General features: G+C 49.4%; 2 protein-coding genes across 2 annotated transcripts; both read right to left on the bottom strand.

The window, feature by feature from the left end:
- Nucleotides 1–35338: 35338 nt before the first annotated feature.
- On the bottom strand, nucleotides 35339–40670 carry CNGA2 (cyclic nucleotide gated channel subunit alpha 2; the record flags this gene model as incomplete). Its single annotated transcript, XM_082610551.1, has 6 exons — nucleotides 35339–36744; nucleotides 37043–37149; nucleotides 38436–38543; nucleotides 39535–39705; nucleotides 40243–40335; nucleotides 40561–40670. The coding sequence occupies 6 exons, from the start codon at nucleotides 40668–40670 to the stop codon at nucleotides 35339–35341; spliced, it is 1995 nt and encodes a 664-aa protein (XP_082466677.1).
- Nucleotides 40671–51386: 10716 nt separating this feature from the next.
- On the bottom strand, nucleotides 51387–57477 carry FATE1 (fetal and adult testis expressed 1; the record flags this gene model as incomplete). The annotated part of the gene is made up of 5 exons (XM_082609354.1): nucleotides 51387–51518; nucleotides 52292–52370; nucleotides 56230–56347; nucleotides 56618–56622; nucleotides 57401–57477. The coding sequence occupies 5 exons, from the start codon at nucleotides 57475–57477 to the stop codon at nucleotides 51387–51389; spliced, it is 411 nt and encodes a 136-aa protein (XP_082465480.1).
- Nucleotides 57478–71545: the final 14068 nt, after the last annotated feature.

Below are 71545 nucleotides of genomic sequence, written 5' to 3'. Positions count from 1 at the left end.
GAGAGTCTGAGCCATGCCCAAGGCCACATTCAGAGGAGAAAGCCAAACCAGGATTTGAATCCAGCTTTCCAGACTCCTAACCCCATGCTTTTTTCCACCCCACAGTGCTGCCAGGCCTTTCCAAGAGAGAAACCAAGAGTCAGAGAATGGCTTTGAAGCAGGAAACCACAATTGCCTTGCCAAGCCCACATTCCCAGCAGAACAAACCCTTTCATTCTCCTGCCACCTCAGCAATAGAAACCTCCCCACCATGTCCTTCTCTTCCTGCCTTCAGGCTCAGATTTCACTTCACCTCACAGCAGAAAGACAGCCAGAGTTAGGCAGAGGGAAAGAGTTAGACAGAACTAGGTGAACACCAGAGATGGTGTGAGGGGGAACACGGGATGCAAGGATGGTGAGGGGAGGTGAGATTTGCGAGGGAGGCCAAAATGAATGCCAATTATCCAGGACCACTGGCAACCTGGTGGATCAGGAGGGGCCATACCTGATTAAACATTGGAAGATACAGCTCTGCTTCCAGCGGGTGCTTCAGATCTATCAGCTTCCAGCTCCCTGAAGACCCAGGGTGCTCCTGCCCAGCACCTTCAGGCCTCTGAACTGACTGTGAAAGCCCAACTGGTATTGGTCACCACCTTTGTAGTGATCCTCTGCTTACCTTGTTGTGGGGCCTTGAGTAAGATCCTTCCTATTCCTGGACCCAAATCCTCCCATCTGTAAAATGAAAAGCTGGCCTAAATTACTCCTGACTGAGAACATTCCAACAATGTTGCCCCATGAACTTTGAGATGGGAGGGTGCTGGACTGGATACATGGTTGATGTATAGCAAAAGCAGAAGCTGGGAAGGAGGGGGCTTGACACAGGGACCTGGCCTGCAGGAAATAAGGCATGGAAACAACCTCCACTATGAAAAAGACCATGGTGAAGGGCTCTGTACTCACACAGCATACCCATAGCCAACTGGGTCTGTGATTAGGAGGTGGGGAGTATAGCCCACGAAGCAAGGCTGGCAGACAGGGACATTAGATTTTCCCAGACGTGCAATAATCTCTGACTGAGAAAATGCTCTGCCAAGGCTTGAGCTGGAACCTGGATTGAGAGGCTAGAAAGGTTGAGGAGCACAGGGTTGGGGGAGAGAAAAGAGGAATGAGGCAGCCAACATAAAAGATGAATTTTCAGAAAAGAGCCAACATGTTTAAAGAGGGTATTTAATAAATGTTCCTTTATGATATATAATAGCTCCCTGGCCTCTCCTTGAAGTCTTCAGTGAAATGCCATATTAACTGTCAATGTATTTTTGCTTTTGGATTTATCCCTTTTGATGTCTGAGCAATATGCTGAGACAGCCCTCCAGAAAGGCCTGGTGCCAGATCAGGTGTCACCTAAGGAAGCCCCAGCACCTTTGAGTTGCATATAGAAAAGTTTTACTAGTATGGCCTGTCTGATGGCCCACCACCTACTCACCCACCCCTATCTCCATATCCTCCATCCTGGGGCAACCAAGCCACAGAAGCCCCTCTGCTCAGGAAGGGTGAGTAACCTCAAGGAAGAATCAAAGAAGGAGCAAGGACTCAAGGTTGATTTCATGGTGCAGTCACTTGAAAGGCAGACCCTGAGTCTCAGAGATCTGGGGAATCACGTATAGGGTCTAAGTTGGACTTGCAAGCTCATTGGTACCATTGGAATGGACTGAAATGTGTGTCCCCCAAAAGTCATATGTTGAATCCGTAACCCCACAATATGATGGCATTTCTGGATGAGCTCTTTGGGGAAAAATTAGGTTTAGATGAGGTTCTGAGGGTGGGGCCCTCATGATGGCATTAGTGCCCTTGCAAGGAGACACACCAGAGAGTGCTCATGCCCTTCCCTCCTCCTCTTCCTCCTCTCATTCTTCTTCTTCTTCCTCTCTCCTTCTCTCTCTCTCTCTCTTTCTCTCTATCCCCCATGTGAGGACATAGTGAAAAGCTGGTCATTTGGTCATCTACAAGCCAGGAAGAGAGTCTTCACCAGAAGCCAATCATACTGGCACCTTAATATCAGACTTCTAGCTTCCAGAACTGTGAGAAATAAATATCTGTTGTTTAAGTCACCCAGTCTATGGGATTTTGTTATGGCAGTCCCAACTAAGACACCATTCCTGAAAGAAAACCAGAGCTTTTCTCTTCACATACACGTTCATCAGCATCCTATGGGCTAGGTATGAAAGGAAGTGTTAACCCCATTCTACAGGGCAGGAAACTGAGGCCCAGAAAGCAACCTCACTTGGCCAAGGTCACAAGATGACTAAGTTTGGGGGCCGAGATTCAAACTGAGTACTTTTGTGTCCAAGTCCAATATCTTAGTTCCAATTTCTCAAAGTGTGGCCCAAGGACAATATGTTTCAGACTGCCCTGCGGAGCTTCTTGAGCAAGCATAACCAGGGGACCCCAATCCCAGGCTTACTAAGTCACAGTATCTGAGCATAAGCCCATGAATCTGCAATTTAACCAGCTGTCCTGTGATGTTTAAACTTCCTAGCATTAGAGAAGACTGTATCAGTTTACTCAGGCTGCTGAAACAGAGTCCCACAGACTAGGGGGCTTAAACAACAGAAATGCATTGTCTCCTGGTTCTGGAGGCTGGAAAAGTCCAAGATCAAGGTGTGGGCACTTGGTTGCTTCTGAGGGTTGAGAGGGCAGGTTCTGTTCCAGGCCTCTCTCCTTGGGCTTGTAGATGGCCCAGTGTCCTCTCATGGTCTTCCCTCTGTATATGTCTGTATTAATGTCTTCTTCTCATAAAGACACAAGTCCTATTGGATTAAGGCTTACCGTAATGACCCCATTTTAATTTTATCACCTCTTTTAAGACCCTATCTTCAAACATAGTCACATTCTGAGATACTGGGGATAAAGATTTTGACATATGAATCTTAGGGATACATAATTCAGCCCATAACAGAAGCACTGACTGAAAATATGATTCCTAAGCCCCTTTCCTAGTGAAAAACAAGTAATTTCTCTTTCTCTCCCTCTTCCTCCCACCTCCTATCCCTCTAAAAACAGTAGCATGTTGTTTTAGAGCACTGACTGCAGGAAGCCCTGCTTCCTATTTCCATATCTCCCAGCCCACCTGAGGCCTCTGAGGACCCTCAGGAAGCTGAGGATGGTGGGTGTGTGCATGGGTGACATGTGGCATGTGGCTGCTGAAGAAAGGCTCCAACCATCAGATGTGCAAGTTGGCTCTGTCTGCATGTCTCCAGGGGCCACAATTAACCCAAAACCAAATGGAAGACATACTTCCAGTGGCAGGAAACACACACCCACCATTCTGGCTCAGCGCCAACACAGTAAATATTGTCTTTCATGCCCTGCAACTGAAAAACTCATGTAACTCAAATGAAACCATCAGGGCTCATCATCACTCACAAACTCCAGCATGGCAGCCAAAGATAGCAGAAAATGAAGATGATGTCCAGGAGGGATGCATAAGGGTGGCCCCCCTTCTGCCATACCCTGCGTCCTTGGGCCACAGTGACTTGAGGGGTAGTGGCATGTGGAACAGCCCAGCCTTGCCCACAAGCATATCATGGAAGCTGCAAATCTCAACCCAATGGGACCTGAGCTATCCCGGGCCCTTTTGGGTGCTCCTCCTACACTACACCTGGCATGCCAGATACACTGAAACTCTTGTTCCCAGAGACCTTTTCTTACACAGCCCTTTAGCTCCCTGTGGAAGGCCCAGGCACTTTGCAAGGGCCAGCTCCAATCCTCACTGACCCAGAAAGTTTTGAGCCCAATCCACTGCCATGTCCTCTGAAGTCTCCAGCCCCTGGCGTAGATTCCTGGTTTCCCCACTCCCTTTGCTTGTCCAGCACAGAGTCCAATCACACTGGGAAAACTCAGTTTGCTCTGAGAAACAGCCCAGTGGGCTGGGATGGTTCTAACAGTGCATGAGATCACACTGTGGCCAGCCTCCCTCCAGCTCCACTTCCTGGTGGCCCAGAGCTACTGTCTTGGCTGTCCTACTTTCCAACGTTCCTGTACCGTGCACCTCCCCCACCTAGCCACGAGCAGGGAAAGGCAGGGTTTTTTTTGTTTTGTTTTGTTTTCGTTTTGGGCTGCGTGTTGCTTATGGGATCTTAGTTCCCCAACCAGGGATCGAACCCGTGCCCCGTGCAATGAAAGCACAGAGTCCTAACCACTGGACCACCAGGGGACTCCAGAAAGACAGTTTTGAGGACCCACTATGCCCTGGCTTTCAGAAGCAGAACACGGGTTCTTCTGCAATGCTTGCCAGGCTGCTAAAGGGCCTCACTCCTGGCGGTGGGGAGGGTGGTGGTAGGGCTGTAAAGGCCTCCCTGGCAGCAAGAAGAGAGAGAAAGGGAGGAAACACAAGTGGATGCAGCTTTGTGACACTCATGCCCATAGGAGCAGAGAGCTGGAGGTGGAGTGGGTGCGCTGTGACAGAAGGAGACAAAACCAAGAGCTAAAGCAGGGCAAAGGCCCACTGTGCCAGGCCCAGTGCACTGCTCGAGGCCACTCAGCTTGCGTACTTCAGCATTTTACATGGAGGCTGTTCAAAGAACCCCTGCCTGATCCAGACATGGGCCCTCTTCACCCCTGATGATGTAGGTAGAAGACTGTGGAGATGAGGTCTCAGTCCCAGAGCTCAGGCCTCTTCTGAAGGGGGTGACGTATGCCTGTGAGGATCCACCCTGGTCATGCCAAGCTCAGCAGGCAGGAGCTGAGCCGACTCCAGCAGCCATGAAAGCAGCTGCTGCGATGTCATTCCATGAAGACAGCTGTGTTGCATGGGCAGGCTTGATGTCATCCCCCAGGCATCTGGGTAGGATTGCTGAGCCCCCTCCATCCCGCTTTTGCCTCATTTGTGTGTGTACATCTGTCTCCTTCACTTAACTGAGAGTCCCTCCAGGCCAGCAATGGCATCTGATTCCTGTTTCTATCACACTCATCCCATAGCCCACACCCTAGAACCTGGCACTGAATAGATGATAGCTCAGTACTTGCAAGGGTGCCTAGTAACCCAAAAAATCCATAAAGATGAAGCGTGAAGTCACCACTGCAGATATGGGTCAGGAGATCAGTAATTCTGGGACAGTCAGCCTCTGCCCTGGGACACAGCTGGGGCTGGGATTAATGTGAGAGCTGTGTGTTTCTTAATCTAAAGGAGAGCTGGCTTGCTTCCTCCACCCATGAGGCATGTGTAAGGCCTGTTAAAGAAGCACTGGGCTCTCCAAAATTTTCCCACACCCACACTCCCCCAACCTTCCTCCTCTCCCTCCTCCTCCTATTCCAATTCCTATTGCTCTTCCATTTTTGCATATGTATTGACTTTCTCCATTTTACCAGCAGTATATGCTCATTAAAGAACATTTGAAATATTTCAAATAAGAGAAAGAAGCAGAAAATGTCCTCTACATTCCACCCACCCGAAGATAGTCACGATTAATATTTTGAAATGTTTTCTTCCAATATTTCCCCTAATCTTTCTGAGCAGTGAGGGTTTACATGTGTTTGCTTTATTTCCACTGCTTAGGGACAACTGAAAACCCGGTGCGGAAGAGGGAGCAGAATGAGGCAATGTAAATGTCAGGAGAGTGTCATTTGAGTCCCTGCTGTGCTTCTGATGTGCTCTGTGGTGTTTGGCGTGCCCTGACCCTCCCTGGGCTGCAGTTTTCCTGTCTGTGTAATGGGGTATTGGATTAGAGAAGTTCACAGCTTTCTTCCAACTTAAAGGTTCTTGGAATCCATTAAGGAGTAGGGAAGGCTGCAGGAAGAGGTTGTTATTTGAATTGAGATTTGAAAATGGAAACTCTGTTGATAAATTTGGAAGAGGGCAGTCTAGGGAGAAGAAAAGGCAGTTGCAAAGACAAAAAGGTTGGAAGACACAAGCTGCCCTTGGGGTTGGCCCCTGTAGGTGGACTGTGTGGGAAGTGTCAGTGGGAGATAAACTGGGGCCAGACACCAGATACCTGGAATTCCTTCAGTTGAAGTCCCTCTGCGTCCAAGATGGGACCCAAGCACAGGGTGTCTGTGAGCCTACAGAGTAGAGCGTGGCTGTTGGGAGATGAGCAGGGGACAAAGCCAGCTGCTGCTCATCCAAGTATGAAATCTCAGGCAGAGCTGGCCTTGCTAGCCAAGCTGAAATGGAAGCCTGTGAAATCAAGGAGGGTCGAAGCCGGAAGCCCAAGGACTCCACCAATTGCAAGCACAATACAAATCTGAGGTTAAAGGGCTTAAAAAACCTGGAATCTGAAAGAAGGAGCAGAAGCCCCAATAAGAATACAACTCAAAAAAAAAGGAAAAGTTGTAAAAAGAGTAAACTGATGACCTAGACACAGAGTTTAGATTATCCTGGATCTCAACCAGCTTTATTCTCATGACTCCCACACTATTGTGGACAAGCTGGCAGATGAGAATGAAAATTTTGAGAGAAACAGTCAAACTTCCTAGGAAAGAAGAGGGTTGGGGATAAGGAGCTGGGCGTTCATTCGCCTATTTATTTCACAAGCATCTCCAAGGGCCTGCTGAGCAGCCAGCCCTGTGAGAGAGGCTTTGCACCAAGCTCTTGACCCTCCCTGTCAAGACTTAAATTTACAAGATAAGCATATCAGAAACAGTTGACCATTGCCCTGCACTTTGTTCCAATTTAAACAAACTTTGAGGGAATAGTGGTGCTGAGATTACTGCCTCATGGTCTTACAGCTTGGCTTCTCACAAACATCATTAACTGGATCAAAGAAAATGTAGCCTGTGTTTCCATTTATCCATAATACTTTATTATCACAAAACATAATAAGAGTATTGCAAGGTTGGACTGAAATTTGAAAGTCAGTTAGTCCAGAAGCAGTACTACTGATTTAAATAGATAAGCATACATGTTTATTAGACTCGATGTTTCTAAAAAGAGATACACGTTTCTAAATGCACGCAGCTGAAGAAAGGTAGGTCCCCAGTCACCAACCTCCCGCCATCATCCACAAAGCAAATGACACAGCCAGGCTTGAAGAGAAAGTCCTGCAGCATTGCCTCTGGTAGGCTCGAGGCCTTCCAGACGTTTTTCATCAAGTTCTATTCCCAGGCAACCAGCCAACATTTTGTCTCAGTTCAGCTGGACAGACTTGTGGCGGCTGGTTGGATAACTTGGGGGGTAATTATGCTTGGCCTCCCCGAGAACCCTGTTCACCTAGGAGGTATCTACCATGGCTCCTTGGCCCCTTGTATTTCCTCTTGTCTCGTGGCAGTGCAAAAGGAAAAAGAAACACTGGAGCTCATCATAAATATCCTGCAGTGGTCTTTTTCTGCAGGCAGTCGCTAGCTCTCAGCTAGCTTCTGACACTAAACAGGTGTCCTATGTAAGGAGAACTCTGGTCTTCCAGAAGCAACCGTAAGCCTATTTCCCACACACCTGCTGTGAAAGGCAGAACCTGATTGGCCCTGTGATCCACCCCGCTGCCCAGTTTGTTTTACCTCAACTAATCCCAAGAACAATCAGTTACATCCTCTGAACCTTTATCTGTGGCCATTCTCTCTTCCTTCCTCCACAGGAGATTCGGAGTCTTTTAGGAAGACCCTGGAAATCCTGGCATGTGCTGGTGGGGGTGGAGGGAGCCCAGAGAAGGCCCTGGCAGCAGTGGTGGTGGCAGCAATGGCAGTAGTAAGAATGGAGGGTGTAGCCCTGCTTGCTACGTTCACACGGGGGAACCTCTCCCTGGCCCAGAAGGTCCTCAGCTGCTTCCGTAGCCTGACACCCTGCCCAGCCTCTTTGCCTGCTTGCTTGCTGCCTGTCTCCTTGTTGAAATGCATACAGTGTGCCGCAGAACCATGGAGCATCAGGGCTTTTCATGCTGATCATAAAGGCAGCTTCATCATCAACTCCCTTCATTATCTATGTGTCCATGATAAAGTCAGCCCTGTCAGTGTGGACTGTGAGTCTCCCCTGGCCTCTATCTACAGCTATCACTGTGCTTCCCGCTCTGGTTGCAGATTAAATATCTATGAGGCTGATAAATGGCCTCTGCAGCAGGGGCAGAAATGCCAAATCACCTTAGACCAGCCAGGGGCAGTTGATCCAACCAGGGCAGCCCAATACAGGGAGCCCAGCCCCTGGAGCAATCAGTTTTGCCTCTGCGGCTTTGCACCCAAGCTCACCTGTGGTTCACCAGCCTCACAGGTCAGCTCAGATGGAAGGATGCCAAGGAAGCTTGGTGATGCCCTGGCTAGCCAGTAGCCGTAGGAGAGCAAACACCTACAATTCCTCTCCTGGTATGCCCAGGCAAAACTGGAGCCCCCACCCCAAAGAGACATGAGCCTGGGCTTTTAGCCCAGGCGTGCAAGGCAGTGGGTTATGTATGCAAACTATGAGGTAAGGGGCTGTTGGCTGCTTCTACCCCAGACCAGTGGAAGGAGGCAGCAGGGAGCCCTGTGAGAGGGGGACTGACAAACAAGCTCCACATCTGTGCATTCCTACAGCGTCTCTGGTAACCAAATCCACCTCCATGCCATGGTACATGAATTTGCCAGTTAAATCCTGAGGAGTGGATGTGAGCTGTGGCTCATCAGCTCCGCCCCCAGGGGCCCACAGTGACGCTCCTGCTTCATGAGGAACTCCAGGCTGCCTCCAAAATTCTTGCTGCTCTGAAAGAGAGGGGACAGATTCAGAGTCCTGAAGCCCCTGGGACCTCATTCTTTTCCATACTAATTGGCAAGTTCATCTCCAAGGCTTTGGTGTCATTGCAGTCTGGCCATTCTCACCCTTGGTGAGGCATACCTCCTTGAGGGAGGGCTCCCTGGTGTCTCCGCTGCCTGTGATGCCACCAAGTGCCACTATGATTCTGGTGATAGGCAAGAGGGGGATACTGCAAACACCATGGTGCCAATGATGTTAAGGTCACAGCTCAGTCCCAGGCAAGGTGTTGAGTGTAGCTCCTGTGGGGCTCTATGCCGCATCCCAGGCTGGGCCAGCTCTCCAGCTGACAAGATGGCCTCCATCTCCAGCACAGGGGTCATATAGCAGAGGGACAGCCCTCTGTGCAAAGTTTTCTCTGCTCTCAGCACAGTTCTTGCTGATGCATAGCTCAGGGGGCATCTTGCTTCCACAGGAAACCTTCTGGCCCAGAAGCTCCTTGTTGACAAGGTCTGAGTCTTCTTTGCTTCTCAGGAAAGGGTTGTTGAATGAATGAATGATGAGCAAATGTGTGACCAGGAGTGTAAGAAAAAGACTTCTCAGCCTCCGAAGGGTGCAGCTCACTCATCTGGCCTCCCACAATGGCCAGGGGACCCACTGCAGGATCCCTGACACCTAGTCCTACAGTCATCAGGGAACACTTCCTCAGACTCACAGCTAGAATGTACTCATGAAGAAGTCCAATCTGTTACTGGGATCAGGGACCACAGAAGGCACTTGTTTTTTGATGTTGACAAAACAGCCTTCCAGGAACCAACTGGTTCCTCTAACTTGCAGCCTGATGGCTCATCTTAGGATTTGCTTCTGGGGTCCATAAGCAGGCAGGCCTATTCTCTCCTCACCAGGACAGAATTTTAGAGACCTCCAGAGGGTGGCCATGTCCCCTGCAAGAATCTGCTCTTCTCCGTGATGAACAGTCCTTTCACTTATCTCTCCTCTTCACCTATCCTGCTAGTTTTCTTTTTCACACTCCAGGTTGTCTCCAACCCTGTTCAAGTGTGTGGTCCAGAACTAAGCTCGAGACTCTGGGCCCAGTCTGCTCAGTGGAGAGTCACTCCCTCCCCTTCTTGGACAGCTCATTCTCTAGCCACATCACACCCTGGACCCCTTGTGAGCTTTGTGGTCAACCCTACTAGGGATTTTTCTCTTGAGTTTCTTCTGATCCAGAGATCTTGAATCAGGGGCACACAATTTATTTTTTAAAAACATGATGGCTTTCTATGTGACCCTTTAAAAAGTCTTCTGTTGAGTTTGACCAGGATGCTGCAATTAATAATGGCTACATCCTTCTCTCCAAGCCTTGTATTGTTGGAAATTTTGGTAAATACACCTTCTATCTTCAAATTTGGGGCTCATCAAAATCAAGAACAGAGTTCTGAGACATGTCACATTCAACCTCTTTTCAATGTTGAACAGCAACTCTCAATGCACACCCTTTTGATATAGTTGTTCAGGTTGTTATGAGTCTACCCAATGGTAAAAAATTCAACTTATATTTCCAAGATGGTCAAGAGAGTCTTGGTTGTGTGTCTTAAAACATTGAGAATCCTAGAATGTCATAAGTGGAAGGTCCCTCAGTGATCACCTGTCCCTTTGCTTTGTTGGACAGATAATACAGAATCCCAGAGAGTGGAAGAGGTTACCCAAAGCCAGCAGTGTGGCAGAACAGAATGAAGTTCTTGCCCCATACAATCCAGACATTATCCTCCCTGCCTTGTGGAAGGTTCTCTTCACAAGGCGACAATGGACGGTAGCATCGTCTCCATCACCAGAGTATGTGAATCTTCCTTTTTTTAAAAAATTTTATTGGAGTATAGTTGATTTACAATGTTGTGTTAGTTTCTACTGTACAGCAAAGTGATTCAGCTATAAATATACATATATCTATTCTTTTTCAGATTCCTTTCCCATATAGGATGTCACAGAATATTGTGTAGAGTTCCCTGTGATTTACAGCAGGACCTTGCTGTTTATCTTTTTTATATATAGTAGTGTGTACCTGTTAATCCCAATCTCCTAATTTATCCCTCCCCCTTCTGTTCCCCTTTGGTAACCATAAGTTTGTTTTCTATGTCTGTGAGTCTATTTCTGTTTCATAAATAAGTTCATTTGTGTCATATTTTACATTCTACATATAAGTCATATCATATGACATTTGTCTTTCTCTGTCTGACTTACTTCACTTAGTATGATATTTTCTAGGTGCATCTATGTTGCTGCAAATGGCATTATTTCATTCTTTTTTATGGCTGAGTAATATTCCATTGTATGTATGTATATTACACACACACACACACACACACACACACACACCACATCTTCTTTATCCATTCATCTGTCAATGGACTTTCAGGTTACTTCTATGTCTTGGCTATTGTAAACAGCACTGAAATGAACATTGGGGTGCATGTATCTTGAAGCTTCCTTCTAATTGACTTTGAAAATAAAAGCAGAGACAGGTCATCACACAGTCCCTTCTCCAGTACAGCAGTAAAAAAAACAGAAAACATCATTCTTTCTTTCCATTTAGCATTGAATGTCACCCAGCTCTCAGATACCAGTGTCAAGGCAAATCTCGGAGTGCTGTAGCAGTGGCTCTTTTCTCCTGCCCTAGAGACACAGATTGAGGTGTGGGAATGAGTGGAGGGCCGAGTGGAGTCTCCAAGGATCCCCCCAGATGCCAAGACTGAGGCTAGACTATGAGGCAGATTAGGGACAAAACCCTCAGCAGGGTGCCCAGACAGCCATTAGTTATTTTGGGCTCCTCTCTGTGGGTGAGAAGCCTGTGTACCTACCTTCATGCATAATTTTCACAGTTTGGGCTTGAAAGGAAGAAAAGCAATGGATATAAAAATTTTGCTGGTAAACTTCTTAGCCAGCTAACAAGCTTATTTTTCACTTGGCTTCCCTTGGTATTCTTTCTTTTTTCACTTAACTTCCAACTGCAGAGCTCATACATACCTTTCACTGAAAGGAAGAAGTTGTTTATCAGGAGCTGAGCAAGTCAACCCACCAGTTACACACATCTGTGTTTCTGACTAGGCCTCTGAGCCTTTCTCACTGGTGTCATGTCTCTGTGGTTCCTAGGCCTTCGTGGTCATTTGTCTCTGTCTTTCTCACCCTCTCTCTGGCTTGCTTTCAGATTGTGTCTGTTTCTCTCTCTGTGTCATCTCTTTCTCATTCTGTCTGTCCTCACTCTGGCCATAGGTCCACGTTCCAGGCCCTGAAATCTGGAGGTTATAGTGACTCTAACCCCTCTCAGAAGCACCAACAGTTTCTATCCAAACTTATATCCGTGGCCCTTGACCCCAGTTGTCTAACTTTGAACAATGAGTGTTAATGGAACATCTGGTGCTGAGGATTTAGCACATGCTTTTCTCAAAGGAAAAAAAGGGCTCTTAAGCTTGGGAAAATGTAACATAAGAAAGAAGGTGAATTGTTGGGACTCCATGGGGCTTAGCCTGGCTTGCAAAAATACACCCCAAGCACTTGGAGGTGGCTTATTATGAATGATAGATGCCTGGGGCCAGATGTAGGAGGCAGAGTCTACATTTGAGGGCATTCTTTCCCATAGCTTACCCCTTCCATAGCCCCTCCTTGCCCTCCAGACAAAAATGAAGCTCTTTAGCCTGGAGCACAAGGTCTGACATGTCATGCCCCTGCTATAATTTCCAATTTCACCTCCCAGCTTGCCCTGCATATACCTTCTTCAGCCATTCCAAGACCCCCACCTTTATCTCAACCCACCCTCAATTTCCATGGTTTCATGCCTTTGGGCATGTTGTTTACTCACCTAGAATCCCTTTTCCTCTTCCTACACCACCCAAATGACAATCTCATGTAAATTAAATTGTTAAAAAAAACCCAAAAACCCTGCTCATCCCCCAACACCAAATCAAAAGTTGTCTCAATTATTCAGCCTTTTAATAACTTTTGAGCATCTACTATGTGTTAGATACTCTTTTAGCTACTGGAAGCAGATTTGAACAAAATAAAGTCTCTGCCCTTATGAAGCTTTTAGTTTTAGTGAAAGAGAAAGATATTAATCAGATGAGCATACCAATAAAGTTATGACATCTGGGCTAAGAGCTATGAAAGTGGAATCTGGGGTGAAATGAGAACACATAATGGAGAATTTAATCTAGTGTAGGAGGTCGGGGAAGTCTTCCTTGGAGAGATAGTATATGAATTGAGGCATAAATAGGAGGAATTAACTAGGTTTCAGCCAAGGAGACCAATAGAGGCTTTGAGGTAAGATGATCATCTGTGTTTGAGAAAGAGCCAAGGAGTCAGTGTAGCCAGAACATAGTGGAGAATGGGGAGAAATGCAGAAGATGAGGGCAGAGAGGTGACCAGAAGCCAGATTAGGCACAGCCTGGAGGCCAGGGGCAAGAGTTTAGATTTTATTCTTCATGACATGGAAAGAACTGGAAGGTTCTTTCTCCTGTAACTGGAGTTACAGGCTGCGTAGGGTTCCTCTGGGCTGCTGTATTAGGAGTAGACTTTGAGAAAGTGGGCAAGAACAGAGGCAGGGAGACCATTTAGGAGGCTTATGCAGTCATCCAGGCAAGAGATGGTGGTGGCTGGGACCAGGATGGTAACAGTAAGGATGGAAAAAGGAGATCTTTAAGAATTACAGTTGCCACAATTAAAAATATATTGGGATACTAGAAAACAGAATCCAACAGCACATTAAAATGACCATACATTATTATCAAGTGGGGCTTATCCCAGGAATTCAAGGATTCTTCAATATATGCAAATCAATCAATGTGATACACCGTATTAACAAACTGAAGGATAAAAACCATATGATCATCTCAATAGATGCAGAAAAAGCTTTCGACAAACTTCAACACCAATTTATGATAAAAACTCTCCAGAAAGTAGGCATAGAGGGAACCTACCTCAACATAATAAAGGCCATATATGACAAACCCACAGCCAACATCATTCTCAATGGTGAAAAACTGAAAACATTTCCTCTAAGATCAGTAACAAAACAAGGTTGTCCACTCTCACCGCTATTATTCAACATAGTTTTGGAAGTTTTAGCTACGACAATCAGAGAACAAAAGAAATAAAAGGAATCCAAACCAGAAAAGAAGAAGTAAAACTGTCACTGTTTGCAGACAACATGATACTATACATAGAGAATCCTAAAGATGCCACCAGAAAACTACTAGAGTAATCAATGAATTTGGTAAAGTAGCAGGATACAAAATTAATGCAAAGAAATCTCTTGCATGCCTATACACTAATGATGAAAAATATGAAAGAGAAATTAAGGAAACACTCCCATTTACCACTGCAACAAAAATAATAAAATACCAAGGAAAAAAACTACCTAAGGAGACAAAAGACCTGTATGCAGAAAACTGTAAAATGCTGATGAAAGAAATTAAAGATGATATAAACAGATGGAGAGATGTACCATGACCTGGGATTGGAAGAATCAACATTGTAAAAATGACTATACTCCCCAAAGCAATCTACAGATTCAATGCAATCCTTATCAAACTACCAATGGCATTTTTCAGAGAACTATAACAAAAAATTTCACAATTTGTATGGAAACACAAAAGACCCCGAATAGCCAAAGCAATCTGGAGAAAGAGAAACAGAGCTGGAGGAATTCAGGCTCCCAGACTTCAGACTATACTACAAAGCTACAGTAATAAAAACAGTATAGTCCTGGCACAAAAACAGAAATATAGAACATTGGAACAGAACAGAAAGCCCAGAGATAAACCTACACACATATGGTCACCTTATCTTTGATAAAGGAGGCAAGAATATACAATGGAGAAAAGACAGTCTCTTCAATAAATGGTGGTGGGAAAACTGGACAGCTACATGTACAAGAATGAAATTAGAACACTCCCTAACATCATACACAAAAATAAACTCAAAATGGATTGAAGACCTAAATGTAAGGCTAGGCACCATCAAACTCTTAGAGGAAAACATAGGCAGAACACTCTATGACATAAATCACAGCAAGATCCTTTTTGACCCACCTCCTAGAGAAATGGACATAAAAACAAAAATAAACAAATGGGACCTAATGAAACTTCAAAGCTTTTGCACAGCAAAGGAAACCATAAACAAGATGAAAAGACAACCCTCAGAATGGGAGAAAATACTTGCAAATGAAGCAACTGACAAAGGATTCATCTCCAAAACATACAAGCAACTCATGCAGCTCAATATCAAAAATACAAACAACCCAATCCAAAAATGGGCAGAAGACCTAAATAGACATTTCTCCAAAGAAGAGATACAGATTGCCAACAAACACATGAAAGAATGCTCAACATCATTAATCATTAGAGAAATGCAAATCAAAACTACAATGAGATATCATCTCACACCGGTCAGAATGGCCATCATCAAAAAATCTACAAACAGTAAATGCTGGAGAGGATGTGGAGAAAAGGGAACCCTCTTGCACTGTTGGTGGGAAGGTAAATTGACACAGCCACTATAGAGAACAGTATGGAGGTTCTTTAAAAAACTACAAATAGAACTACCATATGACCCAGCAATCCCACTACTGGGCATATACCCTGACAAAACCATAATTCAAAAAGAGTCATGTACCACAATGTTCATTGCAACTCTATTTACAATAGCCAGGACATGGAAGCAACCTAAGTGTCCATCAACAGATGAATGGATAAAGAAGATGTGGCACATATATACAATGGAATATTACCCAGCCATAAAAAGGAACGAAACTGAGTTATTTGTAGTGAGGTGGATGAACCTAGAAACTGTCATACAGAGTGAAGTAAGTCAGAAAGAGAAAAACAAATACTGTATGCTAACACATATACATGGAATCTAAAAAAAAGTGGTTCTGAAGAACCTAGGGGCAGGACAGGAATTAAGATGCAGACGTAGAGAATGGACTTGATCACACGGGGCGGGGGAAGGGTAAGCTGGGATGAAATGAGAGAGTGGCATTGACATATATACACTACTAAATGTAAAATAGATTGCTAGTGGGAAGCAGCTGCATCACACAGGGAGATCAGCTCGGTGCTTTGTGACCACCTAGAGTGGTGGGATAAGGAGCGTGGGAGGAGACACAAGAGGGAGTGGATATGGGGATACATGTATACATATAGCTGATTCACTTTCACTTTGTTGCCTTACAAGGCCCAGTAGGTGATTAGAGCTATGGGTCTGGTGATCAGAGGAGAGGTCTTAGCTGGAGCTGGAGGATTAGCAGTCACAGGCATAGAGGTCATCACTGAAGCCACAGGTGGATGAGCTGGCCTAGGGAGAAGTCACCAGTACACCTTGCCCTCAGCTTCCCAGCATCTGCACATCTATTCATCGAAAGATCATTCAGGAGGACCACTCAGGGCAAATCCATGATGAGGCACCATCATTACACACAGGAAGGCAACTGTGTTCCTCCCCTCAGCACACTCACAGACTGCTGGGGAAGACAGCAGAACTCACAGCCAGCTTGAATAATGCTCAATGGCTAAGAAACCTGGGGGTTGGAGTGGAGTTGAGATGTGGTCCCAAAGGATAGAGATATAGATATACTGATTCTGTTTCTCTGGTAGAATCCTTTAGATAGATGATTGATTGATAAGTAGATAGATAGATAGATAGATAGATAGATAGATAGATAGATAGATAGATGATAGAGAGATAGAGATAGAGGTAGATTATTGCAAGGAATTTGCTTACTCAATTTATTGCAGTCATTTTGTAACTCAACTGTGGGGCTGGCTAGGCAAGTCTGAAATGCATATGACAGGCCATCAGGAAGGGCAGGCTAGAAACTCTCAAGCAGGAGCTGATGCTGCCATCCATAGGTGGAACTTCTTTCTCATGGATAGCTCAGTTTTTTTCTTAAGGTCTTTCAACTGATGGGCTGAGGCCCGCCTACATTATCAAGGGTAATCTCCTTTACTTCAAGTCAACCAACTGTAGATGTGAACCATATCTACAAAATACTTTCACAGCTACAGCTAGATTAGTGTTTGATTGAATAATTGGGGACTATAGCCTGCCCAAGTTGACAGATAAAACTGTCTGTCAACCACAGTGCCCACATTAGGAACATTAAAGGGCTTTCATTTAACAAATACTGAGCAATCTCCAGGCATTGAGCACACAGTAGTAAACAAGCCAGATGACAATCCCTGCCCACTTGGAGCTGACAACCCAGCCTGGTCATTGCTTTGGTGATTGTGTCCCATTAGGGAGGTTTACTTTCTATCTCCCCACAGGAATGTGAGCTGCATGCATCTCCAGGGGTGGGGCCACGTGTGATTCTCACCTACCTTGCCAGGGCTCAGCACAGGGACTAGCAGCTAGAAGATGTTAAGTGTTGAGGCAATGAATTTGTCTTTGTGGCCATGAGAGAAAGTGAACATAGATCAGTCACACCAGGCATCTTAGCCAACATCCCTTTTTGAACATTCAAGTGGTACAGAGCCTCAGTGATCACTGTGGCACACTCCATTCCTTTGACATCAGATAGCTCATTTCCCTCAACATAGTCTTTCCTTGGCCTGCCCTAGGAGCTTTTGTGCAGCTGTTATTCTGCAGTAAAACCCACCCTAAAGCTCTTCCACCTTCTGGACAACAGCCTCTGGAGTGCAGCCAAAGAAGTTGGGCCTCTGGTTTGGGAACTCCACTTTGGAGACCACAGTGGACCCCTTTGGCCCAGGCCAGGTTTTCGCAAAATCAATGTATGCTTTGCTTAGCACTCACAGTGCAGAATGGGAAGGCCTGGGCCCCCTAAAAGAAAGACTAGACAAGCATCTTGCTCCATTGCTCTTTGAGCTCTGGGAAGGAATTATGACATCTGCTACCTTCACAGAGAGTGGGAAATTGAGCAGCCAAGACAAACATAGAGCCAACTGGGTTCTCAGCTGGTGAACCAAGCCCAAAGACCCTGGCCCCAGGGGAGCCTCACAAGTTGGAGTAGAGGCAGGACAGCCTTTGCTGACCAGAAGCAGAGGCACAGTGGCCTAGAACCTCCAAGTTGGCAGTGATCTCTAGAAGAATGGGTCCTCTGAAGTCATGCCAGGCAAAGCTGTACTGGCTGATAAGTAAGTACAGCAATAAGAGTAGGTGTTTAAGTACTGTTTTGGCAACTTGACATGGCTGCAACAGAGAAAGGTGTGATTTTGTCTTTTGTAAAACATAGATTGTGACAAAATAGAGATTGAAAAACTAGTCTTTCCATCCCAGATAGTTTGAGAAGCACTGCTCTAAACTACTGGTTCCCCAGACTAAGGGTGGAATCAGCAGAGTAGGAACTGGCATCTGTGTTTTTAACCCAACCCCAAGGTGAGTCTCAAGTCTGCTTGTGAACCAGTGGGCCAGTGGTGTAGACGATCTCCACCCCAAACACACGTGTTCATCCTCCACCTTCCTGTGGCCATGCAACCACTCCTTGCACACCTCCAGGGGCAAGGAGGGCACCCATTCTGAGGCAGTAGCCCTGACCTTGAAAAAGTGCTTACTCAGATGGAGCTGGAGCGCTGATGGGTAGCTGGGTCCTGTGAGACTCCACTGGGGCAATGTCTGATCTGCTGATCAGGCTGAGTCCCTATTTAGATTCCCAGCCCCTCTTCAAGGAACCCCTGCTATGTGCACCATCTCTGCCTGCAGAACCTACTGCTGGCTTTCTCACTGCAGTCACAGGATCCACCATGTCCTTTTCTCCCTCCTTTGACCCATGCTCCCTGCTTGCCTGCTGAAGTGTAGGAGAACTTGATTTGTTAAGATCCATTAAACTGTAATGTCACTAGCACTGAGTTGCCATGGCCATCCTTGCAATGTCCCCACATCTGGCTCCAGAACTACTTCCACTGTCTCACAAACCATCCTCTGCTTTGACCATAGCCTCCCAACTCTGCTTGATGACCTCCCTTGAAATGCCTATTGGTCTTCAGTTTTTGCCTCTTCAAAGCAATTCTGGCCATACTGTCTCTTTACCTTGCTCATTTGAGTGGAGACTGGGTGGCAAGTATTTGGGCTTTGGAGCATGAGTTGTCTATGGTCTTTGAACGCTGTATGTTAGCATGGTGTGGTGATAATAGCCAAGGACAGAGGCTCAGAAAGCATGGGTTCAAGTCTCACCCTTCTGGCTAACTCACTGTGCATGTCTGGAAATCCCTACCTCTCTCTGAGCCTCAGTGTCCTCATCCATAAAATGGGGTTGCCTTCCTCAGGGGCTTCTTTTGGGTCCTGAAATAAAACAAAAGCTAGAAAGAAATTTGTCATGGTTGAAGCATTAGCTCCTATGAAGGAGTAGCCCTACTCAGGACCCAAGAGGAAGGAGGTCTTCCCATTCTGCCAATGCAATGAGCTTGTTTTTATGGGAATTAAGAAAAGAAGAAGAAATTGAAAGATTAAAGGCCTTGAAAGAGGTAAGTCAATTTGTGTAGAAGAAGAGGAAAGAGAAAGACTTGTCCTACCAGATATTAAGATACAGTACAAAGTTATAGCAATTTCTTAAAAAGCAATATGTACTGGTGTAGGAAAAAACAAAAAGACCCCAAGGAAAATAATGGAGAGTTAAAGCTGGAACCACAAATCAATAAGCAAAAGAAGGGTTTTTAAGTAAATAGTGCTGAAAAGAAAACTGGCTACATTCCCACCTCACACTGCAAATAAAAAGCGACTTCTGATGGATTAAATAACCTAAATATAGGGACTTCCCTGGTGGCGCAGTGGTTAAGAATCCGCCTGCCAATGCAGGGGACACAGGTTCGAGCCCTGGTCCAGGAAGATCCCACATGCTGCAGAGCAACTAGGCCCGTGTGCCATAGCTACTGAGCCTGCGCTCTAGAGCCCATGAGCCACAACTACTGAGCCTGTGTGCCTAGAGCCTGTGCTTGGCAAGAAGAGAAGCCACGGCAAGGAGAAGCCCGTGCACTGTGACGAAGAGTAGCCCCCGCTCGCCACAACCGGAGAAAACCCACGAGTAACAACAAAGACCAAACGCAGCCAAAAATAAAAATTAATGAAAAAAAAACTAAATATAAAAGGTAAAACCAAAAAGGTATTGAAAGAAAATGTAGAATACCCTTAGGCCTTGGAGAGGACAAGGATCAGACTGAAAATAAACCCTTCAAGCCATACGAATTGATAGGTTCGAATAAACAAAATTAAGGATTTCTATTCATAAAATGATATCATTGACAAAAAAGATAAATGACTGAGAGGTGAATATATTCGTGATGTCTAAAACCAAACCAACAAGAGGGGATCATTCAAAAAGAAGACAGGAATCTAAATTAAAAAAAAAAAACAGCGAAAGCACTTAAACAGGCAATTTACATAGTAGCCAATAAACCTGGGAAAAGATGCCCAAACTCACTAGCAATCAAGCATATGCAAATTGGAAAAGACTCTAAGATTCTCTTGGCCCCTATCAGTTTGGCAAGTATTAGAAAGTTGGAAAATACCAGGTGTCAGAAAGGACTAGGTGAAACTGCAGCCCCCATGCCTTCCTGGTGGGACTATAAATTGACCTACCTTTTTTTTTTAATTGGGGTATAAAAGATTTACAATGTTGTGTTGGTTTCCATTGTAGAGCAAAGTGAATCAGTTATATGTATACATATATCCACTCTTTCTTAGATTCTTTTTCCATATAGGTCATTACAGAGTATTGAGTAGAGTTCCCTGTGCTATGTAGTAGGTCCTTGTTAGTTATCTATTTTATATATAGTAGTATGTATGTGTCAGTCCCAATCTCCCAATTTATCCCTCCCCCTCTGACTCCCCACCCTGGTAACCATAAATTTATTTTCTACATCTATAACTCTATTTCGGTTTTGTCAATAAGTTCATCTGTAGCCTTTTTTTAGATTCCACATATAAGTGATATCATATGATATTTGTCTTTCTCTGTCTGACTTATTTCACTCACTGTGAGAATCTCTAGGTCCATCCATGTTGCTGTAGATGGCATTACTTTGTTCTTTTTTAACCTACCCTTATAGAGAGCAAACTGACAGGGCTTAGTAGCATTAAGTACATGTGTACTCTGTGATCCACTGAGCCCATATCTGGGGGCCTATCCCAATGCAGGTACTGTCGGGACATGTCCAAGGAAGGCCACTGGGGCACGGCATGGAACTGGGGACAGACCATTTTTCCATCCCCAGGAGAATGGATAGTCCAAATAGAACTCTAAGCAGCAGTTTGAAGTAACCAGATGTATGTGCAACATGGACTGATCTCAAAATTATAGTACTGATTTTCTTCAAGTAAGAAACAGAACAAGATTTATAGCACAATAATATTTACGCAAATTAAGAACACATACACAAAAAAACAGTATATTTTACAAGAACACATACATATTCAGAGACTTATCTCAAATGCATTAGAGTGGGTGCCCATGGAAGGGGGGAAAGGAGATGAGGATCTGGAATAAAGGAGAAAAAACATAAAAGGAGAACGGGGCCTTGCATACCCCGTAGGTGATTCTAGTAGCCAGCCCTGAAATGAGATGTGGATTTAATTCAACTATGTACCTCAATTCCACAAATAAGTCTTAATAATAAGGGTTTTTTTTTTTTTTTTTTTGCGGACCTCTCACTGTGTGGCCTCTCCCGTTGCGGAGCACAGGCTCCGGACGCGCAGGCTCAGCGGCCATGGCTCACAGGCCTAGCCGGGCCTAGCCGCTTCGCGGCATGTGGGATCTTCCCAGACCAGGGCACGAACCCGTGTCCCCTGCATCGGCAGGCAGGCTCTCAACCACTGCGCCACCAGGGAAGCCCCAATAAGGTTTTTTTTAAGGGAAAAGAAGGGAGAGGAGAATTAGAGGTGGATGCTTCATAAATATGAAGTTTACTTCTGGGGTGATCAGAATTCTCTAGAACTAGACGGGGGTAGTGGTTGTATAACATCGTGAATGTACTAAATGTTAATGAGTTGTACACTTTAAAATGGTTAAAATTGTGAATATCATGTTATGTGAATTTTACAACAATACAAACAAAAAGGGGCGGGGGGGAAGTAAGAGAAGAAAGAAAGAGGAGCCAGCCATTCAGGGCTCCTTAGAACGCAGTCCACTCCCCTCACCTCTCCTCACCACAACCCTGTCTCCAGTCTACTGGCCCTCGAGGCCAGGTGCCCCACTGCAGCTCAAGGACCTCTCGGGCCTGGGCCTGGGCCTATGCAAAATTGGCATAGATGGCAGTGCCCTGGGCTGGGGGCTTGAGGCCTGGCTTCCAGCCCCAGTTCAGCCCATGCCTCCTTGGGTAGCTAGTCCTGGCCCTGTTTACCTTGCAAGCCATTGAGAAGATCTGGCGGGCTGACGTACAGGAAAGACCTCAGCACCCGACAGAGAGCCGTGCTGTTGTGAAGGATTATTGCGGATATTTATGACCAAGCCAAATTGCTCACAAGGCAATTTTCTCTTCCTTATTCCTTCCTGATATGGCAGTCAATTTCCATTTCAGTGACTTGGGACTTTGAGGATGCAATATCACAGTTCTTACCCTCTTCCCCAGGGCTTGCCAAAAATTTGGTCATCTCTCCTGATGTCAAACTAAAACAACAACTGCAAGACTGAAAGGCATGCGATGCAGGGGGGTGGCCAAAGCTCAGAGCCCATCCCTCAGACACAGGATAGCTCCTCCAACAAAGGTTGCTGCGTCCCAGAGCCCCAGGCCTATAGTGTGTGTGTGCAGGTTCAGGTCCATGCACCAGGCTGCATGCTTAGGGACCTCCATCCTCACCCTGCATGGAGATGACCTCAAAGGGGCTGGCTCTGGTAGAGTGGGACACTTCTAGGCTGTAGGACAAGCTGGTGAGAGGCATTAGGACATTTCCTTTCTTTAGACGGGCTGCTGGCAGCTCTATATTTGTTTGGAGGCCCCTGTAGTTCCCTCATTGGTACCTCTGGGTCTCAGGGTGCTTAAGAAGGCAGCCCTCCTCCAAGGTCTTGGTGTTCAAGTCCAGCACCTTTGGTCAGGGAAGTTCAAGGCTGGAGCTGGTAATGCTAAATTCTAATGCATGTTTCCCTTACTAGAAAAGTCCTGTCCTGCTTCTCTGCCTGGAAAACTCCTAATCATCCTTCAATACCTTCCCTAGTTCTCCCAGACAAGGTTAGTTACTGCCTCCGTGGGCTTCACAGCAAATACTCATTGAGCCCCTGCTGGGTGCCAAGCACAGTGCCAGGACTCGAGAATACAAAAGGGATCAAGACGGATGTTGTCTCACACTCACAGAGCTGGCAGTCTAGTTAGGAGAGAGAGAGACTGAACAAAGGAAGAAATAAAGGAGGACAATATAAGCAAGTAGTGCTGGCCAGAAAATTAAGATGGGATGATGTAACAGAGTGGCTGAACAGCCACTTCAGAACAGGTGGCCAAACATGGTGACATTTAAGCTGAGTACTGAATGTCAGGGAACCAGTAGAGATTGGGGGACAGAGGATGCAGACAACAGGAACAGCAAGTGATTAACTAAACATTATGAGCCTCTGCCATCACGAAAAAATGATAAAACACACAATGCCTTGGGCAAAGTGCCCAACTGCTCAGCTTGTAGTGGGGATGAAAGGAAAACAATGAGCAAAAGGCAATCACCTCCCTTGAGCGCTTTGCAGGTTTTCCCCCTCCAGCTTTCCTTTTCACCCATCAAGCTGCTTCTGCTGGACAAGAGCTCAGAGTACACCAAGCTTAGAATCAATATTTTGTATTATGAAAATATTTCCTCTGATTACTTTGTCATAGTATCTGAACAAACATTTGAAAATTAGTAGACATATTACAATGAGGATAATAGTCAAAATGTATCTCTGAACGTATTGTTTCTTAATGGTTAAAGCAGATGTATAATGTACGTTTAATAGGCCACAAACAGGCTGTTTTGGTTAGCCTAAAGTTCAAATTAAATCATGTATAAGCCAGAATGATTTCCCCGTATTTCAATATGTGAACATTTCTTCCATCATTTTCCCCTTTTAATTGCAAATTTTTTCATAGAAAGCATTGATAATCAGTATATTTTTCTAGCTCAGTTGGTAGAGCATGAGACTCAATCTCAGGGTCATGGGTTCAAGCCCCACGTTGGGCGCCAAAAACTGTAACCAAAACTGGGGTCCAGCTGCTCGCCGCTCAAAAGCCATTAAAGAGGCAAGGTTGGTGGAAAGGAAAGTTAGCTTTATTTTGGATGTTGGCAAATGGGAGTGGGAATGAAGGTAAGGGTGGACGCCTGTCCAAAGGCCGACACCCCCTCTGACAATCAGTGGACAAGAGCTTTTATAGGCAGAGGGAGGGGGCTACATGCAGATACAGCACAGTCAGCTCTGCAGTCATCTTGAAATTGGCCACCGATGGTCTGACCAGCATCATCTTGATTGTTTTAGGTAGAGTTAATCTTCAGTTCCAGGGTAGGTCTGTTTCCATTTCTTGATGCTAGTTCTAGGAATTGTGGCAGCTCATGTCATGGCTACAGTCTGGTCATCATGTAGTTAACTTCTTCCACCTGGTGAGGGTTTCAGTCTCTATAAGACAGCTCCCAGGCTGTGGCTCAGAATATTACCTATAGCCCTTGAGAAGGAACTAAAGTCCTTGACTTTGCTTAATGACTATACTATTATGTTGTCTCCTTTGACTATTTCCTTTGTTTCTGCATTTTCTCACTTCTCTGATTAAACTTATTCTTTGGCTAAAGTTTTTCCACAGACAAAAGGCAGGTGGAGGACCTGGGGGGCAAGAATCACAGGGTCCCGCCCCACTTCAGGATGAAGAGGAAGAACAGCCAAGAAGACAAGAGTAAGGTGGGGGAGAGCAGCCTTGGGGGAGGCAAGGAAGGGGGGGGCAAGGGAGGCAAAGGGGGAAAGAGGAAGGGAAGGAGAAAGAAGGAGCAGAGGAAAGGCAGAGAAAGGGCCAGAAAGTGCAAAGACAGCAAGAGAGCTACTGAGGGAGAAAGACGAGAGGAGGGAGGAGGGGCAGGAGAAAGAGGGCAAGTGATTGGGAAAAAGAGAGGGAACTGGCAGAAGAAGGAAGGAGGGAGAGAGGAGAGCTAAGAAAGAAAGATCCAGGGAGAGGAAGCCAAAGGGGGTAAAAGGCAGGGGTGGACCACTTCAGGTGGCACCTGAGACCTTGGTGTGAGGGATGACGGGCCAAGCCTGTGAAGACGCGTTTCAAAGAGGACATGACCGTGGCCGGCTGGCCAGGCTCCCAGGAGACAATGCGGCATTTCGCCAAGAGTAAAGCCAGCACACCGGCATGCTGCCAAGATTCTCTCCACTGCATGAGTGACACTTGCGCCACCCCTCGGAGTGAGCCCTGCCACCCCGCAGAGCTGTACACTAAGCACTGGGTATTGGGTGCTGCCTGCTGTAAGTCACCAGGATAGGGGCCCCGAAGTCTCCCTGCCCCTCCCCCTCTCTCCTTCTCTCCTTCCTTCCTCCCTCCCTCCCTCCCTTTCCCCTCCCTCCCTCCCTCCTTCCTCCCTTCTTTCTTTCTCTGCTGAGGACTGGCCACAGCCTTACCTCCCCTGCAAGTCCCTCTACGCCCCAGTGAGACCCACAGCGGAACCCAGGCAGAACCCAGGTGTGTGAGGCAACACCTCACAGCTGGCCACTCCCTATACAGCCCTCACTCCTCTCCAAGTTGTGGCTTTGCAGGGCCACTAGTCCAAAGGACTAGGTCTCCCCAAATGTAAGGGGGGGGCATGACACAGAACTAGTTATGGTCACTGGCTATGAAAACTATCCTCTTAAAATGACAGGCAAATACGAACTAGTGGATGGGATTTTCATGCCATTCAGAAATGATTCAATACACGGCAACATTTGAAAATATAAAACAAAAAGTTTTTTAAAAAAAGAAAGAAAATAGGAAAAAACCAAGTTCCAGCCAGATCCAACTCATAATCTTCAAATGTCTCCAATCAGTGCTTACTCCATCTGGCTGTGATGTTATCTCTGCATTTGGGTAAACAACCCACCAGAAACCTGGGTTTGGGGGCCGCCGTCACTGGGGGATGAACTCAGGAGTAGCTTCCAGGTCGCATGCCTTCGGCAACCAGCGCGCTGACCTGCCCACACCACGGGGATCTCCTGAGAAGAGTGTCAAAGCTGTCCTGTAGCGGGCACAATTAGCTCTCAGCACGTTTGGATACCATGGTCGTGGCCTCACCTGCCTTGTCTCTGGGCCAAGGAAAACTGTTTTCTGTTCCACAGGGTCAGAACTGAAAAGGAGGAGCAGGACGATGCCTGTGAAATGAGCTATAGGCTCCCGGGACTCTTTTCAGGAATATTTCCTCTTTTCCAGACTCTGTTTGCCACCCCCCGCCCCCGGCCCACATCTGCACAGAACTGGTTTATTTCCTGAAACCACTGCTGTGGTATGTGTACACTGGACACACGCTTGTTTCCTAAAGGGCTGTCCTTTTATTTCCTAGGTTTAGTAGGAAACACAGACAAAGCCAAGCACGTTTAAAAATAGAGAAATACACTGGTTTCCTCATTCTTACAACAAATATTTATTGGCATCTGCTCTGCACCAAGCACTGAACGGGGACAAGGAGATGGAGCCACAAGAGGTGACTCAATTCAGCAGGGCTGGGGGATCTCTGGAGCCCCTCAAATCAGGGTAGCTTTAGGAAAGGTCAATTTCAACTGGAAAACTGGGGAACTGGTCCCAGCCCTTGCCAAAGAGGGGCCAAGGAGGGGAAAGGACAAGGGCCATGGCTTCAGGGTCCAGCATGAGGAGGCAATGTTCCCAGGCCACTGTGGTGCACCCCAAATAGTTCCATTGTCTGGAGACAGGGCTCCAACTTGGCCTCTCTTTCTAAGCACATTGCATATCCAAGTGCTCCGCGATGAATCGATCGGCAGAGGTGACTCACAGGCAGACAGCCAGCGTGGTCACGGAGCCCTGTCTGCATTCCCAATTTGCCTGCTCGGGTTGTCACTTTGATAATGTTATTTACCAAGCCCGATACCCCGAATGCCCGTCCCCAGCCCCTACTCGAGCCCTCCAGCCATTGTCTCTGTGCGCCTGTCACATCTTGTCACTGCCTCCCTGAATTCAACAGGTCTGGGCAGTCTGTCTACAGACTTGCCTGCTCACTTTTTCGGCCTCAGGAGCCAGAAAGGTGGCCTAGGGGCCCCAGCCCCACCCTTCTCAGAGCGGGTCCCAGAGGGGAATGTCACACAGCTACACCCCTCCTGCCTTTCCCCGCGCAAGAAGGGGGAGTGCCAGCAATGGCTCTGCAGCGTGGCACTGTGCTGCTTGCAGATGTGCTCAGGGACCTGGGCAGTGAGAGGAGGGGGCGAGGGGCGAGGCTCCGCTGGGGGAATGGGGATGGGGAGACCTAGGGCAGGCGCCGAAGAGCTTCCTCCTGTCATGCCCTGTGCCCACGGCTGCACTTCTCTCCTCGCCCAAACCTCTTCTCGCCCGGAGGCCTTGGGGAGCCCCCGCTCCCTGGAGTCCAGGTGGAGCAAAAGCGTTCCCGCGATGTGGAGGGCTGGCAAGGGCTTGGAAAGCGCCGCGGCCCGCTCCACTGGCGGCGCGAGAGCGCCCCCGCTCTGCTTTGTGGCCGGAGGCGGAACAGCAGCTGGGCGAGCGGTCTTGAGCCCGAAGCAGCCTGGTCAGCGGGCACCTCTAAAATGCTGGCCCAAGCAGAGGCTGCTGTTCACCCGACCCCGGCCGCCTGCCCACCCCACTTCGCTGGGCCTCCAAGACCTGGGCCCCAAAGGCTGTCCCCTTCAGCACTGGACGGACCAGCTGTACCCTGGTGGGGCTGGGGCAGTTCCCACCTCCCCAGAACTAGAGTGCCCCAAAAAGCCAGAACAGAAGGGTCTCTAGAGACCTTACCCGTCATACAGATAGGAAAACAGAGGCAGCAAATTCAAGGTAGGGCTTTGTTCGTGGGCAACGCTAAGAACTTCTGATTATTATTGTGTCACCACTGCTCCCATCCAACACTAGTCCCAAAGCCCCTCTAACCCAGCTTGCCCTCTTAAACCAACAAAGAGTCAGGCTATGCCCTAGGGACTCAGACCCTCAAGAGTACTACAGATCCCAGGGATACCCACTCCTCCAGCTGGCTTCTGATTCTTCCACTCCGGGAAGAAGTTGGAAGGACTTGGATGTGGCACAAACCCAGGTTACGAAACTGAGTTGGCATTTAAATGACCTAACGACAAGTTGCCCAATTTAATTTGCTTACTCAATTAAATAAAAGAGAAAAAAGAAAACCCATCTAATTAAATACATTGATCCATAGAAACTGGCAACTCTGAAGTTCTGACTGGATGTTAGCGATTGGACGAACTTGAGTGATGCAAGGGTGTAAGTGGAAATAAGACAAATCAATTCTCCTCCCAACCCCAGAAGGGCTGCAAGGGGCCCTGAGAAAATCGTTCCTTACAATAAGTGGGAAACCAAGCCCAAAAGGGGAAGAAACTTGTCCAAGTTCCACCAGGGAGGCAAAGTTAATTCTAGGGTCTGCGGAGCCCAAGAGAGCACTGGGTTCATGCTCCACTCCAGCCACAGACTGGGACCCTTGGCCTTACTCTTCAGCATCCTTCCCCTATTGGCACCTTGAACCTCGACCTGGCATGCCACCCTGCTTGTCCAGACAGCTCATCTGCATCCTTCAAGACCTTAGGCAACTATCAGTTTCTCCAGGACAAATCTGTCCATGGAGGACAAAACTGCAGCTTGCTCAGACCCCCCTTAGAGCACTGCCCAGTTTGAGTAATGTGAGTACGACTAGATGGAAGGTTCTGGAAAAGAGCAGAGCCTCACCAAGCCTGGAGGAGCCAAGAAAGGATGATCTGATTGGAAATAAAGACAGTGCCTTCTTCCTCACTGTGCTGTACTGCAGGTCTCCAAGTCCCCAGCAAGTTCCTGGGCTCCCAGGCCAGTGCCCATATCAGGACCTCCACATGACCCTAGTCCCAGCCACAGCACTGAACCCCTTTGGACCTGTGCTTAGCAAACCTTTTAGCTCGAAATGCATCTTCATCACCTTTCTGATTGGGACTAGCTGTAGCAGGCTTGGTGTCAGGCCCTAAATCAGGACTGGCTTGTCCTTCTAGGGAAATGTCTGCCTTGGAAAGAAGCTAAATCACTTAGTCCTTGGCAGCTCTGTCTCTGCCGGGGGGAGGTGACCTGCAGCTGAACCCACAGCCAGTATGGCAAGCCCTTCCTCCCACTGGGACCAGATGCCACCCCATGCCTGCCTACAAGCACTCCCTGTTCAGCTGTGGAGCTCTGCCTTCAGCAGGTCCCTATGGGGCCAAGCCCCCACCCACACCCCCGGTCCCAAGTAGCCTCAGCTATGGGGAGGGCATTATGAATTCCACACAGACCTCTCCGCAAGGAGCAAGGAGAAGAAAAGACACAAATACAGATGAGCACTGGGGACAGGGACATTACACCTGCTTGTAAGGGATCAAAGAAAGCTTTGGGGGGAGGTGGCATTAGGACTGACTTTGAAGGATGAGAAGGATGTTGCAGGCAGAAATTTGAGGGAGGAAGTGTGTGTAAGCTGAATTCCCTCTGGGGCAGCTGCAAGTGGGTTATGAGTCCTATGTGGCCGCAGCATACCCAGAGCATATGAGGGTTGGCGGGGGTGGGGGGGGAGGGATCCAGCCCTGCCGAGAGTTACAGGCATTCAGCGTGTAAAGAGCACTGTGATGGCTAATGGCTGCTAGAGGTACTGGCGACAGGAAGGGGACCAGCAATAATGTCTGCCTCGGGGGTGTGGACAGTCAAATGGGGTTTGAAACAGACAGTAAACAGGGAAACAAATATACAAAAAGATGAGAGAGTGATGAATGCCCTAAAGAAAATCAAACAGGGTGATCAAACGGAACGTGACAGAGCAAATGGGAGCTGTTTTCAATGTGGATCTCAGCAAGGGCCCCTTCAGAGCCCCGAAGACAAGGAGCCAACCACAGCAAGGTCCAAAGGAAGAGGGATCAAGGCAGAGGAAAAGCAAGGGGCAAGGCACAAAAACAGGAAGAAGCTGGGCATGAGTGTGCAAGGAATTAAAAGGAGACTGGAGGGCCTGGGGTAGAGAGAAGCGGGGGGAGAGAGGAGTCGGCAAGTCCACAACACACGGGAACTGGAGACCATGTCTTGAGTTTGGATTTTATTATAAGAATAATAGAAAACCACTGGGAGGTTTTAAGCAGAGGAGTGATGTGATAGGATTTTCATTTTTTAAAAACCTCTATGGGTAGGTGGAGAGGATTTCAGGGAGGCAAGGTGGGAACAAGGATACCAGTCTGGAGATGACTGCAGCCCTCCAGGAGAGAGCTGGTGGCAGCCTGGACCAGGGTGAGGCCAGTGGAGGCGGGAGAAGTGCATGGATCCTGATTTTACTTTGAAAGTTAAGTAGAGAGTGTTTCCTGGATGGTTGGATGTGGTGGATGAAGCAAAGAGGGGAGTCCAGGATAACTCCAAGAGTTTGGCCTGAGCAACTGGAAAGGTATATGTGCCATGGATGACATGGGGAGGATGGGAGGGAGCCGGTTTGGGAGAAAAGTAATTAAGAGGTGTTTTATGATGGTGTTCATTTTGAAACGCCATGGTGGTGTCAGGTAGGCATTTGGATATTTCACCATCATCCGTGCTCTACCTTCATGGGCCATTGGAATAGTTATTTACATAATTCTTTTCTTTAAATCAACCTTAAATCGGCTCTCATTTTTCTTTAGCTCCATGCTAAGGAATAATATCCATAACATCAAGTGTTTTGTGGGTTAGTAGCATTTTTTCTGAATACAGATTAAAATAATAACCACCAGGTCCCCTTGCAGTTCAACCCTGACATTTCCTCCATACCCAGCCAAGTCTGGGCATCTAGCATACACAGACTTGAACTGAGCCATTTGGCTTTGACACGCAGGAATATCTGAGGGCATTTGAAGGGATCACAGCAGGGCATTCGGGAGAGAGACGTGGTCCCACAGCTCAGTGAGGCTCTGTAAGTAGCCACCGAGCTGCCTCCATGGCCCTTCTCAGCCCTCTGCTTGGGGATGGGGGGTTCACAGAGCAGAGCCCACCACCCTTTCCTTAGGTCCAAGCGCCCTCTGGTGGCCGGGTTCCCTGTCTGTGTGCACTGGGGGCTTCCCAGCTCCCGTTTCTGGAAGAGGGGGACCCTCTGCCTTGGCCTCTCCCTGGAGAAAGGGGCAAGATGTCAGACTAGCTTTACGCTCCAGACTGAGGGACAGATAGATGGTGCTGAGTCTGGGACTCAGGCTGGGCCAAGGTGGGGCCGGCAGTCTGCAAGCCAGGCAGGGGCCACCGAGGGTCGGACCGAAAGGGGAGGGAAAGTGGTGGGCGGTAGAAAGGGCTCTTGTTTCCTATAGAAGTTCACCAATGCAGAGAAATGCAACTTGATGACCATATACAAATAGGGCAACTTACCTTCGGTGGGTATTTTCAGAGGAAAAGAAAAAATATTCCAATTTAATCATTTTAAAATTAAGAGCAGGGAACATCAGACTGTGCTGAATAAATATGACCCATAATGGAAAATGTACTTTTTATATTCCAGCCAGTTATGGGAGAGAAGCGGGGTTGGCGGCCAGCGACAAGAGGGAGAGAGTCAACTGAGGAGGTGGCTGGACAGGCTGACGGAGGGCGCAGAGATAAGCACTGTCCGCCTAGGCTGACACCCACGTGCTCACTCAGGCGTCCACACTGCATCCACACAGGGGTTAACATTGGTGCACGCACACATGCATTCACACACTCACACGCCCCAAGCTGCACGGATATTCCTGCTGTTACTCCTTCATCCTCTTCTCAATGAACAAACTGTGTCTAGATGAGAAGAGACCAGTTGCCAAACAGACACTGGCAGTCCAGTGTGCAAGGGAGTCTCACATAGAAGGCTGTGGTGGGGCTGAGAGAAGGAGGAACTGAGTCTTAGAGGAAGAAAAGGCAGAAAAGAGTGATCCATGCAGAGGGAACAGCATGAGGAAAATACTAGAAGCCTAAGAGAACACAGGCATTCGAGGCACCACAAAAACTTAGCGGTGACTGAACTCGAGGATGTCTGGGGAAAGGGAAGCCAAGGAGAGAGTGGGAGCTCAGAACCCTGAAGTCTGCGTCTCAAACCAGTGGGCTCCCCATGTGACCCAGATGTGTCACCTGCTTTGGCCTTGGGAAAACCATATCCAAGACACAATGTTCACCTGATTGACGTGGACTAGAAGTCATGTACCCGTTGGTGCTGGACTGAGGTGAACCAGGCTCCAGGGAGAAATGCTGCAGGTTTCTTGCTGAAACCAAGGCAACATTCTTCAATGCAGTCATCCCCCTGCCTCTGGGCCCAGTGCCATCCTAGGGCTACAGAACTAACATCTACTTGAGGTTCTGGCACATGGTGGAAACTGTCGTCCTTAGCGCAGCCTTAGCCGTGAGAGTCTGGGCAAGCAGCTGGCTGCTCTCCAAGGCTTCTACCTCCTAGTGGCTTAGCCTTTCTGGAAGTGAAGGGGCTTAAAGCCTTTTCTTCCAGTCCCATACCAAAAGCGAGAGCATACACAGAACACTGGCCTATCATGAATGCTGCCTCCCTACCTCTGCCACTCTCAGGGACCAGGGCCTAGGCACGGGTAATGTTCCAGATCTCTCCAAGTAAGTCTTCCCCTGACTAAGATTTATTACTACAAGCTAGGGAAGAGGCCAAGAAATTACATTAAATTTAAAAAGAAGTCTGGCTAGAAGAATGAATCCCAATAAAAATGAATGGTGACACCAAAATTCGGGCAACAAAAGAAATAAATAAATAAACTGGACTACAACAAAATTAGAGTGTTCTGTGCATCAAAGGACACGATCAGCAGACTGAAAATGCTACCTATGGAATGGGGAAAATTTACAAATAATATGTCTGTTTTGGGTTAATTTCCAGAATATATAAATAACTCCTACAACTCAACAACTACAAAAAACAAATAATCCAATTGAAAATTGAGCAAAGAACTAAATAGGCATTTCTCTAAAGAAGACAAACAAATGGCCAACAAGCATACAAAGAGATGCTCAACATCAATAATCATCATGGAAATGAACCTCAAAACTGCAAAGAGACACCACCTCACACCCATTAAGATGACTACTGTCAAAAAAAAAGCAGAAAACAACAAGTGTTGGTGAGGGTGTGAAGAAATGGACCCCTTGCACACTGTTAGTGGGAATGTAAAATGGTGTAGTCACTGTGGAAAACAGTATCGCGTTTCCTCAAAAAGTCAAAAATAGAATTGCTATATGCTGCAGCAATTCCACTTCTAGGTATATACTCAAAAAAAGTGACAGCAGGAACTTGAACAGACATTTGTACACTCATGTGCATAGCAGCATTATTCATAGTAGCCAAATGATGGAAACAACCCAAGTGTCCATTGTCAGATGAGTGGATGAACAAAATGTGGTCTATCCATACAATGGAATATTATTCAGTCTTTAAAATGAAGAAAATTCTGACACCTTTTACAACACGATGAACTTTGAGGACATTATGCTAAGTGAAATCAGCCAGTCACAAAAGGACCAATACTGTATGATTCCACTTATATAACATATCTAGAACAGTCAAATTCATAGAGACAAAAGGTAGGATGGTGATTACCAGGGCTGGAGGGAGGAAGACTGAGGAGTTGTTAATTAATGGGGACAGAATTTCAGTTTCACAGTTTGAAGAGTTCTGCAGATTGGTTGCACAACAGTGTAAATGTACTTAGCACTACAAAACCGTTCATTTAAATTTTTTTTTTTTTTTTTTTTTTTTTTTTTTTGCGGTACGCGGGCCTCTCACTGTTGTGGCCTCTCCCGTTGCAGAGTACAGGCTCTGGACGCGCAGGCCCAGCGGCCATGGCTCACGGGCCCAGCTGCTCTGCGGCATGTGGGATCCTCCTGGACCAGGGCACAAACCCGCGTCCCCTGCATCGGCAGGCGGACTCTCAACCACTGCGCCACCAGGGAAGCCCTAAAAATTTTAAGATAGTAAATTTTATGTGTACTGAACCACAATTAGTAGAGAGATAGAGAGAGAGAGAACTGGTGTGCACAAAGGCATCTGAGTCTGCACCTAGATCTTCCTGCCCACTAATTAGCACTTGTCCTTGGGGTTCCTGATCATCTGGTGGTACCCACTCAAGTATCTGAGCCTTCAGGAGATCCTCACCAAATCCTCAGACATAGCCGGTGTTTCTGTAAAGACATGGCTTCTGGCAAATGGAAACATAGCTGTTTTGGTGTGTTCACTTATTGTCCCAGTGAATAAACATTCTCCAAATTCCTCCTCTGTGCCAGGCATGTCTCCAAGGCTACAGACAGAGCAGTGAAGGAGACTGCCTTGGCCCTGCCCTCAAAGAGCCCACAGTCTGGAAACTGGATCCATCAAAATGGACCACCCAGTGTGGTAAAGAGCCAGGACAGAGACACGCGAGCAGCCTAGAGAGGGGGTGATTGACTGCCTAGTGTGGGAGCCGGTTCAGTCAAGGGAGCCTTCTCCAACAAGTTGTTACCTGAGCTGAGTCCAGAAGGACCAGTAGGGCTTAGGCAGGCAACAGAAGACAGCAGAGGGGATTCCAGGTGGAGTGAGTCCTGGGTAAGGGGAAAAGAGAAATATGGGGAAAAGAGAGGGGTTGAGGTAGGAAGGGAGAGAATGTTAGCAGCGTGGAGCAATAACCACATATAGTTCAAAGGAATTTATTAACTTGTAGGTGTCTCTACTGCAGATGTTAACTTGAAGAGTCATTCACCCACCACTAGCCACAGGGCCTCTTCAGAAATGCTCTGCATAGAGAGGTGATGACCAGAGCTCCTGCCCACCACCTTCTCCAGCACTGCCTGATGGCCCACTGCTAGTTCCTCACTCCCTGCTCTGGAATGGACTCGAGACCAGGAGCATCATCATCCCCCTGGTCTAGAGAAGACCTCAGGGGTCGCAGTCCTGGTTGGCAGACAGGCAGACGGATCAACAGAGCAGGACTTGGAGTGAGCACCTCCTACCTCCCCCCTTCATATTTTTGTCTGCCTTGAAAGACAGACACTGAGACCAGTGCTAAGTGTCTGCCGCCAGTGCTTGAACTACATACTCATGCAGGGAAATGGAGATATTCAGAACACATATTAGAAAAGAACCAAGTGAACTGTATATAAAATAGATAACCAACAATAACCTGCTGTACAGCACAAGGAACTCTACTCAATACTCTGTAATGGCCTATATGGGAAAAGAATCTAAAAAAGAGTGGATATATGTATATGTATATGTATAACTGATACCTGAAACTAACACAACATTGTAAATCAACTATATTCCAATAAAAATTTAAAAAGAAATTTTTTAAAAAAGAAAAGAACAAAGTGGGTGGTGACTAGGTACAAAGGAGCCCAGAGAGATGCTGCTCTCCTCTTCCTTCCTTAAACTTGGACAGGCTGAAGCTTCTGGAAGCCGAGCCAAACATGGTCTGCACTCTGCACAAGATGGGCTGTTAGTTGGACTTGGAGAAGGGCTTCTGGATGATTGAGTCAAAAACCTGCTGACAGAGAGGCTTCTGGGAGAAATCAAGGGGACATGGGGGTAATGCATATATATGTGGGGACCTACACAACTCTTCTAGCCTCCGGGGTCAAGGCCAAGACTGGAGAGGCAGTTGGGCCCAAGCCATTATGGCTTCTCAGCAGCAGCTGGCTTGGGGCTATTCATTCCATCTGACAGGTAGTCGTCCTCATTATTCTGCTTCATCTTGGTTTCCAAAACCATGATGCGCTGCTTGAGCTTCTGCTGGGCCCCTGTGTACTCAGCCAGCAGGCAGGCAAAGCGAGTGTACAAGGTCTCCATGTTGGTTTCCAGCTGTTCTAGCTTCTCCTGCACATCCACCTCGATGCTGGCTGCCTCCTCATTCTCATCCAACAATCCCTCCTTCATCAGGATCTCCCGGCCTCTCTCCTCCAAGACCCTCTTGGCATCAGGGTACTCCATCACAGCTTCCATAAGATCATCCTTGGACAAGCAGAAGAAATCTGAGTAGCCAAGACTTCGGATACTGGCTGTGCGTCGATTGCCCATTTTGCTGCCTTTAATGTTAAGGATACTGATCTCTCCAAAGCAACTCCCAGCCAAGAGTAGGGCATACTGAGTGACACCATCATCAGCCACCACTGCCAATTTTCCTTCCTTGATTATGTACATCTCCTTCCCAATATCCCCCTTGCGGCAAATGTAATCCCCAGGACTGAAGACCTGAGGACGGAGCTTTAATACCAGCTCCACCAGCAGGCCAGCCTCACAATCCTGAAAGATGCGCACTTTCTTGAGTGTGGACAGGTGGACATTGATGGCTCTCTCAGCCCTCAGCTTAGATGGCAGTTTCTTGAGAATTTCCCGCTCATCCACACTCTTCTTATTGGTCCAGAGGTAGTCAAGCCACCTAATGACCTTGGCTTCCATCTCCTTGCTGACCTTTCGGAACTGCATATAGTGTTTGACAGCATCGGTCTTGGCCTGGAACTCAGCCCGGGTGGCGTTCATGTTGGAGATCATGGAGCCCACATTTCCCACGATGGTGGCAAAGATGAGGACACCAATCAGGAAATCAAAGATGACAAATAGATACTCCTCATCTTTTACAGGGGGTGGTGTCTCCCCAATGGTGGTGAGGGTCAGTGTAGACCAGTAAAGGCAATAGATGTATTCCCTAGACAGGTAGCCATACTCAGGGTCAGTGATGTTGGGGTAAACCCAGGTGTCGACCCCAAAACCAATGGACTTGGAGATGGTGTAGTAGATGCAGGCATTCCAGTGGATGATGACCAAGATGTAGAGGACCAGGTTGCTGATGCGGAAGATGTTGGGGTAGCTGGTGCGTGTCTCAGTGCGGTCAAAGAACTCAAACATGCGGGCAAAGTGTAGCAGGCGGTTGAAGCGCAGCTCAGGGCTGTGGAGGCCCACAGCAAAATAGATCAGGTCTGTAGGGATGATGGAAGCCACATCCAGCTTGAACTGCAGGGTGTGGATGTAGTTGTCCCGCAACTTCTTGGTATCTTTGACCAGCAGCCCCTGCTCCAGGAAACCTGGTGGAGACACAGCCAACGTATCACCTCTGCCTTCAGGCCTGTCCCTCCTGGTAGACTAATGTTCAGCAAGGAACAAAGTGATCACTCAGCTCTCTTTCCCAAGGAGGGGTATAGGAAACTCAGAGTATGGCTGGCCGTAAGTACCCTAAGAGATCACCCCCAAATCACCACCAACCTGTGTCCCAGACAAACATTTGAGGCTAACACCATGCCAAGATAGCTTCCTGAGAATTTGGATCCAAGCCTTTGGTCTTATGGGCCATGGCCTTCCTGCACATCCCAGTTATCCACTTACCTGTGCGCAATCGGATGAAGAGGTCTGCGATGTAGACCACATCTGAGAAGTAGTCCAGCACCAGCCACACTACGTAGTAATCTTTCTGTAGGTCACTGAAGCAGGCTCTGCAGGAAGACAGGGCTGGGCTTCACCAAAAGCTAGCCAAGGCCCCCTGAAGTCCCCAAACTGATTGCCCACTGTGAGCAGGGCTTGGGATGGCCACCAGAGGCACTGATGAATCACAGTCAGTCCGCTGCCCAGAAGACACATACTCACATATTCTCTGACTACTTGGTTACACTTAGAATAAAACCCAGCCCCCTCCCCTGGCACACAAAGCCTGTCTGGTGCTTCACCTGAAGCCCTCCAGCCACACTAAGCCATCCTGAAACAGGGGCTTGGTACCTTGTTGTTCCCTCCTCCCAGAATGTTCCCTCCACCTAACTCAAGCATCTAAATAGCCGACTTCCTCTTGTCACTGAGGTCTCAGCCAAGGTACCACCTCCTCAGAGAGGTCCACCCTGAGTGCCTTTTCTCTAGTAGCTCCCTGCCTCTGGTCCTTGGACTCATCTCAGGCACTGGTTTGTTCATGTTCACTGTCAGTGTCCCCCACTAGCCTGAGAGCTCCAGGAGCGCAGACACCACGTGTGTCTTTTTCACCACATTGTCCCCAGCCCTGAGCACTAAGCCTAGCACCCAGTAGGTGCTCAGTCAAATCCTTGCTGAATGAATGACTGAGGTAGGGGATGGGGGGGCAACACTGTCAGGAAAAGCTACATGTGGAGGATGACTTCGGAACTGAGACTGCAAGAAGAATCTCCATAGGTTGAAAATGGGGAAAGGGAATTTTCTCTTGAGGAAACATCATGTTCTGATCCAAGAGTAGTGAGTGCTGGGGCTGGGGTATGTCCAGAAGGTGGAACTAGAGAGAAGGGCCAGGTCCAGAGGGCCTTGAAGGCTACGCTGAGCTCTTGAACTTCATCCTGTGGACAATGAGGGACCATTGAAAGGTTTGTGAGGAAGGCCTGACATCATGGAATCCCAGTTTCTATCAACCATGCTAGTTTCAAGTGTGGAAGATGCATTAGAGGGGCAAGAGTGTCTGTAAGGAATGGCTGCAGGGCTGTTGTACTTGCCCTAGGGAGAGAGGGGGCCGGCCTCACCTAGGACAGTATCGGTGTGGATGAGGAAGTAGGAAGAGATTACAGACACCAGGAAAAGGATAGACATGAAGCTTTTGGCAGCATGTTAAATCGGGGTGGGGTTGAAGGAGCTGGGGGTTAATAGGGAAGAGGGAGGGGCCACTGGCAAGCAGGGAATCCAGAAAGAGGGCTGGGTTGAGGTGAGCTCTGTGTCCACAACTGGGACTGGGTTGCTTTGGCCACACCCTCCCAGACCACCCCCTGCTCACCTGGCCACCAGTAGGCACCAGTTGTAGAGGACAGGCATGGCAATGACAAATAGCCAGCGGTAGTACCAGTCCCCAGCTGGATCCAAGACAAATAGTTCACATTCCTTCCTGAGGAGACAGAGGCCAGGCTTGGGAACTAGCTCCCCAGTGTGGCCCCAGCCCAGCTTCCAGTAGACAGGGGACCCTGAAAAAGCAACACCTAAGGGTATATGTGGGGTGAGGGACGGGTTGTCTTAGGGCCTCATTTTTCAGGAAGCCACAACCTGGCACTGTGCATCTGAGTAGAGCTTGGTGGGCGAAGAGACCCCACATGGGCCCACTGGCTCTTCTGTCCTCTGGAGGTCTCTTGCCCAGGGGGCACATGAGGGGTAGTGCTTTCACTGAGGCGGGCTTCAGGCCCTGGGGAGGGACGTCCACAGCATGGTAATGAGGGCTCAGGGCCGGTTCCCACATCCCTCCAGGGAAGAGAGGGGAACTCCAAGCAAGCGAGCATCACGTGCTTCCTGTCCCCGCCCCCGCCCCCACTCCCTGTTTAGTCCCCGGCCTCCAGCTCCCAAATCACTTTCCCAGATGCTGTGTCCTGCCTTGGCAAGAGCTCTTTTCCCCTACTGGCCAGACATCCACAGTCGCCTACTCATTCCTCAAAGAACAGACCCTCCAGCTCCGCCTTCTCCGGCCTCCCCGCTTGTTCTGTCTTGCTCAGTTGTTCCTGGGCCTTCTCCCGCCAGGCAGCCCCCAGCATGGCCTCTTCAAACACCCACCCCTGTGCTCACATGGGCACCGGTACTGGCATCCCCTCCACAGCATTCCCTATATGCACCCTCCTCTGTATTTACTGACCGCTAGAACCCAGGCTGGGCTGGCGCACCATTGGCTGAGCCCTCTCCCTGCCCACGTTCAGATGAGCAGCAAGAGGACAGCCGGCAAGAGGCAGCTAAGGTGAGAAAAGGCAGCAGGGGCTCCTGTGGCAGGTGGGCCACTGGCTGTTAGAGAGGACATAGGCCCTGGTCAGCCCCCGGCTGTGGTATGAGAAACCCCACCACACCCTCCGACTGCATGCTTGGTAGCCCTTCCAGTCCCACAGGCCGGACAGCTATACTTGGTGCCCTTGCCCTCGCTGTCCTTGTCGCCTTTGCCATCTCCTTGCTGTGTCGTCACGGTCTGGAGCTCAGACCCACAGAAACGCTCAAGGAACGAGTCAGGTCTGGGCTCCTCCTTGCGGAAATTCTTGTTGGCCCACTCTCTGATGACCCCCACCAGGCAGGCAATCCTAGAGAGGCGAGAAGAGAACTGCACTGTGGAGAGAGGACCTGCGCCGAGGACAGGGGGAAGGGGCTCGGGTGTGACTCCCAGCACAGCAACCTGAGGGGTAAGGGGCTAGTCTGGGAAGACTTCCTGTAGGAGGTGCCATCTCTGTCGATTGTGAAGAACAAACAGGGGGTCTCTGGGGCAAGATGGAGATGATGCTAAGGCAGGACAGGTCAGGAGGAAGGTTGGCTCAAGCTTCCGGATTTCCCCATGGGGCCTACAACTCTGGGCTGGAGACCTGGGAGCCCTCTACCTATACCCTTCTGCTGGGAAGCATCTCTCCTCCCAACACTGCCACAGGCAAGTCTGAAGAGGAACCTGCACTGCCACTCCGAGCCTGCTCACAGGAGCCTCCTCCCGAGAAAAAGTTGAGCTAGGACAGCATTGACAGTGCTTCCCAGAGGTCTTGATAGAGAGGCCCCTTGGGACGGAGGGGGCCCCATGATCTGACAGGCCCCTTGGGACGGAGGGGTTGCAGCAGGGCAGTGGTGAAACCCACCTGCGGAAGGCACCCCTCCTCTGCAGGGGGGCATCCATCTCTGCCAGCCTCTGTAGTTCTGAGGAGATGTCATCGTTGGCCGCAGACTGTGGCCTGCAGAGGAAGGAGCAGGGGTGACCAAGGGTTTGTTTGTTTGTTTGTTTGTTTTTTGTCTCCTATTAGCACTCTCCCCTCCCGGGAGATGCCTAGAAATCCCGTCGTCCTTTTAGAGGCTGTCCTTGAGCCAAAGATTATTTACTCTGTGACAATGAGGCACAGTTGGGAGAAAGTCGCAGCCTCAAGACCACCTCTGCAATGATCCAGCCTCAGCAGACTCACCTGTTGCTGGCCCTGTGGTCATCTTCGCCATTGACCTTGATGGCAGGAGGTGCACGATGGTTGTGGTTATTGGCTGGGGAGCTCTTCACTCCATTGGCTTTTTCTGTCATCTTCCATGTACAACCAGGACCCTCACCTGCCAGGGAGAGGCCCAAGAGGAAGGTCACAGAACACCCTGGCACCATATAAGGCAGGAGGGCCTCAGGTGAGCACTGAGAACAGAGCCGGGGCCCACTTGGCAAACCCCAGCTCCCCTGGGTATTGCTGTGGCAGTGCAGGGCAAGGGCATCTGCATCGCCAACGTGGCAGGCTCCAAGCACCCAGGAGATGACGGTGCTCTTCCCACCCCCATAGGTAATTTCAAAGGCAAACAGTGCTGAACTGCATGATGTGTTTCTTTTCCTTTTACCTCAGTGAACTTTTTTTTTTTTTTTTTTTTTTTTTTTTTGCTGTACGCGGGCCTCTCACTGCTGTGGCCTCTCCCGTTGCGGAGCACAGGCTCCGGACACGCAGGCTCCGCGGCCATGGCTCGCGGGCCCAGCCGCTCCGCGGCATGTGGGATCTTCCGGGATCGGGGCACGAACCCGTGTCCCCTGCATCGGCAGGCGGACTCTCAACCACTGCGCCACCAGGGAAGCCCTACCTCAGTGAACTTTTTGACATATGAACTAACAAAGCTAAAACAAAACAAAACAAGAAACTGTTTAAGCCATCTTCTGTTGTCTGGCACAGGCTTAAGCTGCTGAGCACCTCCAAACTAGCCACTGCCCCCAAATTCCTGCCCTGTGGGAGGAGATGTATCTCCTTGGCCCAAAGAAGCTGCCACCTGCCCCCACCCCCAGCTCTCTGGTTCTCCTCAGGTGGGAGTCCTACCTCTCACTGACTTTTTCACCAGGAGCAGTGACTCTGGGGATCCTTCTTTTCTGCTCTGATCACATTCTCTCCGGCACCTCCAAGCTGAGGAGCAAACGGTAGCCCGGTGGATGGGGCAAGGAGTGAGGAGGAGAGAAGGGAGGGCTCCCATGGGCTCTATACGCAGTGGTCCAAATCAGGGCTCTCTCCTTTGGGCTATGGGGAGCCTTGTAAGGGCTGAGCAGGAGCATGACAAGGACAGCATTATATTCGAGAAAGATCCTTCTGACTGCTAGGTGGAGACTGGATTAGAGGGGGAGCAAGAGTGGAGAAGTCTGGAGAAGACGGTGCCAATGAAGCCCGAGACAAGGGGGAGGGGATTGGGTGTGTGGAGTGAGGGAGAACAAGTGGGTGAGGCCACGCAGGAAGAATCCTGGAGAACCCCAACATTTAAGAATTGAGTAGAGGAGGAGTCATCCACAAAATGGACTGAGAAAAAGCATCCTGAGGGGAAAAATCCAGAAGAGAGACAGGAGATGGTGATCCACCATGTGTTTTGCATGGGGTCAGGGAGGATAGGATGGCGCTTCCCTGCTGAGGCATGCCCCACCAGATTTGGTCAGAAATGATGAGCACGCCCCGCGGATTACCTACTGCTGGAGCTCATCGTCCCAACTCCCTCCCCAAGCTTGCTCCAGCTTCTGAAGCCATCACCATGGCGATGGCAGGCACCTCAGGCTCTGCAGTGAGTGGTAATAACAAGCAGCCTCAGAGCCACTCGCCTGTTTCTCTCTGTGGGACTGTGGCACCAGGATGCTAATGAGGGAACCTGAGGGAGAGGAACCTGGATCCCTGAGTCCCTGCTTGAACCCTAGAGGTAGCTGACCATGGAGACAGAAAGTTCCAGGCAATGCAAACAAAGCTGGGGCCTCTTGCACTGATCAGGTTTCGGTGCTGGCCTCCTGGAAGCCTGAAGATGAAGAGGGGCTGGAACTCAGGCCCAGAGTGGAACACGTTAGAGCACTTTTCAGGGGATGAACGGCAGGGGTAGAAGAGGGGCAGTGAAGGTCAAGTTCACTGCAGGGCTGGAGGGGTCCCTGGTGTGGGAGGGTGGACCCGGAGTACAGAGTGAGCTATGCTTACAGCAATAGGGCAGAGGAGTCCAAGGCCCCCCAGGGAGGCTGCAAACACCAGGCCGAGGACTTGGGACAGCCTCTTGCTGATAGAGAGCCAGCATTGGCCCTGCCTGCCACCACTTGGACCCCTCCTCTCCTTACTGATCATCCCCAATAGCAGTGGCACTGAACCCACAAGAGGGACAGCTCTGGGGGCACATGACAACATTTATGCCCTTTATAAGTTTCTGGCACCAAGACAGATTCCTCTCCCATGATCCCTGCTCCTTCTCTGCCAGGAACAGGCTCTTCCCTCTGTCTGGCTGCCCTGCATGCTCTGCCACCCACATGCCCCCTCACGAGAAATGCCCCCTCAGACCTCTCACCAGGGAACAAGGGTAGGCAGCTATCCCCAGCCCGCAGGCAGCTAGGCCAGTTTCCCATCTGCGCGTTTGCTCCGGAAACTTCATCCAGTTCCAGACTTCGCTTGCCATTATGTCCCCACCCAGGCGTCTCTTCCAAGCTGCCCACCCATATCTCCAGCTGCCTGCTGGACACCTTCTTCTTTGAGGTGCCTCAAACCCAACCTACCTAAAACTGACCTTGACATTTTTTACCTACAAATCAGCTTCTCCTCCAGTTTCCCAACTCAGAAAGGGACCTGTCCTCTTCGCAGCCACCCAGGCCAAAAACCTTCACTCATCCCCTCCAAGCAGCCCCCGTTCTCAGTTGATTGTCCCCCCGACAAAGTGTCAAAAATCTTTCCATTCACTGCCCTCTGTCCCCAAGGCCCCGGCCTGGTCTCGAGCTTTCAGAGTCACTCTCCAGGCCTGCCGCAGCAGACTCTGACCAGCCCAGCGCTCACTGGGGTCTGGACTGGAGGGGAGACATGGACACCACCTGGCTTGCTGGCAGTTCAATCTCTGAGAGGGGATGAACGTCACCCCTCACCCCACCATAGCATGAGAGCAAGGCTGAGGGGAGAGTCCTGAGGAGACTGCGGAGGACAGGCCCCAGGAGATGGAGTCTCAGGGAGGGAGGAGCCTGCAGGGCCACATCAGGAGAGCAGGGCTGCCGGCAGAGCCTGACTCTTCTTCCCCCTGAGATGAGAGCTGGAGCGGCCCTGCGTCACACACTAGGGGCCTCGCTGGTGACCTCATCAAGAGCAGCCTCAAGGAGTGATGGTAGAGAAGACTGTTTGTAGGGTTTCAGACTCCTTTTACACAAAGGAGATAGTAAAGCAAGTGGAAGGTTTTTGAGGAGGGATGGTGAAAATATCTCTGCTTGTGACCAACCCCGGTTAGGGCTGGAGCTCATGAAAGATGGATAGAATGCGCGGGTCCAGGTACCAGAGGAGGTGAGAGGTGACTTATGAAGAATGCAGAGGGGAGGGGTCCCTGATGAACAGGCCAGGAGGGGAAGGAAGTGATAGGCAGACATGTTAGATGGGGGTAGGGGAACAGTGAGAGACAGGTCAAGAAGCTCACTCATGCCAATCCCCAGCATTCTCAGCAAAATGGGAGGGGGTTTCATCTTCAGAGGCATCAGGCAGTGGTAGATGCGGATCTTGCAGGAGGCCAGAAAGTTTGCAATAGCTGCTGCAGGAATGCACTGGAGAAACAAAGCAAGTGTGAGGGCAGGGCTAGGCTGCGTGAGGAAGACTGCAGATGTGTAGTTGGCAAAGAGAAGAGAGATGGGCAGGGGACCCAGATAGGAGGGAAGCTTACAAACCAAGGGTAAGGTACCATAGTTCTGTAAAAAGCCCAATATCAATCGTAGTGCACTTCTGGGCCTCCCTTCTCGTCGTCCACTAGTTGAACAGCCAGCCCAAGACTTTTATAGAGACCCCAGCCTGGTCCAGGGAGTCTCTTGGACCCTGGTTAAAAGCATTCTGATGATGATCCCTTCAGAGATGTTAAGGCCAGGAAGAGAAGGAGGAAGCTGGAAATACAACCAAGGCTCGAAGCCAGAGCTACTACCTTCCAGTCTGTGGCTCATTCAAATCTCACCGCTGCCCAGTGCTCTTTTAGTCATTCATCTAGTCCATGCATATGGTCAAGGCACCTGGTGTGCACCAGGTCTCCACAAGGTGCTGAGCTGAGAAAGATGAGTCTGGCAGAGTCTCTGACGTCAGTGTTGCTCCCAGAATAAAAGAGAAAACCAGGAACACAATTCATCCTCAGAGTCAATTCTCTGTCCACATCTATTCTGTTTCTCAGCAGCATTTGACACAAGTTAGGCACTCTCTCCTTCTTGAAATAATGGGTTCCATGCTCCTGGTTCTGCTCCTGCCTCAGTGGCCACTTCTTATTAGTGTCCTCTGAAGAAACCTCCTCCTCTTTCCTGATTCTAAACTTTGGAGTGTCCTGAACTCAGTGATTGAGTAGATTCCTTATCTTTTCTCTCTTTGTCACTTCGTCATCCAGTCTTCTGGCTTTAAACACATCTGTACACTGATGACAACTTCCCAGCCTCTCTCCTGAACTGCAGTTTGTCTCCCTGACGTTACCACTTGGATGTCGAATCTCAGGCTGAATATGTCAAAAACCGAGTACTTGATCTTCCCCTCAAAACCTTATCCTCCAGTACTCGTCAGCAACTCAACAAAGGTAATGCTGTTCTCCCAGTTAGTCAAATCAGAAGCCAACAAGGACCTACTATATAGCACAGGAAACCCTACTCAATACTCAGTGATAACCTGCATGGGAAAAGAATCTGAAAAAGAATTGACGTATGTATATGTATACCTGAATCACTTTGCTGTACACCCGAAACTAATACAACGTTGTACATCAATGATAATCCAATGAAATTTAAAGAAAAACCTTAGAGTCATCCTTAACTCCTCCCTTTCTTTCATACTGCCACACACTGCAAATCACGTGCTAGCAGCAATTCTGGCCATTGCAGTAGAAAGAGTCCTGGGCAGCAGACAGAGAACCATGCCAAGGGGAGAGTTGTGCACGTCATGGGTGGCATGGAGGTGGGCAGGCAGGCAGACATAGACAAGCAGAGCCAAGAGGACGCTAGAATGGGGGCGTGGGGCTGTAGGGGGCAACTTCTCGTTCATTGAGCAGCTACCACTGCTGCTAACACTTGACCTAAGTTAACTCATTTAATTCCCACAAAAATCTGGCAAGGCTGATGCCATTACTATCCCCATTTTACAGATTCACACCTAAGCAATCTGGCTCCAAAAGCACATTCAACCATAGGGCCAGCCTGGAAGGTGAAGAGAGCCAGGGACGTGGGCATGAGTACCAAGAGGAGAACTAGGTCAGCACCGCACCAGGCACAGCGGCTCTCAGGGCTGACTTTGAGTGTGGAGCCGAAGCTGCAGGGACCCCTTGTGCCCCAGGCCTGGAGGGACAGTTGGAAGGGGCTCTGCAGGTGGAGTGAGGGCCTGGCACTCACTGGGCAGGCGTGGCTCCTTGATGCCAGTTTGCCTCTGGCTATCATCAGCCACTTTGAGGTCAGGCTCGAGGTTAGCACCTCCATGAAAAAGATGCTTGACCACTATTTTTTAAATGAATGAAATCTCCAGTGGGACATACGGAAAACAGGACTTTGCCCAAGAGGTCTGGCAGAACAGTGTGCTTCGTCATTCCTTTGACAAGGGGCAGGAGCCTCTAGTGTGGACACCGTTACATCAGAAACTTTCCAAGGTTGGGCTGCTTTTGCCACCAGAGGCTTTATTTCTTTACAGACAAAGATAGGACTGGAGCAGTGCATCTGACATCAGTCACAGTCAGCCCACACCCCAGGGGAGGCTCCTCCTAGGACAGACAGCACCCTAGAGACAGCAGCCCATCCGCCCAGCCCCTGCTGTCCTCACTGAGAAGCCACTCCTGCACTCAACATGTCCCAAACTGACATGACCCTCTGACTCCAGCCCCAGCTCCTATCTCCCGAGTGCCTCATCTTGAGAAAGGCACATCTTTCCCCACCTGTGCTCAATCCAGAAACCTAGGTAGGAGTAATCCTTGACACCCCCTCTGCATTCTCAAATCCTGTTGGTTTTACTGCTGAAATCTCTCTCCGGTACTTTCTTCTCTGTCTATCCTGACTGCTGCTGCCCTAGGCCTGGCCCCAGCCCGTCCTCTCCTCTACCTTCCACACCACCAGGGTGAGTTCAGTCAGTCCACACCTGGATCTATCTGTCACTCCTGCTTCTAAAACCCGTGGACAGATGCCCTCACCCTAGAAATAAACTTCATCAGGACAGGGACTTGTATGTTTCGTTTTCTCATTAATCCCCAGAGCCTAGCCCCATGGCAAGCACATACATATTTTAGATGTGTGAATGTGAATGAATGAATGGATTCCCTAAACTTGCTCTGCACATTCCGAAATCCACACCTTGTTTCATGTTCACTTTTTCATTCTTCATTTGTATCATAGACTTATCGTGTCTTCACAATGATTTATTTGCTTATTTTCTGTCCCCCACTAGATGATTACATCTATGTGAGCAGGGACCAGGAGTGCCTTGTTCCCTGCTGTGTCCCAGGACTAAGGATAGTGTCAGGTACTCGTTGAATGGATTGAAAGCTCATCTATGTAATAAATTTCAGACTCTGTATTTGGGCATTCAAACCCCATCCGGATCTGAGCAGACACATATTTGCAGCTTCATCTCCAGTGGGAGCATCTCATGTTGGAGCCTGGTGGGGGGGTGGACAGGGCTAGTCCTGGCAGTTCTGAGGCCACCATGGCACCCAAGCACCCACCAGGTACACACCTTGTCAGTCACAGTTAGGACTCAACTCCAAGCACATGTGCCCAGTCCAAGCACCCAGTGACCCTCCCTCTGGAGAAGGCAGCCCTCACCCTGGAAGCCTCCATTTGACAAGTGGTACTAAGGGCTCTGCCCATGCTCCGCCAACTGCAGGGCCCACACCCTGGCAGGAGATATACAGAGTTGGCTGCCCCAACACTAGCTGCCTCCTCTTGGCCACAGTCTGACATGGATGGAGCTGCTACTTGCTGGTCTGGGCTCAAGCTGAGATGCATGGCAAGCTCAGCTGGACAGCCAAAATGGGAAGCCTATCCCTGCCCCAAGCCTGCTGGCTGGTTCCGGAATCTTCCCTCAGCCAGAGGCTCTAATGGCTTCACTGCAGATGCATTTGTCAAAATGGCAAAAAATAAATAAAATAAAATTCAAAAAATCAAAAAAAAAATGGCAAAGGTGCTGGCCCCCAAAGCCTGAGAGGCGTGCAGCAGGTGCTCTCCTTTGAGGCTGTCCTGAGGAGGCCAGGCTGCAGCTCGAAGGGCTGAAAGCAAAGGCTACAATCCCAGCAGGGTTTATGGGAGAAGTGCCATATATATAACCCCACTCCTACATCTGTTACTCCTCATATGCAGGGAGCCAAGAAGCTCCAAGTGGCACGGTCCCCATGCTCTGAGGCTCGGATGCCCAGAAATGTCCTGGACCAGGCAGGCAGTGGGGGCAGATGCAGGTGGTGAGGCCCACAGACTCCTCCCTCTCTCCCACCCCACCCCTCCTGGCCAGGCAGGCTCTTGGCCCCTCCGTTGTCCCCTAGGAGGGTGGCAGGGAGGGTGGCTGGAAAAAGCTTGGAGCAAAGGCTCAGCTGCCTTGAGGCAAGCCTAGCATCACACTCAGTGCCTCCGTGCTCCTAAAGGCCCCAAGACTGCATTCGTGTACTTTGACAAAGGACAAAGTCTCCCCACACAGCCACTTTCGCTCAGCTCCCTGGCAGACCAGGCACACGAAGGCCCATGTCAAGCCCAGCTCTAGGACCTACACACGTTCGCGGGCTCTAACCCTGACCCTGTGGAGGCCACCGGCCCTTCCTCACCAGTCAGACGGCTTCAGAGGCAAGGTGTCTGGGCCACAGTCAGCATCTGTTGGTCCGTCCGAGAAGCTTCCAATCAGAGACGAGCCCTTGGGGACTCATCAGCACCTGCGGCCAGCAGAGACCTCCCAGTGCTCCTGTCCCCAGGCCAGTGGGGTCCCCGAACCCCGAAGTAGCTCACAGCTTCTCAGCTCTCAGTCAAAGAGCTGCCCACCCTGCCCGAGGCCAGCAGTGGCCCAGAGGAGCTCATGCCCACAGCTGAGGCAAAGTGGAGAGGCAAGTCCCAGAGTGGCACTTGCCCACTGGAGAAGTTGTACTGCCCGCTGGCTGGACGCCTGACCTTCTCACTGTGGGCCCTGCACACCCCAGGCTGCCAGCAGGTGAGGGTTGGATGCCAGGCTGCCTGGCTGTGGAAGCTGCTTGTCTGCCCAGACGCAAGAGCCAGCCCCTCCCAAGCTCCCCGAGGAGGCCTCCCTTACATAGAGCACATATTGCTCAGGGCTTTGTGTCTGGGGACCCAGAGTCACCTGCTCACCACCCCCATGCACCTGTCTCCAGCCTTGTTCACAGCCCCAGCCTACCTCCCTGGCCAGAGGGCAAACCACAGGGGAAACCTGGGAGAGAAAAGAGGTACCTGAGGTGGGGCAGGGTTGGGGGGAATCAATTCCTTCCCCTCCAGGGTTCCCTGGACTTGGCCTCCAAGAGGGGTCAGGGTTGGGGAAGGGAAAGGGGGGAAGACCCAGCCCTCTCTTCAGGAGTCAATTAGACCAGAATTGCTGCTGGGGACCCTGGGCAGAGGCCATCCAGCCAGGGAGCCCTGCGGAGGGGCCAGCAAGGAACAGCTCTGGCTCCGCCCTCTGGAGGCCTCTGGGGATGAAGAGGGCAGACAGGGCTAGGAGCAGCGAGCAGTCACAGCACAGGGGTGGAGGGGCAGCCAGGGCCCAGACCAGGGCTCCACCTTTGCTCACTTAGCCCGGGAGGTGTTTCTCCAGGAGCCTCCACACTGTTTGTCTGCACCTCAGCTAAAGTGCTCCCAAGGGTGAACCTTTGTTTCACAACATATTTTCAAGCAGACTTTTCTGCACACATGTCTGTGTTCGCTCACACACTCACTCCCACGGCCCAGAGGGTAGACCTTGCCCAGCCCCGCAGAAGTCTTCCCTTCCTCTGAGCACTCCCACATGGCCGGGTTGGAGCAGAAGAAAGGAGCAGCTTCAGGAGAGGCACCTGAGGGCCGGGGGCTGGACGGGTGGCCTGCAAAGAGGCAGCCCGGCCTTCCTCCAGGTCCTCAGGGGATTCCTGGGGCTCCAGGGCCCACTTGGCGGGGTCCTCCCTGGGCCTCTTGGCTCTCCTGACTAGAAGCACTTGTATCTGGGCACTGCCTTCTCCCCACTCTGCAGGTGTCTTCCTCTGGCACCCCAGTACCCTCTCTTCTCTGGGACCAGAGAGGGAATCTTCCAACTGTTTCTTCACCAAATGTTCTTGCTTCTACTCTCAGCAGAGCCCGAGCTCCAGCAGCCATGTTCACGGGACGGCACAGGGCTGACAGGAGACCCACACCCTGCTGTCAGAAGTACCACAGGCCCCGGAGGCTCAGGAACTCCCTCATGGTGTGGAGCCCACTGAGGGCCAGAGAGGGGTGGGCCAGGGGCAGAGCAGGCTCAAGGGCTCAAGTCTCTCTCCCTCTCACCATCCCTCCTCACTTGTGTTCTCTCTCTCTCTCTCTCTCTCTCTCTCTCTCTCTCTCACACACACACACACACACACACAGGGTCGTGTTTATTTTATATCTAGTAACTAACACTCTCTCTCACCTTTATAGATGGAGAAGCCTTGACAGACACTTGGGGGCTTGGGTAAGGTCCGTTTAGCCACTAAAGCCAATGACAATGTTATGATCTAGGTCCTTGCCCCTGAGAAATGTGTGTTTATCCTTTGGTCCCAGGGAAAGAGCAGCAGCTCTTCTGAAGGCCTCCTGCAGCCCAGTACATTTGCCCTGAGGCCAGGCCCCAAGCAGTGACACTCCTGCCCTCTTAGGCCAAGTCCCACTGCCCTACTCAGCAATCTGCCCTGTATGAGGTGAATGTTAAAGGGCTGTGGACACAGGGGAGAAGGGTTCAAAGGCCCTCTGTGTGGCCTCCCATCCAGCCTCCAGAGCCGAGTCGGGGCTGGTCCCCGACCAGTCTGTAGGAGGCAGGCTGAGCCCTAGACCCTAGATGGGTTCAGGAGACCCTAGACCCAACCCTGTCTCGGTCTTGCTAGATGACCCCGGGGCCATGTTTCCCCTCTCTGGGACTCAATTTCCTCCCGAACAAATGGAAAAGTCTCTGTTCCTGTCCAGGCGATTCCTCTGACTGAGTTCCTGTAACACCCAACCAGGACAAGCTACTGCTGCAGAACCGCTTCCCCATAAGCTGTCGCTGGTGGAAGCCACACAGGAAGGACCTTGCCAAACCCTGCCCCTAAGGAGGCCCCCGACTGGTCTGGCGATGGGGAGGGAGGAGGGGGCTGGGAAGAGGGAACCAAGGTCATTGTCTAGAGGGGCTGTCCCCACATGAGTCCCGGATGCAAGAAGCTCAGCCACCAGTGTTTGCTGCTATCACTGAACTTTTATTGAGAACATCCTCTGCGCAAAGCCCTGCACACAACATTGAAGAAAACAGGGAAGACACAGCCAAGTCCATGCCGAGGATGGAACAGAAGGGACGCTGAGGGCCCGGAGGCAAGGTCTAGCTCTAAGATGGTCACCATGGAGCCCTGACAGGCAAGCAGGAACTACCTATCACTGGTGTTACTGTGGGGACAGGAAGCCACCCTCCTCACCCTCCAAAGGGGCTGCATGCCAGCCCGTTCAGGCCTTTGGAATTCCACACTTCCTCCACCTTCCAGCAGCTAGGGCTTCCCTCAGGCAGAGTTGGGAAATGGCCCTCATGCTGCTGATGGCTGCTGAGAGTTGGAAGGAGGATGGGCAGGGAGGGGTGGCCGAGGGAGAGAAGAGAAGAAGGGGAGGAGGGAAGGGCTCCAGCTCCTCGGCGGGTCGGCATCACTGGCGCATCCACAGCCAGAGGTTGGAAATGCAGGTAGACAACAGCATGGTGAAGAACACGGCTTCCCTGTGGCGCCAGGTGGCACCCTCGTCCTCCACAGCGCGCAGATGCCCGGTGATCATGTGCAGCTGCAGAGAGACCGGAGCCGGCTGGTGGGCAAGTCTCTTCTGGGGAGGCCCGCGGCACACCAGTAGGGGGAAAAGTAGGACGTTAGCACAGGAAGGGCCTCTGCTGCCCTTTGGGAGGCCAAAGTGTCTCTGGGCAAGAAGAAAGCAGAGCAGCTGAGACCAGGGGCTTGGGGTGGGCCCAGAGGGACCTGGGGGCTGGGCTGCCTGTGTTTTCAGGCCCGGCCGCCTTGCCCCGACCTTGGTGTCCTTCCCGTTGTCCGGAAGAAGCCAGCCCGTCCCAGCTGTGCCGTGGAGAGCCGGGAAAGGTGTGGGGACAGCAGCACCAGAGGGAGGGCCCCAGAATGGGGTGACACGCTGGGCCCAGAGAGGGCCACCAGGGAAGATGCCCCTCCATGGCCACACCCATGCCTGCTGGGGACTCTTCCTGAGGAGACCTGGACTTTGTGTGAATGAAGGCGAGCCCTCGCTCAGACCTCTTGGTCTGTTCTCTCTGCATAGACTTCTCCTATCCTCTGACGTTCCCTCTTCCTCCTCCTTTTCTCCTCCCCTTCTCCCTTCCCGCATCTCAGGGAGAGAGACAAGGTTGAGGCCGGGCGTCAAAATAGGACATGAGCCAAGACGGCTGCGAGGAAGGGGAGGCGAGCCCGACTTCACCTCCAGTGCTAGAGGGTAAGATGATTGGAGAGCCTGCGCATCCTCAAGGTGGGTGGCCCCAGCCACCCCAAGACACCATGATTCTGCCTCCATCCTCCAAGTGGGTCCTGGACACTCGCCTGTCTTCTCATGACCTCCACCTCCAGTCCATTTAGTTCTTCCAGGCCAATCTCAGTGACCATATCTGCCTCCGAGATGCTGGGAAGGAAGAAAAGACAGAGACTCAGAGCTTCTGGTGGTCCCAGGCCGGGCCTGCCAGGATGCACAGGAGGGCCATGAAGGCAGGCGGGTAAGGTGGGGACAGCGTCCAGCTTCTCTGGACAGTGAGTCTGTCGGCCTGCGGTCCTTCCCTTCCCGGGTAGCGGTCCTCTGCCAGCACCGTGACATGCAGACATTGGCTGAGTCTGAGCAAGCACTGAAGGGGAGAGGAAATCCTCACTTTCAGAACCAAGGGAATTAAGGCCTAGCAAGGTGACCACAGTTCCCAAGGGCACACAGGAAGCACCGGAGCTCAGGAGAGAACCCTGGCTACTGGGAAACCAGGGTGAGCCCAGTCATTCCCTCAGCCTTCGTTTTGATCCATCTGCTAATGACTCCTGGGACTGAGGGAGCGGGTCTCTGGCCCAGAGCTCTGGGGTCAGAGGGGTCTCATGCCCTGAAGAGCCACTGTGGGCCAGAGGAGCAGAATATGCCCGACCTGCCTGGGTTCAAATCTCAGCTCTAGGATTCCAGGGCAGGAGGAACTATTTTACCAGCTGCTTGTTTAACACACACTCACCACATGCCAGGGACCATCCTCTAAGCACTTGCCAATACCAGGTCATTAAATCGTCATCAAGACCGTTCGAAAGGGGTATCACTATCACTTCATTTTGAAAGAGGAAAACTGAGACGCAGAGGGCAAATAACTTGCCCAAGTCACACAGCTGGTAAGTAGCAAAGCAGTCATTGAACCCAGGACGTTTCACTCCAGAGGTTGTGCTCTTAACCATGACACTAACATGCCTCTCCTTTTTGACACTGCGTCCACCTAAGACTCCATTAAAGTGACAGCAAAGACAGGAAAATAGTATAAACCCATAAGAAACAAGATAATAGGAGAGGCAATGAAGAATGAAAGCGCTCAACAGGATTGTAGAATTCAGAAAGTGCCGATAAAGAAACCCAGCAAAGCAGGCCTCTGCTGGGCTTGTGGCTCTTGGAAGCAAATGGGGAGCAGCTGAGAGGGAGCTCCCTTCCCGGCAGCCCTCCGAGAGGACCCAGACCTGGAGTCTGCAGGACCACTAGGGTGGAGGAGGACTGAGGTAGAAAACAGGAGCACTAACTGAAGGTCTGGACATGGAACAGTCACCCACTGCTCTCATCCCATCTCGTAGGCAGCCGGGGACTTACCCTGAAGCCCAAACCTGAACTAAATGAGTGGGAAAGCGGAGGTGATGGTGCCTCAAAGTAGGACCCTCTGAATCTCAGTGCTTAAGGATACCGGGCAGGACAGCCAAAGCAGAACCTGCCATCTGACAGGCCTCACCCAGACTCAGCCTTCTGGGCTGCCTCTTCTATTTGCCTCATTCTTAGAAGGAAATAGACAACTAAGGCTTACCTGTCACCTGAGAAAGACCTGCAGCCCTCCTCTGTTCCTTAGAAAATGTTAAAGTGCAAGGTGGAACATCTTCTGTCTAAAGGATTCTCATAAGAACTTTGCCACCACGCTCCATTTGTTGTGATAGGACAACATTTCTTTTTCTCAAAAGTGCACACAGATATTGGTGTGATTTTGTGTGTGTGTGTGAACAGTAGTACTTCACAGCCATAGTATTTTATTTTCTTCTTCCCCCTCCTCTTCTCCTCCTTCTTTTTCTTCTCCTCCTCCTTCTCCTTCTTCTCCCTCTTCTTCTTCTTCTTCCTAAGATACCTCAAAAATAGCATTAAAAGGACAGTGCATGTCAACAAGACTCCAGGACTATAACAGGGAATTAGATGGAGAGTTTTCTCCTAGAACAATTTCCACACTATCCCCTTGATTTTCCTATATCTTGGGATCAGAAGGAGAAAAAGTGTTTTGAGAGAGTTGAAGGCAAAATAAGGATCAGTGACTGGGGTGTGCTTGTTCGTTTGTTTGTTTGAGATAACATATTCTAACACATCAATATCATAAGAATTAATTTAACAATATCTGTAAGCTCAATGATAACTTATGACCATCCATCAGATGACAGGTCTAACTGTCCAAAAAGAGTTGCCTTTTTACTCTTTTGCTTTTAATGTTAGAAACCCTCTACTTAGAATTATATACACTGTAAAACATTGGATTTTTATTTACGTTTGATGGAGATTAGGAAAATCTATGAACTGCAGCAAGTCCCAGCTTCCCTCTGTTAATTATTTCCAAAACTGTTATTTTTATCTTCATACACTTTTTAAGGCACACTACATTTTTTACCCCCAATGAACAGAACAGTATTATGAATTTTTTGCTCTTTCAGGTTGTGGTTCTCTCAGAGGCAGTAAGAGCTCCATTAACTTTTTTACTAAAAAATAAATAATGAATAAATAAGTAGAATTGAGAAATTTAACTCTAAATGTCTAAATTTAATTTCTAAATTCAATTTAAGGACTCTAGTTTTTAAAGGTGTACTCCCGTGGTCCTAAGAGGTAACTTTAATTAATCCAGAGGTTAATTAAATACCCCTAGCACCTCCACCTCCCATGTCAGTGTCACGGCATGAACCTGACCTGCTGGAGCATCTAGATTTGAGTTCAGCCTTAGGACACATGAATCCAGTTCAATATTTCTGGCTTATTTTCATTCCCAGGAGCTCTGTGACCTGGGAGCTCTCTTTCTCTTTATTCATTGGGGGTGGAATAATATCACCATTTATTGTAACACTCCCTAGAACAGTCAGTTCTCCCTCCTCTCAGGTGGGGTTGCCTTTCCCCAGTAACCTTTGCAACAGTATAACAACCATGTTTCTGCAACTTGCCCTCATCCAAGGTGAATGTAGCTAACAGAATCAGCCACAGAACTACCAGACTCAAGTAGTTTCCTAGAACAGTCATGTCTCCCTCCTCCCCAAGATGCCTGCCTTTCCACAGTATTTGATGCAACAACGGGGCCACCATTTTCTCTAGAACATTCCTTCAGATGGTGAGTGTAACTTAAAAGATTCATTACAGAACAATGGAAGTCAGGTGACTTTCTAGAACATCAGTTCTCCCTCCTTTCCAACCCGGTTGCCTTTCCCCGGTAACCTTTCCAACAGTATAGCCACCATGTTTCTACAACTTTCCCTCACCCAAATCGAGCGTAGCTGAAAGGATAGGCTACAGAAGGACGGAACTCAGGGGCTCATGTGATTCTCTAGAACAGTCAGGTCTTCCTCTTCTCCAAAATGGCTGCCTTTTCCCAGTATCCTTTGCAACAGTATAGCCACCATTTTTTCTGGAACATTCCCTCACTCAAATTGAATGTAGCTTAAAGGATTGGCCACAATATACTCAGATTCAATTGACTGGATTTCCTAATAACCAGGGAGCATATGAATTTCACTTGCCTTACCCTTGTCCAAGCCCTAAGATATACAGATATATTTATATGTATATCTAGATTTACATATTTATATATAGTTATATATAATTATTTTTATATATTTTATGTAGAAATAAATAATTATATATATAAATAGATATAAAATATAGATATATAGAGAAAATATACATATATAGATGTACATATATAAACAGATATATTTATTCATTTATTAATAAAAGAAAGCGTCATTTCACACACCCTGGACTTTTGTACAGTAAAGCATATATGTACTCCCCAAGCAATGTGTGCTTCAGGCATTCTGGGCTCTAGGTTGAACTGCCAGCCAAATAAATAATGGCCCTGACCTCTTGCTGGACCTTGCTGTCCTCGTTTGCCTGCCTAGTACACAGGAGCTTCATCCTTCCCCCAAAGTCAACATCTGGCCCTGCTCGACTTACTATCTTCAGACTAGAGCTGGTACTCCCAAACCCAACGCAGCCACCAAGTTTAAAGGGCCCCATACAGTACACTTTCTTGGACCAGGTTGCAGCCATATTCCAAACCGCAGCAGAGCCAGCAGCCTTTAGATCCAACTTCTGTTGCCACTGACAAACACCCGGGGACTGGGATCCATGCTCCTTCATTTCTAGGGTGAAGAACAGAGGACCCAGGAACACCCATAGAGGCTATACCAAGGCTTCATGGGCACAGAACACACCAGAAAAAGGATAGGGTCTCCCAACTTCTTAGGAATCACTCGACACCCATTCACTGATGTCTACTGGCTAATCCCAGGTCTCAGTTTCTTCGTCTATTCAAAATGTAGCAAATATTTACTGAGTGTCAATATCTGGGCTAGGTTATTTAAAAGCCAGCAATGGCCAAGAGACAAGATGGCAGCAATCAAGAAACTGACCATCTCTGTGTGTAGAGAGAATGGGGGAGGGGGGCAGAAAATAGTCCACCAGTGTAGATTCAGATCAAGACGTACATGCTGCCAAAACGATAAAAACAGGATAACAAGACAGAAGGAAGGGATTATTTCTAGAAAAGTCAGAAACAATATTGAGGCAGAGACCTGAAAAGGAGTCCAGCCATGGAAAATCTGTGGAAAGAGCATTCCAGGCAGAGGGAAGACATTGCACAAAGGCTGTGAAGAAGAAACACTCTTGGGGTGTTATAAGGACAGGCATAAAGGCACAGTGGAGTGGGTCAGCATGCCACAGTGGGAAGTATATTGAGGAGATGACCTTGTTTGGATCTTGTAGATCATCGTAAGGAGTTTGGAGTTTACTCTAAAGGGCAGAAGGCTTTGGAGGGTTAGGAGAGAGAGTTGATTTGATTGATCTTATAAATTGAGCTTTCTGAATGTTTTGCAATAGACACACTGGTAGCTTGGATGCCGGGGGGGGGATGTTGGTCACAACCTCCTCCATCACAGGCTACAAAATGCTCACATCATCAATCCCTTTGCCCCCAACTCGCCTGTCACTCAAACCACAAATATATGTGTAGGCACACCAAGGCACAGACACACACATGTATCACACATACATGCAAACACACACACATGCATATATGAGTGTCTGCCTAGCCACACCCACACGTTTTCCAACACACATGCACAGGTGCAGACACCCAAGGAAAGGGACATTACAGGGGATCCTCACCTGCTGGGATCACGTGCTCTTAGTTATACCCTTGGCTTCCAGGAACCAGTTCTTCAGCCATGGACATTTCTATGTCTTCTTTGATGTTAGAGGGTCCTCCTGCCATCATAACCAGTTGTTCACTTGTAAGCTGTGGCCAAGAATGCACAGGGAGCAGGGCACAGAGGATACACTTGGCAAATCAGCTCTTTGAGGGGTAGGAGCTCAAGGAAGATACACCTGGACATGGGGGTGGAGCCAGACTCCCTCTCTGGGCTTAAGCCTTGGACCCAGCACCTTCTGTTCCTGCTGTATCTTGCTGGCTGGGTTCGAGGCCTTCTCCCCTGCTACTCTGTAAGCAACTTAGGAGAAGTGACAAGGCTCAGAACCTTTGCCTGTGAGAACTGCCCTGGCTCTCGGGTCATCTGATTTGACCCCACTGGGGGGCAAGTAGGCTCCACCCAACATCATTTCTAGATAGAGGCAGACTAGCACAGGACTCCAGAGTCAGTCAGTGGCCAAAGCAGGGTTAGATCCCATCATGGCTTCTGCAAGCCCAGCTCTGGCTAATAATCCAGGCCACAGCACCCTTAAGAAAGCACCCTCTGCAGGGCATCCCCCGCCTTCCCCAATCCAGAGTTCCCAGACAAGGGACATGGCTTTTCCATGCCCTGGGTCAGCCTGGACAAGAGCCATGAGAACCAAAGTAGGGACGGGCAGGAGAAGAAGGACCTGCCTACAGCCACCGAAGCCCCAAGTGTCCCCAGCCCTGCCTGCCCTGGTCTAAGTTCAAATTCTCCCTCAGCTTCCCTACTGATTAAACCTCTGTGAGGGTCAGGCTTATGTGTCCACTTGGCTAGCCTAAGGCCCCCAGTTATTCCATCAAGCACTAGTCTAGGTGTTGTTATCAAGGCATTTTGTAGCTGTTGTTAATATCTACAATTGGTGGACTTTAAGTAAAGGACATTATGAATCCTTGATAATGTGGGTGGGCCTCTTCCAATCAGTTGAAGGCATTAAGAGCAAAGACTGCGGTGTCCCAGAGAAGAAATTCTGCTCAAGACTGCAACATCATCCCCTCCCTAAGATTCCAACCTGCTGAACTGCCCTGCAAATTTTGGCCTTGCTAGCCCCACAGTGGTATGAGCCAATTTCTTAAAATAAATTTTTCTATACACACGCACATATATATGCACATTTATATAGATACACATACATCCATCCTATTGGTTCCATTTCTCTGGAGAACCCCGACTCATACAAGCTCCAAAGGTGAACCCTCAGCTCTTGGGAACAGCCCCAGAGCCCCTGGGGAAGAGGAGGTTATTTGCAAAAGAAAGCAAGCACAGCTGGGACCAGGTGGGAGGGAGAGGAGGAAAGGGGGGAGGGGAAGAGGAAGGGAGGAAGGAAAGGGGCAAAGGAGAGGAAGAGGAGGGGCCGGGCTCGCTTAGAGAGGGTGGCACGATGTGGGCTGCCTGACCCCCTCCGTGGCCCCACCTGTCCAGCTCTGGGAACAAGCTGTCTGGAGCTGAGCTGACAAAGGCCCTGCCTGCATTCCTGAGGACCCTGGGAGAAGCCCTCTCCAGCTCCAGGAGAGCAGCTGCAATGAAATCTGAGCTTTCTGGAGGGCCACCTCAGGAGCAGAGAAGTGTGCTCTGTGGGACTCTGGGAGCCTGGGCAGCAGGAGCCGTGGGTCTCTGGCAGGCCAGGGCTGCCAGACTGAACAGGTAAAACTATAGGATGCCAACTGAATTTCAATGTCAAATAAACAACAAATAATTTTTTAGTGTAAGTATGCAGTATTTGGGACTTACATACACTAAAAATTTATCCATGGTTTATCCGACATTCACATTTAACTGGGTACCCTGTATTTTAGCTGGCAACCCTATGCCCTGCCCATCCTCCACATGAGTTCAAGATTTGAACTTACCTTGAGCAAGTCTTTGGGCCTCAGTCTCCCCATTGGACGATGGATGGAACTTATAGTCCCCCCACTACAGGGTGGCTGATTGTGAGAGCAGTCAAGTCAGCTGGATAGGTATGGGCATGACCTTGCACTATTGACCTCAGATCAGATTCCCCTCTGACTACTAACTGGCCTTGGCCAGTTGGGGCTTCCTGGGCCCTGGGTCACTGGGTCCAGGTGTATGCAGAAGAACTGACCCCTGGTGGCAAAGGACCCCACCACCTAAAGCCAAGCAGAGAGGGTGGGGAGACTTCCTTCCCAATCCCTAGGGCCCCCAATGCCACCCAGAAACCCTGGTATTTCACCACCTTGGCCTGTCTGCCTCTCTTGAATTGGGCACCAAGGATGGCTGGGCTGTGGGAGATTAAATTTGCTGTGTGACTTTGAACTTGCCCCTTACCATGTCTCTCTAGCATGCTGAACTTTTCTCTCCAATGGCATAATTTCCTTCTGGAATCGCCCCAAACCTTTACTCCAAACAAACACTCCCCAAATCCCCCACTGTCTGGTGTGACAACCTCAGGGGCCCGAAGAGCTAGAGCACCGTGGGTACAGAGTGATCTTGCAAGTGTTACGGGGGCCAGGAGGATGGTTCATGGCCAAGTGTGAGTGGTGGGCTGAACAGACCTAAACCCCAGTGGAAGGCTCCCAGAGAAGAGAGCCAGGGAACCCGAAGATCTTCCCCACATGGAGGTTAGACAGATGACTCTGAGAGTGGGGTGGAGCGGTGCAGAGAACATCTGGCTTAGATGTGTGTGTGTATATGTTTGCAGTGTTTTACATAAATGAGATCATACATCTGAGGTACATGCTGTTCTGAAACTTACTTTTTGAAGTGAACAATGTGCCTTGGGGATCTCCCTTGTCAGAACAAATCTACCTCACGTCATTTGAACACAGTACAGTATTTTGCTGCACGGCTGCACCCCTGTTTATGCACATGCTCGTGGACATCTGGGGTGTCTAGAGCCTTTTGCTTTTATAAACAACGTAGCGGGGAACATTCCTGGACATGCCTCTTTGCACATGTGTCTACATGTTTTTGTAGAGCTGGTGCCTAGAGGTGGAATTGTGGGGTTCTAGAGTACGTGTGCTGACAATTTTGACCAATATTGACAATGTCCCCTCTGAAGAGGCTGAACCAAGGGGGACCTCACCAAGGGGAAGAAAGTGCTGGTTTCTTCACAGACTTGTCAATAGAAGATATTTTATGAAACTTTCTAAAAAGCATCATTGTGATGTGTGAAAAATGATCTCTATCTCAATGTTGTTTTAATTTATATTGCTTTAATTATGAATAAACCTGAGCATTTTTTCATATGTTTATTGATCTTCTGTATTTCTTTCCTCTGAACTGTCTGCTGGAGGGCTTCAATCTTTATTAAAATAGGAGCTGTTTTATTAACAGAAAGGGATGTGGGTGAAAGCTCTCCCTCCCTTCAAGCTAAGCGTCTCCAAAGAAAACATATCATCTTTTTCCCTAAAGGTGATCGTGAGCTTAGAGCCTTCACTGGGAACCAAACAAACCCAGTTAATTGCATGCAAGTTTGTGTTGAAATCTAGAGGGCATCCAGCCCCCTCCTCCCCACAGAGCAAGTGTTCACCTCGGGCTGTTGCCTGCCTGTCTGCCTGTCTGTCCTCGTCTTGTGTCTGTCTGTCTGTCTGCCTGCCTGACCACTTGCCTCCACCAATACCTTCCAACCACTGGCCTCTCCCAGCTGTTCAGACAGCCACGTACTCTATTCAGTCTCCTGACCGGCTTGAGGTCTCATAGCCATGTCTGCTACCTGCTCCCACTTCCCTTGCAAGCAGAAGAGGGAGGTAGAGGGAACCCAGACCTGGGGTCAGTACACCTGGGAGTGTCTCCTACCTCTGACACTGGGGCATCTTAGGCAAATTGCTTCCTCTGCTCTGAGGCTGTTTCCCATCTCACATGGAAGACTGGGCTAGAATCTAGTTTCCAATTGTTTCATGGTTTCAGGGAAGTGTGTTAGGGCTATTCCAGCCTCTCTTCACCCACTGCAGTGCTGTTTTTATCACTTTCTTATGTTGGGGTTCTATGGAAGAGGCCTTTCAAAGCTAGTGGGTGCGATGGTCTGCTGCCCCCCCAGCTCTGTTCACAGCACAGTCTCAGGCAGCTAGTCTCAAGCCCCAGTAAGTGACCCTGATTTTGGCTGCAAACCCAGATCTTCCAAGCATCTGGGAGCTTCCTCTCTACTTGCTAATGAAACTTAGGAACCTGTAAACAATTCTGCTTCCTGCTTCTGGAAGCAGCTGGTACTGAGGTCATCCCTGGAGCCCCAGGGCCCTCCCCAAGACAGAGGGGAAAGGGAAGGGGGACTCACAGAGCCTGGCAGCTGTCCTTCCATTCCTTAAAAAGACAGGAAGGACAGCAAGCAAACGTCAGGGACTATAGCTGGCCTAGGGAAAGAGGGCCACCTCATGAGCAGAGAGAGGGAAATAAGTGGCAGGGCCACCTGGGGAGCCCTTAGAACCCACCCCTCCTTGGGGACAGGGCCATCAGCAGGAGGCTACAGGAAGCTCCTCGCTTTCCACATGTGGGCTTCTCTCATCCAGAATGACCGCCCTGAGTCAAGACTGCTGGGTGCCAGGCACTGGGGCTAGGGACGAGGTCCCCATCCTCGCGGAGCTCCTGCTCTCGAGGGCAGATAGAAACAGATGGGCCAGAAGTCCATGGGTCTGTGGCGACAGTAGCAGGGGGTTGTTTTGTGGCGGTCCTACCCTTAATCCTGCCACATTCTGCTTCCCTGGGAGTGTGGTGGGTGCTCCCTAGAGCTTTGCCTTCCCAGGGGACTCAGGTTGATAGAAAAGTCTTACGTGCTTTGAGTGGAAGTGCTGCTCACGCCTCCTGAACTCTGGTCCAGTCTGGGAGGGAGCAGCTCCAGCAGAAGTGAGTTAAAGACATTGACACAGCCCCAGATCTGGCTGACAAGCCTACCGGCAGAACCGTGCTGCTCAGATGGATGCTCTGGGTCCCTTCAGGTCCGCTATTAAAGGTTCCCCCTGTGAAGAGCAGCTGCCTGGACAAGGCAGGGGGAGCTGCAACCACCTAGTTTAGGGTGATTGTTGCTGGCTGATGGCCCGAGGGATAACTTTGGACTGCCCCACAGGTGGGGCAAGAGCAGGACCAAGAGCGAAGCATGATGACAGGAAACCTGCCCTCTGTCCCCAGACCCCACCCCACCTCGGTGTAGCAGCTGCTGCCCCCGCTGTTCCTTCTTCCTTCCTGTCTCTCCGTTGGTCCACGAATCCCTTCCACACAAAGCTGGCGGTAGATTCTGAAACCCGGAGGGCATAGGCACTTGCCTATCGGTCAACTGTGCGTCTGGTGCAGGGAACCCTTGTCGTGGGTGGGGAAGGACCTCTCTCCTGATTCCCCAGGGATGGGATTGGATAAGTTGACCTTGCAGAGTCCTCGGCTTTGCCTGCCAGGTGATTCCTCATAGAGCACTGCATCTGCTTTCAATTGTCTCCATAACCAATGACTGAAATGTGACGTGTATGTAAAATTCAAGAGGGTCGGGGGCCAAAGGAAAATGTCCAACAATAACGAAGAGGTGGAAAAAGTGCTGTAAAGGTGCAGATGCTGAGCTGCTCGAAAGCACATGCAGCCGCAGCCCCTCTGATCTGGAGGAAGGCACAGAGAGGAGAACCCTGGGTGAGTGAGAAACAGTCCCGGTAAAGTAACGACAAGCTCTCCCATCCACGAAGCCGATCCTCTTCCCTGTATCCCCCGTTTTACAGATAGACAATTTGGAGCCCATGGAGGGCCGGGATGTGAGCCAGTTCACTTAGCCAGTTCAGTGGCGGGGCTTAGATGCAAACCCATGTCTTCAGACAGGCTACCCAGGGTCTTTGTGGGAACAGGAGGAGGTCTGAGGGAGGAAATGGATCAAGAGAGTTCCAGCAAACATCCTCTAGCCCCTGACCCACTCTGCCCTGACCTTCACTCTTGGAAGACGGGGCCAGCAGTCTGGCTGCTCTCCTCCACCCCTCCTGCCATGGCTCCTCATTTACTGGCTGTGTGGCCCTAGGCAATGTGGCTTGGGGAAGGGGCCATGGAATGTGAGGCACTCAGCTCCTAGCAGAGTTCGAGCTTGAAGCTGGTGCTGTGGGATCTGCACACCGTCCTCAAGACCGTCCTGCTTGTTCGTTTCAAAGGATGAACTGTCCGCTGCTGGCAGAGGTGGTGGCCCTCGAGCTTGGGTCCCGGCTTCAGTTCTATCAGTGACCTATCTCTGCATCCTCCTGGGCCTTCAGCTACTCCCCTCACGAGGATGACTCTCTTCAGCCCAGAAACATTGCCACATCTTTCTCAGCACTAAGATAGCAGTTCCATGAGGGCAGAGACCTCGTGGGCTTTGCTCACCTCTCTCTGTTGCCCCTGCACTTAGTGCACTGCCTGACTCGTGGTAGGAACCCATCAATTGTTGAATAAAAATGACCTGAATGGTAAACTAACAAACATAAAAAACCCCAACTGTCCTCCTATGGTGTTTGGTCTACCTCACGCCACTGTCCTCCCATGGGGTTTGGTCTCACTCATGCTAATGTCCTTTCTCAACTCCTGGAAAGTGTTGCCCCCACCACAGACTCTGTCTCCACTCTTTTACCTCCCAGATATTCCTCTCCTCATTCGATATGGCTTACTACTCAACTGAAAGTGCCCCAGGCCAAGGTCACCAATGACCTCCTAGCATCTCGATCCAATGGACCCGCCTCACTCATCTTACTTGATCTCCTGGATGCATTTCATATCATTTTCTTGTCTCTTCTGCTAGAAACCCTCTCCTCCCCCGCTTTCCAGGACTTTATACTCCAGTGAGTTCCCCCTGCCTGTCTGACGTCTCTTGTGGCCCATTGGGCCCATACCGACTTCATTTAGCATCTTTGTGGCAACACAAATGACTCTGCTATCTGCTGCTTCAGCCTAATCCCCCCTCTTTAGTTCCCCCTCAGACACACTCCACACCACACACTCAATATCCTCCCCGCAGCCTACTCTTCCTCCAGGGGAAGTGAACCTATTCTACCTTCGTGGAGAATGGTCCCAACATCTAACCCACTGTCTGAGCCCCCAAAGCTGAGAGTCATGTGGGACTCCTCCCAAGCCCCTCCCAACCCAGTCAGTGACTATGCATGGTTCTGTTCCTTCTGTGATGGTTAATCTTTTGTGTCAATTTGACTGGACTACAGGGTGCCCCGATATTTAGCTAAACATGATTTCTGGATGTGTCTGTGATGGTGCTCCGGGTGATATCAACATCTGAATTGGTGAACTGAGTAATGCCCATGGCCTTCCCCAATGTAAGTGGGCGTCATACAATCCATTAAGGGCTATGAATAGAACCAAAAGGCAGAAGAAGGGGAAATTTGCTTCTTCTGCCCCTCTCTCTGACTACCTCAGCTGGTACATTGATCTTCCCCTGTCTTTGAACTGGAACTCACACCACTGGCTTTCCTGGGACTCCAGCTAGCAGAGGGCATATTTTGGGACTTCCCAGGCTCCATAATTGCAGTTGCCTGAGGCGATTCCTTACAGTACATCAATCTCTTTCTATATCTATCTCTATATCTATATAGAGATAGATATCTATAGAGATATATATTTATATCTCTATATCTATCAATATATCTCAGATGGGTTCTGTGTCTGGAGAACCCTCATACAACCTCTTAAACATGTAATTCGGTGTTTGAGGAAACATCTTCTCCATGGTTTACTTCTGTCTGTCTCCTCTCTCACCAACCTAGACAATCCCATCACCATCTCTTGCCTGGATGACTGCCATAGCCTCCTACCTTATCTCTTTGATTCTGTTGAGCCCGTTCTCCATACAGCAGGCAGAGAGATTGTTGTCAATATAATAGGCGTGGTCATGGCCTCTTGCTCCCACTATCATTAAAGACTATAATACTGAGTGTGACCTGGGGATCCCTACATGGACTGACTTCCCTCTACCTTTTCCAGTCTCATCTTGCACAAGACTTTCCCCTTCTGCTACCCTGGCTTCTTCTGTTGTCTTAAAAACATGATGGCCTTGCTGGCCTCCAGGCCTCTTCACATTTTCTCCCTCTGCCTGGTTTAATTGTCTTCTATTCTTTTTGCCTGACTGATGTCTACTCATCCTTCAAGCTTTAGATTGGATATGGCTTCTTCAGGAAGGCTTTCTCTGGCAGCCCCCTACTCCAACCTAGCAGAAATTTCCACATGCTCTGTGGCTATGGCTTGTCTCATGCCTCCCCGACCAAGCTAGGCCCAGAGCTCCAAACAGGTAGGACCCTTCTGGAGCCCCATGGCCTGGGTGGAAGCAGGGACACACCCAGGTTGGGGGACACAGTGATCTGCCAGCACTCCTCCCTCTATGCCTGGTCAGCCCCAGGACTCTGGGATGCTGGCATCAACCAGCCCACCCACTGTGTTTCTGTGATTAAGTGTAACCAGCCTGATATGAATGTTACCCAGCGTCTGTAGCCTCTATTTTTATAGCACATAAAGCCCAGTGAAACTGAATCGATCACACAGTTTGAGCTCGTCAGAGAAATTGTTGAAAGCCACTGTTACTGAAGTTGCTAGGCTTGTGATTCATGAAAACAACATGTTTTGTCTATTAAAAAAATTTGAGAGCGCACAAATATTTTGTCTGTTCTTCAGACTTTGGGTTCTCCCATCACTCTCCACAGAGAGACCCTGGGAAAACCATTCTGAAGCCCACTTCGCCTCTCCCAACCCCACCTGCCCTGTGGGGACCTTCAGCAGCTGTCCCAGGCCCATCCAACTGTGGCAAGTAAGAATCTGCTCTGGGGCACGGTTTGAGAATGGCAAGGTGCCCCTGTCTTTGTCAGCATCTCAGAGAAGTCATGATGTCCACCCCCAAGCTTTTCCAGAGTGTGCATGATGTGCTCAGGGTTGGGAGAAGGGGCAACAAAGACTCCCCCTGCCATGAATAGAATGTTATGGGCTGAACTGTGTCCCCCCTCCACAAGTTCATACGTTGAAATACTGACCTCCAGTACCTCAGAATGCAACTATATTGAGAGGTAGGGTCTTTAAAGAGGTAACTAAGGTTAAATGAGGTCAATAGGGTGGTCCCTGATCCAGTATGACTGGTGTCCTTATAAGAAGAGGAGATTAAGATACAGACGTGTACACAGGGAAGACCACATGAAGACACAGGGAGAAGACGGCTGTCTACAAGCAAAGGAGAGAGGCCTCAGGAGAAACCAACCCTGCCGACACCTTGATCTCAGACTTCTAGCCTCTAGAAATGGGAAACAATACATTTCTGTCATTTAAGCCATCCAGTCTGCAGGCCTTTGTTATGGCAGCCCGAGCAAACTAATACAAGGACCTTGGGTTATGACTGGAGAATAAAATCAGTCAACACATTTTATTTAATTGAACACTGACTGTGAGCCAGGCACTGTGCTGAGTTCTGGGGAGGAAGTGGTGAGAAAAGAACAGTTATACATGGTCCCTGCCCTTGTGGAATTAACAGTTGGGCAGGAAGCGGCGGGGGGTGTGCTGGGAGGATGAACAGTCAACAAGAAAACAAAAGCAAAGTGATCTCCAAAGGAGAGCAGCAATGCCATATGAGTGGCCTGCGCTGGGACAATCTGGACAGAATGGGGTTCACATGATGAGGCCGATACTTCTTCTCTGGGAGGCCTTGGTCGAATGGCATGCCTTTCGGGCCTTGATCCCCTCAGATGTCACAGGTTTATCGAGAGGATCATCTCAGTTAATGCATCTACAGGGCCTGGCATACACTAAGTGCTCAATAAATGCTGGCTTTGATCATTTCCAAGCACAGCTCATGGCTCCTCTCCACTGTCCTTCGGTCCCTTCATTCTGTGAGATCTCAAGCCACCTGCTGTAAGGGTGTGGCCATGGTACAGGATGGGGTCTGGGGAAAGGGTGAAAAGAGGGGTCCTACCTTCCCAGGACCTCATGTATTAGCTTCCTTGCATGGACTAGGCTGGGACCCTAAGTGGCTGCCTAGAGTGCTAGTTTCTAACAAAAAGAGCCTGAAGTTGAAAACCTATGTTCATAACATGATCCCATCTGTGTGCTGGAGTCCGCTTGAAGAGTCTTCATTTGACTTTCCAGCATCTCCAGAAGCTTGGCATCACTCAATAAGCCAGCTTGGGATAAGAATGGAACCTAAGGCCTCTGGCTGTCATTCTTGGCATTGAGCCTCCACATTCAATCCTTGAAAGAGGCCCTGAATTTCACTGCCATTGTCTCATCACTGCCATGGCTTTTCCTATTAAAGAGTGGATTACTTTCATTACTGGGGGTGGGCCCAACTTTCACCAGCAACTTCCCATGGCCATACCTCACTCCACACCAACAGCTGGGAGTGCTCGGGGCTAAGACCACACTTCCTCCAAGGGGAGGCTAAGGCATCATTGCCCTCTGAATGGTCTTGTACTCCTGCCATCATCAGAATTCAGGAAGCTGAGCCAGGGCAAAACCTGAGTATTATGTCCCACCTATGTAGGGCACAGAGAAATTTCTCCCTTCCACCCCTCCCCCAGCGCTGAAACCAAGCAGGACATCTTTTCTAGTAAAGGACACGTCTATTAGTAACCAGAGATCAGGTGACAGGGAACTTGTTAACGTGATTTGTGACAGACCTTACTAACCTCATCCCAGCGGGACGGGTCAGCAGATCATCTTACACGTATGGGGCAAACTTTAGGACCCAGGAACATCTCTGCTTCCTGCTTCTAAACTGGTTTGGGCTGTTTCCTTATCTACAGCCTGACTTTTGGAAAAACAAGTGTGGCCCACAACCATCCATGCCCCATGGAAGTGTGAGAGTCAGCAGGGATCCAAGGTGGGTGAGGACAGAACACAAATGAATACCATTTGCTCTTTATTATTATTTATTATTATTCATTATCTTCTGGTACAGAAAGAGACAAACTTAACAGCTAAACCCAACAATTACAAAAGGAGAGAGAGAGAGAGAAAGAAATCAGAAGTACATTTGTGTGTTGCCCCCAGGCTCCAGTGAAATCCTGACATGTTCCTGAATGTACAGATTTCCCAGCTGACATGGGTCAACACATGAATTACGAGCACAGTTTAAAGTGGTACCAAAATTAATCCATTTCACAGTAATCTTGTCTATAAGCTCAGTTGCACATATCAGGGTTTCCACTGTCACAAATTCACGACCACAGAGTGAAGGAGCAGGTGTGTTCAGGCCTGGGAAAGTGGGATCCGTAAGGGGAGACAGATTGGGAGGCATAAGCAGCTGTGGGATTTGTCCCAATCTTGAATATCTGTGTTAATACTTGGGCTGGGGGCGGGCGAAGGGCGGGCACTGGGCAACGGTCACATAGCTCAGGACAGTGGGACAACTGTTGAGGCACTGAGCCCGAGGGGGTGTGCTGCGCTGTTAGGATATCTTTGTCAGGAAAATTCTTGCTCCAGAGAGACTCACCGCCCACAGCCTGTGAAAGGAAAAGCTCGATACATTCGAATATTTGGGGGCGAATGATGGGAGCGGCCGGTCTTATAGCGAAACATCTGCTTTACAGACTATTTAGCGAGATATACAGTTATATTACTTTAAATTGCAGTTTAGTTCACAAACTATTTTATTCATAGAGCAAATAAAGGAGGAGAATGAAAAGCTGCCATACCCAACATTCCCACAGTACAGAGAGAGAACCCGAGATCGTCCTGTACACGAAGAGCCTGACAAATGAGAACTGCCGAAGGCACGGTGAAGGGATCCATAATATCTTGAGCCTTTTATTTGAAAAAGGTACTCATTTTAAACGAGATCCTTCTTACACATATGACCCTGAAAACTAACTGAAGGGAAGAATATCTTGAATATTTCTACGGAGTGAGAAGCGCAGATACCATGAATTATCGTAAGTTGTGATTTTCTCTAAGTTTTGAATTAGTGGGCTTCCAATTAATGGGCTTTTACCATAGTTGCAGGCAGTCTGATTAAAGTACTTTTAAATTAGCTAATTATACTGATTAGTATGAGTAGAGTTCAGTGGGGAGGATGTGCTTGTTTCTGAATCAGTGCGATCCTGAGATGGAGCTGCGTTCCTGTCAAGCTGAAAAGCAGCCTAGACAGCAGCTTGGCTGCCCAGCTCTCCATCTCAGCCTTGAACGTGAGGGCACACACATGACACATAGCACACACACACACACTCCTAGAAACAGAGAGTGTAGGTAAGAGAGTTTCTCTTAATCCCTCTCTCCCTCCCCCCGCCCTCTCTCTCTCTCTCTCTCTTTGACAAAGGAACAATCTAGAGGCAGTGTTGTTTTCAGTTCTTCTGGTGGGATGCCATTTGGTTGTGAAAAGATCAACCCCCAGCCAGAGAAGAAACATCTGGCTCCAACTCCTTAGCAAAAAGATGCTTTCCTGACCCGGATCCGTCATCTTCAAGCTACCAAAAACACAAAGTCCAACAAATTGGGCAGATTCCTATTTTCCGAAGCACCCTACAGAATTCAGACTAGTGGCAGTGGCATTCGCAAGTAGAAGAGGAGGGCCCTGGCCTCCGGGTCAGACGGCGCAGTGTTGCGTGTCCGTCAGCCAGGGCGCGTCACAGCTGTGCAGGGCTGCACACACTGGGCACCTGCGCACTCCACTTCCTGTTGTGCTTTTGTTTTGAAAACCCCCAAGTGATGGGGAGTAGCAGGGGAGGGACAAGATTGTGATGCTTGTTAGAAAAAAGTCTTTAAAAGATTTTGGTTGAAGACATGTGACAGTCACATTCCAAGGAATTTGCCAAAGCCTTTTCTATTTTCTTTCAAGTGAAAATTATCTAAATAACCAGCCCTGCCATCCCCAAAGTCAACAGTCACACATCTTTCCACCAAAAATAAAAATAAAAAACAAAAAGGCCCAGGAGTGCTCAGATTTCCTTCAGCTGCTGATACCCACAGAACAGGAGCCAAGGCTGGGGGCACTGCTCCAAAAGGGCGTGTGAGGGGGGGGTCCCACAGTGGGGAGGCCCACAGGATAGAGCTGCTTCATCTTCATCCAAAACCTTTTGTGAAGGAGGGCAGAAGGCGGCAACTCTGGCGGGCTCACTCCAACAGCTAATCTCGGCTTTCCTGACTCAGGGTCCTGTCCTCAGGCTGCCTAGCCCTAGGAGGTGACATTCCTCCCTTCAGACCGGAACCCTCCTGGTACAAATATAGCCACACGCCGGCTATTGTTTCAGATAAGCATGTGAAGAAAGGCAACGTTCACACGTGTATACACACACACACACACTCACAAGTCCAAAAACAATGAAAATGTGGCTACTGCAGATGAAGCGTTGTATCAAATCAACATCCATACAAAGACAGAGTTTGAAAAGATATGTACAGGGCATTCGTAAAAGCCAAATGTGCACCGCGAGGAGTTATGACCATGGTGTACTGTACAATCTTTTTTTCTATGATATACTGCGAAAAACGTCCCAGAGACCACGGTGGCAACCCCACGTGGAAGAACGCTGCAAAGCACCTGAACCGGAGAGCTCGGCGCCTGCAGGATGCAGGCCGCCCTCCAACGGGCCGGGCTCCTGCATCCCACCCACTCCCACCTCCAGCCAGCTGCAAACAGCAAGCAGCTCAGCAGAGAGGGGCTCGACGGGGGCCAAAGGGAGCAGGCAGTCCCAGGCAGCCTCCCTCTGGCTCTGGTGAGTGGGGCCCATGCCTGGCTCTCTCCCGTGCTCCCGGGTCACACGTAGTCACGGCCCCCAAGGAAAGGCTGGGATGGCAGGGACCGGCCCCGGAGCCTCAGGCTGCCCCGGGTCCTCCAACATGGCTGAATAGGATGGACCCCAGCATCCCTCATGGACAAAGCAGGGGCTTTCTAGGCCCAAAATGCCTTTGTGAGAAAGGGCAGGAGTGCAGTGCTGGAGGCCCAGAGGGAGGAAAAGAGGAAGGAAAGAAAGGTGGAATGCCACCTGGTCAGCACCTCTGGCTTCAGGGAGCTCTCGGGAAAGGGAGCAGGGGTGCAGAACGGTCCAACCTGCAGGAGACTGACTCCCCAGGTTGAGACTCGACTTCAGACTCGACTTCCTACAAAGGCCTCCGCTAGAACTGGTCCCTTATAACCTACATATTTCTAGAAGAATCTTCCTAAGGGCAAACTGCACTGGCTTCCCGGTGTCTCAAGCACTACACAGGCATTAGCTCAGTCAGCCTCCAGGAGGCCTGTGAGGTAGG

The sequence above is a fragment of the Mesoplodon mirus genome (assembly GCF_964341445.2).
Source record: "Mesoplodon mirus genome assembly, chromosome: X".
Lineage (NCBI taxonomy): Eukaryota > Metazoa > Chordata > Mammalia > Artiodactyla > Ziphiidae > Mesoplodon > Mesoplodon mirus.
Note: the sequence above shows the minus strand (reverse complement) of the source record. Positions and strands in the feature narration are given on the sequence as shown.